The sequence below is a fragment of the Hippopotamus amphibius genome, chromosome 13, assembly GCF_030028045.1.
Source record: "Hippopotamus amphibius kiboko isolate mHipAmp2 chromosome 13, mHipAmp2.hap2, whole genome shotgun sequence".
Lineage (NCBI taxonomy): Eukaryota > Metazoa > Chordata > Mammalia > Artiodactyla > Hippopotamidae > Hippopotamus > Hippopotamus amphibius.
Genome location: NC_080198.1, coordinates 64,924,438 through 64,996,526, shown reverse-complemented (window position 1 = coordinate 64,996,526; position 72,089 = coordinate 64,924,438). Strand labels below are relative to the sequence as shown.

Genomic DNA, 72,089 nt, shown 5'->3' with positions numbered 1-72,089 from the left:
GCCCAAGAAATATAGTAAGGGATTTGTGCTGCGGTAATATCTTTGAAGTCTAGTCGCCTGCCTTTAATTTTGCAGTAAGCGCCTAATCTCATTAGATTTCATACACTCAGTGTTTGCACTTGCACAAAAGCTGTCCAAACAAAGCCAAAATGTTGACACCACCGTCCTCTGATGGCATTTAGAATGAATATATTAAACACACTTGCACTAGCCTTGCATTAAGCTAAGAAATAAATTTTGAACTTTGAACTCAGCAGGATAAAAAAGCTTTACTTGAGAGCTGAGCAATTGTGTTGTGGTATGGTATAGGGAGTTCACTGTGTTGTTCAGAGAGTCCAAACTTGCAAACATTCTCTACATACAGTAGGCACTGCACAAGTAAAGAATTAAAGTAAGGAACAGTCCTCAAATCCTGTTGTTAGGGAACTAAATGGAAAGTAAAGTGGGCTGGTGGATTTGCTTTGAAATTCACTGAATAAACTTTGATTAAATTCACTTCAGAGAAGGACTCAAAATGAAAGAATATCTTTTAGTTAGTGTGTGAGAGTGTGTCTTTATTCAATTCACCTCGCTAATTTACACATTTAGAAATTTTCTTTAAAAATCTGGCAATCTTATCTTTTTGTTGAAGGTTTGGAAGCTGACGATTATAAAGAGAGCTTGAATAATAAGACTTGTTTGTCCCTTTTCATGGAATGAAGATAGCAGCAACGCTGGAATTGAGAATTAACTAAAGCTAATGGCTAGGGGTATTTGATGGTTTCTAACTAGACAGTACCTAAAAGAAATAGATTTCTCCATGAAATATGTATAACTGTTTATAAACCAGTATCCCTGGAATATGGCTATCAATTAGTAAGTAGGTGCCAGTAACCTTCTATCAAGGAAAATAGTTATCATAAAATTCACATATTAAAATCTGTGCATGTTCCTTACCAAGAATCTCATAGTTGCTCAATCCAGTTGCTTTCACTCTTACTGGACATGGTTTTTTGCTTGGGGTATTTGCTTTGGGTTTCTATTAAGGGATTTTTAAAAGAAACACTATTTGAAATGTATTAAACTAGCAATTGTCAGAATACCATTGAAGATGTTATCTATTCTATCTTACATTATCCTTATTTTGAACACCATGAAAAAAAATTCTCTTCCGTCTTCAGGTCAAGAGTGGTTAAGACTCCACACTTGCATTGCAGGGGGCACAGGTTCGATCCCTGGTCAGGGAAGTTCCACATGCCACTCGGAGTGCAGAAGGAAAAAAAAAAAAAAAAAGAATGGTAGTAGTTTTTAAAAATACTGGTTTGTTTTTACTTTCTGATCACTGTGAACCTGTAACTGATTGATCACCTTTCCATCCTTGCTTTGGCTTTCAGGAAGCTTAGAGGTCTACTTTCTACCTACTGCCAGCAATTGTAAGGCAGTCTGTGCATGTTACAGACTCTTGGCTATTATTTGCCTATTCTTATTTTCCTTTTGATCAAATTCCCTCAAAAATCATTATATTTTTTCTTTGCATAATTTAAGCAAGCTGTCACAAATATATTAGTACATTCACAGATTCATGCTTGCGACATCAATGGTTATATGATTTCTAAAATCACAGCAAATTAGAAGCTGGAAATTAAAAGATGAAGGATGACTGCTAGAGAAGGAAGGACAGTAAGAATGTCAACTGATAAGCTCCATTGAGGACACTGGAAAACTGTTACAAGAGACAGGTATGGGAACTCAAAAACACAGCTGCTCAAGACCGTGCAAGGTAGGGCTGAAATACCCCCTGTGTCTCTCTAATCCAAGAATTGGTAACGTTCTGCAATTATGCACATATTGTTCTAAAATGCCTTCAATAATAAGATTGTATTATATACTACATACTTTGTCTAACAAGGCGGAGTTCTGCTTACCATCCTTTAAAAAGATGTACCTAAAAAAAATTGGCTCTCCTTCAAGGACTGAACTTCAGTTACTGAGAAAATTAACTCAGCCAAAAACCTTTTCTGCTCAGTGAGGTTGAGTTAAGGTGTTATAAAATCACCACATGCAAAACATCTATTGCATGACCAGGTTTAAAATTAGTGCTTTATTTGTGAACAAACCACTGCAATAAGCATACTCAAGATGCTGGTCTGCTCTGTTGCATCAGCTGAACTGACCTGCTGTCAAGGACAGCCTGGGCTCCTTGAGGGTGAGGATATGAGGACGACTCATCGCCCATGAAGGGGAAGCTTAGTTATAAGGGCTGAGAGGGAATCTGATTCAGATGTAAGTTGGATAATAGCAAGCTAATGTCTCTTTGGCTTAACTACCTTTTCTTCTTATAAGATGTCAGAAGGCCCTTAGCTCCCCAGCCTGCAAAAGCAGGGAGAGGGGGTTGCAGTGAGACAAAGATGTTTGATTCTCCTTGTAAATGAAAAAAGGCAATAGAGCTGTTTCTTGAGCTAACATGGTACAGTGTTTAAAAGGATGGACTCTGGAGCAGAATTCTTGAGTTTAAATCTTGGTTCTACCACTTTCTTGCTCTGTGGTCTTAGATAAGTTACTCAGTTTCTCTGTGTCTTTAAAGCTCTGTGCCATCGGCTTCAAAATGGGGCTGGTAGTATCCCATACCTGAAAGGGTTGCTGGGAGAGTTACTATAAATAAAGTGCTTAAAACCGTACCTATGTTAAATATATTATATGTTATAGAAATGCAAATATTAAAAATGACTGTTAATTAGTTCATTGTTAAGTAATACTAAATATGACCGTTGAAATCAGAAGAAGGGAGAAATTTATTCCACTTCTAAGGTAGAATAAATTGCCCCTTACTCCTCACATTACATTTGCAAATGTTTGTGAATGTCTTTATTTTATTCTATTTACATGCCACTGAGTACGCTTAAAAGACAGTAGAGTGTGGAGGCACGGATTTGAGTCTTGGCAGAAAAAGTTGGGGCTCTTAGGAATAATTCCATATAGCAAACCACAGATCTTACTTTTTAAAAAGTTTTATTTTAAATGTGGTTTTAATCGCATTTTATTGTCATTTATATAAAAGTAACAGAACCATGTTACAAAAATTTGTCTGTTCTACATGCAGTCCAATCACATGAACAAAACCACCGCTATGGAATAAACTATATAGTATGTTTCCATCCAGCCTCTCTTTTGTATGGGCAAGTGTGGGTATTGTATATGTTAGTAACAGTGATTCTCAAGCTATTTTTTTCCCTGCCATACGTGGATATTTGCTTAAACATGCTGTAATTATTCCTATAAGCACTTCTTAACATGTTGACTGTATTCTACCTCTTCACTGAAATAGAAGTAAAATCACTTGTAAATCTGAAGATCTTAGTAGATTCCTTGCAACTCAACGTCAATTGAATGGGCAAGTTTGTATTCTGTCTTTTCATTTAATATTATTTATAGGAAATTTCCACGTAATTATGAGTTTTAGAAACTGTCATTTTGAAAGTATTTCAAGCATACACACACACACACACACACACACAAAAGGAAAGTATAGTGAACCATGTGTATCTCTCATCCAGATTAAACAATTATCCACATTTTGTCACACTTGCTTCATCTCTTTTCTCTCTCTCTGGTGGAAGCATATTAAAGCAAATCCCAGACACGGTGATATTTTGCCATTTCATCCATAAACACTTCAACATGGGTCTCTAAAATAATCTTCCATGTAACCACAACACCTTTATCAAAATCAACAAAACTGACATCTAATTTAGGCCACATTCAGGTTTCCCCCAAAGACTTAGGTCATTCTAAATTGGTTTGATACCTTCCAGATCCAACAAAGTCCATATACTGCATATGGTTGTGTGTCTCTTAAATGTTTTTAATCTAAAGCTATGTCATCCAACATGGTAGCCACAAGTGGCTTTTAAAATTTAAATTAATTCAAATTAACTGATGTTAAGAAATTCAGATCATAAGTCACACTGGCCACAGTTCAGGTGCTCAGTTGTCTAGTGATTACCATATGAGAGCATTTCCATCATTGCAGAAAGTTCTATTGGACATCAGCCTCTGGAATATTAACCTTTACCCTGCTTACCCCTGGGTCACTAAATTATTGAAGAAACTGGGTCAATTGTTGATAATTCAGGATTGCTTACTTACGGACAGTTTAACTTCTTCTTAACGGGGTATTTCCCATAAACTGGAAATTTTGTCTAAATTGATTAGAGTTCAACAATTTTTTTGGGGGGCAGGAACATTTCATGCTTCATACTTACTTCATAAGTACTTCATACTTTTGTATACTTCAATAATCATGATTTTATGATCACTTTTTATTTCATTGTGTATATACAACAATATTATACCTAAGTTGTCTTTTATTATTGCATATTTAATTTGTTTCCATTTTGAACTTTATATAGAGTATTGTCTTAACTACTTCTATGAATAGAGATTTTTCTGTATTTCTGTATCTTAAGGTATTTATTTAAGATAAATGACCAAAAAAAGAAATTCTATATTAAAGCTAATGATAGTTTTATGGTTCTTGATATATGGTATTTAATTAATTTTCACAGGAATTGTCCCAACTGATGCTGCCCCCGGTAATACGTGGGTGCTGGTTTTACCACATCTTCAACAGCATTGAGTATTATCATGGAAATGATCACAGTTTTTTTCAATTTAATAGAGCCCTGTGATTTGAATCCATTTTTTTCTCCAGTCCTTCTTATTCCCTCACGTCTTGGGCAGGCTCACAGCTATGAAACCCTTCTTCCAACAGGGTACAGTTTTCAACATCTTAGATTTGAAGGCAGGATGCACCAGGAAACTTTGCCCTGGGCCCTTCCTGCCTAGATCCTTTGGGCTAATAATCCCTTTTCTCTCTTTATGATTCATTCTGAGCAGGCTTAGTGGTTAATCTTCTATTTCCAGTTTTATGCTCTGTTCCTCCCCCTTGCCTAGATCTGAAACATCCTCTCCTTCAACAATTCAAATGTCTTGGCTATTCATTTTCCCCTTTGGTTCAGAAAGCTTTAGTTGTCCATTCTCTTCCCTTGTCAGCAACAATTTTTTATTCTTACTGGCTTAGTCAGGCTGTCTGCCTTGGCTTTCTTTATAAGTGTTTTTGTGTAGAATTTTTGCCTCCTAGGAAGCCCACTGTAGCATAACATAATTAAGTGACAATATATGAGGTGCCAGGGCTTTACAAGCAGTTAATGACTGGTCAGAAGATTTATAAAGCAAGAGATGAAATCAAAGAGAACCAAATGCTCAAGTTCTATATAAAGAAAAAAATAAAAAAATAATGTGGTTTAAATTGTTGTTTAACTGATATTTGAAAAGAAGTATGGGAAGACGTGCATATTAAGAAATCTTGAAATGCGGTTGTGCGTCCACTAACACAACTCCATCTGCGCCTTGTATTTCCTCTTCCAGCCTCCCATAACCTTCTTCTTAAGCATTTGCTTTCCAGTCTGCTGACCTCTGGCCCTTCTTTGATTCTTCATTGCTCCCTCTTACATTTTCAGTAAAAATGAAACAAGTGTGACTGAGGTCAGAATCTGGCTCTTTATAGAGAGCTGCATATGTAAGATGCGAACTAGGACAGAAAATGTGTATCATGGGAAAGTTAAAATCACAATGAGAAACTTAACTTTGGAATTTCCTGCCTGATCTGTCTCAATGTTTTAATTCGATGTCCTTATTTGGCTTTAAATGAAAAGTTAGAGCTGAGATAGAATAGATCAACAAACAAACAAAAAATACCTACATGCAACGTATTACAGCTGTGTTGAAGACCACACAACAGCACATAACTCTCAGATGATTGTACTGAGTGTTTATAAAGTCTTATAACATCTACCAGACTATATGATTGAATATATATAACAATTGTGCTGCATATTTCTGATAGGTGGTATCCTATGATACCTTTTTCAGATCTTATTTTCTATTTTTTTAGGACCTCAGAAATAAACGTGTGAAAAGTTCTGCTTAAAGAATGCTACACTATACACAGAAGCAAATATCAATCCAAGAAAATATACCCACCCCACCCCAAAAAACTTAAAGTGGTTGAACATCTCATACTAGGTTGGAAAAAGAGTTTAGTGATTATATAATGCTTATGAATTTATACAATTCATATTTATATTTATGAATTGTAAATATGTGGTGACTGAAAATGCAATTGGAGTTATGGAAAGATGTGCAACTTACCTATACTATTCTAGCATTCATCCTTTTCTATTTTTTGATGATGAGATTTTAGAGTAATCAACTCAGAAATAAAACTAAGATTTTTTAAAAATTAATTAATTACTTAATTGGCTGTGTTGGGTCTTCATTCCTATGCATGCAGGCTTTCTCTAGTTGTGGTGAGCGGGGGCTTCTCATTGCAGTGGCTTCTCTTGTTGCAGAGCATGGGCTCTGGGCGTGCAGCCTTCAGTAGTTGTGGCACATGGGCTTTGTTGCTCCGTAGCATGTGGGATCTTCCGGGACCAGGGATCAAACCCATGTTCCCTGCATTGGCAGGTGGATTCTTAGCTACTGCACCAGGAGGGAATTCCCAAAACTAAGATTTTGAAAACTTTTCACACTTTCTTTTAGAAGGTTAGGAAATCCAAGTCTTTGACGGTTGGGTGAGGGAACTGGGGTCTGTGAGTTTCAAAACTGTAATTAATTGTGTTTAGTCTTTAGGCCTGTTATTGTCATAACTTCCAGGGCTGTTATGGCTCAAAGGCTGTTTTTGAGATGATGTTCCAGCAGGCTCCATTTACCTTTCCTTTCCAAAATCATCTGAGGATCTGTTGTGAAGTACCAGTAAGCCTGACTGCTGACACAGATGTGGGTCAGTCTGGTATTCATTTTTGCAGATGTTTCTGGCTCTGCAGAAACAGGGGCTCTGAGGGATTTGTTTATGGGCACTAACTCTACTAGTGATTTACTGAAAAATCAAAACCCCACTTTTCTAATGTATAAGTGGAGACACATCTGCCCTTGGGGCAAGGTCTTGCCTCATACTAGGTGAGGATTGAGCTAGAGCCAAAACACTGGGGTGTCTTTAGGGGGAATTTCCGTTAACCTATTACAGCCTAAAAGTTATCCTTCTCACCATAGACATTCTGTATACTGAAAAAGTAGTGAAAATCTTCTAGATGCAGAAGCACCTTGAGGATGTTGACACTTTCCTAGTATGAATCAGTCTTTTTTTTTCTTTTTCCCTGGTTATTAAGCCATGAAAATTTCCTCCTATTACAACATTGCCTCATCAATAGCATGTGGATAACTGAGCACTGACACTGCCCCACTGAGACTGGATTGGATGGGTCAAGGGCAAGAGGTCAGTGGGGCAGTATGGTGAGGGCAACATCCAAGGCAGAGGGCTGCATAGCCATGGGTGTCATGGTGCCAACTCCTTGGGAAATTCCAAAGGCTCAGATGGGGATGGGCTCAGATTTTTACCACTTGGAAGTACAACTATTGATCCAGAAGAGTTAGAGGGTCCTCTCTTTCTTTCTTCCTTCCTTTCTTCTTTCCTTCCTTCCTTCCTTCCTTCCTTCCTTCCTTCCTTCCTTCCTTCCTTCCTTTCTTTCTTTCTTTCTTTCTTTCTTTCTTTCTTTCTTTCTTTCTTTCTTTCTTTCTTTCTTTCTTTCTTTCTTTCATTCTTTCTTTCATTCTTTCTTTCTCTTTTCTTTCTTTCTTGCCTTCTTTCTCTCTTTCTCTCCCTTCCTCCCTCTCTCTCTTTCTTTCTTTATTTTCTTCCCTTCTTTCCTTCCCTTCTTTCTTCCTTTCTCTCCCCACTTCCAGCTTTATTACAGTATACTTGACAAATAAAGTTGTAAGGTATTTAAAGTGCATAATGTGATGATCTGATATATGCACACATTGTGAAAAGACTCACCCATATCGAGTTAACTAACACATCCATCACCTCACATGTTTACCTCTCCCCTGTTTTTGTTGGTGAGAAGGTTTAAGTTCTGTAGTCTTAGCAAATTTTAGTTATACAATACAATGTTATCAACTGCAGTCACCATATTATACATTAGATCCTTAGATCTTACCTTAAAACTGCAAGTTTATATCAGATTACTAACATCTCCCAGTTTCTCCCACTGCCCCCAGTCCCTGGCAGCCACTTTTCTACTCTCTGTTTCTATGAGGTTTTTTGTTTTTTTTTTTAAACGATTCCGCATAGAAATAATACCATCCAGCATTTGTATTTGTCTTTATGTGTCTAGCTTCTTTCGCTTAACATAATGTTCTCCAGTTTCAACCACTTTGTTGAAAGTGAGAGAAATTTCTTTTTAAAGACTGAATATTGTGAGATTATATATCTCTCTCTCTCTCACATTGTCTTGATCCATTCATCTGTTGATGGACATTTACCTTGCTTCCATATCTTGGCTATTGTGAATAATGCTGCAATAAACATGGAAGTATGGATATTTCTTTGAGATAATGGTTTTGTGTCCTTTGGTTAAATACTCAGAAGTGGGATTGCTGGATCATAAGGTAGGTCTATTTTTAATTTCTTGAGGAACCTTCATACTGTTTTCCATAGTGCCTCTATCAGTTTACATTCCCACCAACAGTGCACAAGTGTCCCCTTTTCGCCACATCCTTGCCAACATTTGTTTACTCTTGTCTTAGGGGACCATTGTGTTAAACAGGTCCCTCCTGGGACTCACAAGCTAGAGCACCTAGAGGATATTTGGATTTTATATCTTGGGTAGTGATTTATCAGCCTCTAAAACTCAGCTATGCATAAAAAGAAAAAGAAAGGAATGAAAGAAAGAAGGAAGGGAGGAAGGAAAAGGAGTAATATTAATTTTCTGTAACACAAACTAGACTCTCTGGGGCCTTTATTCTGAATTGTAGATCTGGCTCATTTCTGGTAAACCGTCAGTTCAGTGATGTTCAGGCATTTCCAGGGCAAGCACGGTCCAGGTGTCCTCCTCTCTATCTTTATTCCTGGTTGAGCATAGGGGCAGGGGTGGGGTTACAGCTGTGCCATGACACTAGTGGGGAGCAGACCTCCATCCACAGCCTTCCTCTGTGCTCCATGGGCACCCGCTGACCTCTAATGCGCTCTTTTCCCTCCTCATGGAGCTTGAGTCCTCCAGCTTCCCTGAAGTGAGGCACACATTTGGATCCCCCAAACTTGTTTGGGTTTTTCATTACCCTCCTCTCCTGGGGACACAGCATCAGGTGGGATGAAGTGATATTTTCTGTTTTCGAGATTCACCAGTGCCGTTCGCTCGTTTGCTCAGGCCATGATCTTCAGATTCGCTCTTGAATCCTCTCTTACACCCCACAGCAATTGCATCAACTGCTCGTTTTCTTTATAAATTGTATATTATTTTAATTGCGTTTCCTTCATTGTATGTAAGCTCCATGGAAGTAAATAACTTTTTAATTTACTGCTATATCTCCAAAAGTATGGTGTATGTGAAAAAAACATTGTTGAATGGATGCCTGAACAAATCTCCTGTTGTTGAACTTGTAAGTTGTTTCCTTTCGTTACTGTAAACTACTTTGTGTGGACGTTTGCAGCTTTCTCTTAGTACCCAATTTTGCTAAGGTGTAAACTCCTAGACATATAATTACTAGATTAAAATATGTGCATATTGAAAAATGTTGGTGTATATTGACAAATTTCCTTCAAAAAGTTACATCAAATTATACTTCTATTAACATAATAGTACATGGAAATGCTAATCTTTCTGGTTTCTCGGCAATACTGGGTATGATCCTTCAAAATTTTACCAATATGTTACTTGAAAAAAAAGAATCTGATTATTTTAATTTAGGTTTACATATTTTGGGTATTCTTAATTCAGAGTAAAACGTCTTGATTCTGTTGTTAGATTCTGGGTGACCTGGGATCATATCACTCACTATGGATATAGGGGAAAGTTCATTATTGCATATTAGTTAAAAATAAAATAAAAAATAAAACAAATACTCCTCCCCGAATAGAACTGCATCACATCAGTTCTGGAGACGGCCTCCAAGTAACCCCATATTTCTGTGCATCCATTAGTTTTGGAAAAGCTTTGTAGAGCTTTAGTCACTCAATCCCTCATACTTTAAAAAAAAAAACTCAATAAATAATAAGGATATCTGTATTTTGCTGTAAGAAAGCTCCACATATGAAAGTCTTAATGCTTAAATTTTGGAGAAGGAGAACAATTATCTTATAAAGATTTCCTACACATAGGAACATGTGTCTTAAGGGAAAGAATAAGTGTATCGACCATGTTTTAATTGTAATGTGTATAATGGGTCGAGCCTGGCCTTTGTGCTATGTGTGGGAGCTTTCCTTCCAGGATAGTAAAAACATAATTTGTTTTGTAATGGGACAGAAGCATTCTAAGCCATTCTCTTGTGTCTTGCTTTGCAGATTTATGTACTTTTGGCTAATAAATATGTCCACATAAACCAATGGACACTTCCCATTTTCTGTGCTTGTAGCTCTTGAAGAGAACACCTCTGTCTCTAGCTCTGTGAGCCCTTGAACCTTTGAAACAAATGCTGACATACCACTTTCCTCTGTGTGCTTTACTGTGTTTTCTGAAAGTATAAAAAAACAGCAGCTTCAGCTAGAATGGTATGTGTGTATATACGTTTGGAAAAGCTGAAGATTTCAAGCAAAAAACATAGCATTTCAATCACATTTTATGGATTAAATGGTTTCTGTTATTGACTGTATTAGAAACACCTAATCATTGTCCTGTTGGTTGCCTACAAATGTTCAGACATTTTCCTGGGTGTATTTGACCAGAGGAATATTTCTGCATTCAACCAACCTGCACCAGCACCTATTCATACATTGTCAAAAAAAGAGTTCTTGAAAGAAAGAACAGGTTATGTACCTCTCATTTACCTTTTCTGGCTTGTACATGGATTTTCATAGACTGCAATGGAAATACTGTGAACAAGGATTATCTCTTCAGGCTTAGGTGTAAACACTCCAGCTTACTATAATAACTTGGATCACGCACCATCCTAGGAGCAGGGGTTATTTCCTTGAGACACTTGAGTGGATGGATCAGTTGCTAAGCAACTTGCATTCTTATGGGGCCAGGCTAGGGAACAAAAGGGTGCCAGGTGGTCATACAGCGAAGGAAAATGACAAAGACACATGGAAAAATAAAGCCTCCATCTGGGAACTGTAGTGCATAACCGTTTAGAAATTTGGAATATGTTCCCCCTTAATAATTCATTTCAATGGCTATTCATCAATGGTTATATCTTTAATATCTATGCCTATCTCTCTGTCCATTCATCCACCCTGGCAGCCTGATTTTGAGGTTAGAAATTACAAGTAGTAAGTTAAACTGTATATCCTTTATTATTAACTGCTCTGCCAATAATTATTCTTCATAATTATTTCTTATTCATTCACATTATTTCCTCTGTTCCTTTTCCCCCTCTATGTCTTATACATCTTTACTTTTCATCTCCTTGTCATATGCTTTCTCTCTTTTTTTTTTCTCTCAGGACTGATTTTATAGATGGGACCATTGCTTCACTGCTAACAGATACTTAGATACTTAACTAAGATGGAAATACATATTCCTATAGAAGATTGTCAGAGCAGCCTCACGTCTCCACACTATACAAGACCTCTTTCCTAGACACCTATGTGCTGAAACAGCATCCTGATGTCCAAGTGGAAAACGATAACAGTCCAAAATGTCAGAAGTTACGATACATGATTATGCAAGAAATCCGTTTTATATATTTTAAAATGTAAATCACTTCTGTTTGTTCAACTACACTACAAAAGTATGCCTTTCTTATTATAGAAACTGAAACTAAAGAAAAACTGAGTTCCTTCTTTTTGTGAGACCTGCCAGTGTGGTACCAGATTGCACTCCTCAGGCTTTGGGGGTTTTTTATTTTTTATCTTTTAAAATTATTTATTTATTTATTTATTTATTTATTTATGCTCTTTATTGGAATATAGTTACTTTACATTCTTGTACCAGTTTTTGAGGTACACCAAAGTGAATCAGCTGTATTTATACATATATCCCCATATCCTTTCCCTCCTGTGACTCCCTCCCACCCTCCCTGTCCTGGCCCTCTAAGGCATCACCCATCATCAAGTTGATCTCCCTTTGTTATACAGCAACTTCACACTAGCTATCTATTTTACAGTTGGTAGTGTATATATGTTTATGCTGCTCTCTCACTTCATCCCAGCTTCCCCTTTGCCTCCTGCCTCCCCCAACCCCGTGTCCTCCAGTCCATTCTCTGCATCTGCACCCTTATTCTTGCCCTGTCACTGGGTTCATCAGTATCATTTTTTTTTTTTTTTTTAGATTCTGTGTATATGAGTTAGCATACAGTATTTGTCTTTCTCTTTCTGGCTTACTTCACTCTATATGACAGACTCTGTGTCTATCTGCCTCATTACATATAGCTCCATTTCATTCTTTTTTATGGCTGAGTAATATTCCATTGTATATATATGCCACATCTTCTTTGTCCATTCATCTGTTGATGGGCATTTAGGTTGCTTCCATGTCCTGGCTATTGTAAATAGTGCTGCAATGAACATTGTGGTACATGTTTCTTTTTGGATCATGGTTTTCTCTGGGTATATGCCCAGTAGTGGGATTGCTGGGTCATATGGTAGTTCTATCTTTAGTTTTTTAAGGAAGTTCCAAACTGTTTTCCATAGTGGCTGTACCAACTTACATTCCCACCAACAGTGCAGGAGAGTTCCCTTTTCTCCACCCCCTCGCCAGCATTTATTGTTTCTAGATTTTTTGATGATGGCTATTCTGACTGGTGTGAGATGATACCTCATTGTGGCTTTGACTTGCATTTCTCTAATGATTAGTGATGTTGAGCATCTTTTCATGTGTTTGTTGGCCATCGGCATGTCTTCTGTGGAGAAATGTCTATTTAGGTCTTCTGCCCATTTATGGATTGGGTTATTTGCTTTTTTGGTATTAAGCTGCATGAGCTGCTTGTATATTTTGGAGGTTAATCCTTTGTCCACTGCTTCATTGGCAAGTAGTTTCTCCCATTCTGAGGGTTGTTTTCTAGTCTTCTTTATGGTTTCTTTTGCTGTGCAAAAGCTTTTACGTTTCATGAGGTCCCATTTGTTTATTCTTGATTTTATTTCCATGATTCTAGGAGGTGGGTCAAAAAGGATCTTGCTTTGATGGATGTCATAGAGTGTTCTGCCTATGTTTTCCTCTAGGAGTTTGATAGTGTCTGGCCTTACATGCAGGTCTTTAATCCATTTGGAGTTTATTTTTGTGTATGGTGTTAGGAAGTGTTCTAATGTCATTCTTTTACATGTTGCTGTCCAATTTTCCCAGCACAACTTATTGAAGAGGCTGTCTTTTTTCCATTGTATACGCATGCCTCCTTTGTCAAAGATAAGGTGCCCATATGTGCTTGGGTTTACCTCTGGGTTTTCTATTCTATTCCATTGATCTTCCTTTCTATTTTTGTGCCAGTACCATACTGTCTTGATCACTGTGGCCTTGTAGTATAGTTTGAAGTCAGGAAGCCTAATTCCACCAACTCTGTCTTTCCTTCTCAAGATGGCTTTGGCTATTCGGGGTCTTTTGCATTTCCATACAAATCGTAAAATTTCTTCTTCTGGTTCTGTGAAAAATGCCATTGGTAATTTGATAGGGATTGTGTTGAATCTGTAAATTGCTTTGGGTAGGACATTTTCACAATTTTGATTCTTCTAATCCAAGAACATGGTATGTCTCTCCATCTGTTTGTATCATCTTTGATTTCTTTCATCAGTGTCATAGTTTTCTGCATACAGGTCTTTTGCCTCCTTAGGCAAGTTTATTCCTAGGTATTTTATTCTTTTTGTTGCAATAGTAAATGAGAGAGTTTCCTTAATTTCTCTTTCTGCTTTTTCATTGTTAGTGTATAGGAATGCAGGAGATTTCTGTGCATTAATTTTGTATCCTGCTACTTTACTAATTCATCAATTAGTGCTAGCAGTTTTCTGGAAGAGTCTTTAGGGTTTTCTATGTATGATATCATGTCATCTGCAAAAAGTGACAATTTTACTTCTTTTCCAATTTGAATTTCTTTTATTTCATTTTCTTCTCTGATTGCTGTGGCTAAAACTTCCAAAACTATGTTGAATAATAATGGTGAGAGTGGGCACTCTTGTCTTGTTCCTGTTCTTCGAGGGAATTCTTTCAGTTTTTCACCATTTAGAACAATGTTGGCTTTTGGTTTCTCATATATGTCTTTTATTATGTTGAGGTAATTTCCTTCTATGCCCATTTTCTGGAGAGTTTTTATCATAAATGGATGTTGAATTTTGTCAAAAGCTTTTTCTGCATCTATTGAGATTTTCATATGGTTTTTATCCTTCAATTTATTGACATGATGTATCACATTGATTGATTTACATGTATTGAAGAATCCTTGCATCCCAGGTATAAACGCCACTTGATCATGGTGTATGATCTTTTTAATGTGCTGTTGGATTCTGTTAGCTACTATTTTGTTGAGGATTTTTGCATCTATATTCATCAGTGACATTGGTCTGTAATTTTCTTTTTTTGTGACATCTTTGCCTGGTTTTGGTATCAGGGTGATGGTGGCCTCGTAGAATGAGTTTGGGAGTGTTCCTCCTTCTGCTATATTTTGGAAGAGTTTGAGAAGGATAGGTGTTAGCTCTTCTCTAAATGTTTGATAGAACTTGCCTGTGAAGCCATCTGGCCCTGGGTTTTAGTTTGTTGGGAGATTTTTAATCACTGCCTCAATTTCCGTGCTTGTGATTGGTCTGTTCATATTTTCTATTTCTTCCTGGTTCAGTCTTGGAAGATTGTGCTTTTCTAAGAATGTATCCATGTCTTCCAGGTTATCCAATTGATTGGCATATAGTTGCTTGTAGTAGTCTCTCATGATCTTTTGTATTTCTGAGATGTCCGTTGTTACTTCTCCTTTTTCCTTTTTAATTCTGTTGATTTGCATCTTCTCCCTTTTTTTCTTGATGAGTCTGGCTAATGGTTTATCAATTTTGTTTATCTTTTCAAAGAGCCAACTTTTAGTTTCATTGATCTTTGCTATTGTTTCCTTCCTTTCTTTTTCATTTATTTCTGCTCTGATCTTTATGATTTCTTTCCTTCTGCTCACTTTGGGGTTTTCTGTTCTTCTTTCTCTAATTGTTTTAGGTGTAAGGTTAGGTTGTTTATTCAATATTTTTCTTGTTTCTTGAGGTAGGACTGTATTGCTATAAACTTCCCTCTTAGAACTGCTTTTGCTGCATCCCATAGGTTTTGGGTTGTTTTGTTTTCATTGTCATTTGTTTCTAGATACTTTTTGATTTCCTCTTTGATTTCTTCAGTGATTTCTTGGTTGTTTAATTGCATATTGTTTAGCCTCCATGTGTTTGTATTTTTTACAGATTTTTCCTGTAATTGATATCTAGTCTCATGGCATTGTGGTCAGAGAAGATGCTTGATATGATTTTAATTTTCTTGAATTTACCAAGGCTTGATTTGTTGGGTTTTTTTTTTAAATAAATTTATTTATTTATTGGCTGTGTTGGGTCTTTGTTGCTGCACACGGGCTTTCTCTAGTTGTTGCACGTGGGGTCTACTCTTCATTGTGGTGCATGGGCTCCTCATTGTAGTGGCTTCTCTTGTTGTGAAGCATGGGCCCTAGGTGTGTGGGCTTCAATAGTTGCAGCACACAGGCTCAATAGTTGTGGCTCATAAGCTCTAGAGCACAGGCTCATTAGTTGTGGCACACGGGCTTAGTTGCTCTGTGGCATGTGGAATCTTCCCAGGGCAGGGCTTGAACCTGTGTCCCCTGCATTGGCAGGCAGATTCCCAACCACTGTGCCACCTAGGAAGTCCCCAAGGCTTGATTTGTGACCCAAGATGTGATCTACCTTGGAAAATGTTCTGTGTGCATTTGAGAAGAAAGTGTATTCTGTAGTTTTTGGATGGAATGTCCTATAAATATCAATTAAGTCCAGATGGTCTAAAGAGTCATTTAAAGCTTGTGTTTCCTTATTTATTTTCTGTTTGGATGATCTGTCCATTGATGCAAGTGGGGTGTTCAAGTCTCCTACTATTATTGTGTTACTGTTGATGTCCCCTTTTATGGCTGTTAGCGTTTGCCTTATATATTGAGGTGCTCCTATGTTGGGTGCATATTTACAATTGTTATATGTTCTTAATGGATGGATCCCTTGATCATTATGTAGTGTCCTACCTTGTCTCTTGTAACAGTCTTTACTTTAAAGTCTAATGTGTCTGATGTGAGTATTGCTACTCCAGCTTTCCTTTGACTTCCATTTGCATGGAATATCTTTTTCCATCCTTTTACTTTCAGTCTATATGTATCCCTTGGTCTAAAGTGGGTTGCTTGTAGGCAGCATGTAGAAGGGTCTTGTTTTTGTATCCATTCAGCCAGTCTGTGTCTTTTGGTTGGAGCATTTAATCCATTTACATTTAAGGCGATTATTGACATATATGTTCCTATTACCATTTTCTTAATTGTTTTGGGTTTGTTTTTGTAGCTCTTTTCCTTCTCTTGTGTTCCTACTTAGAAAAGTTCCTTTAGCATTTGTTGTAAGGCTGGTTTGGTGGTGCTGAATTCTCTTAATTTTTGGTTGTCTGTAAAGCTTTTGATTTCTCCATTTAATCTGAATGAGATTCTTGCTGGGTAGAGTATTCTTGCCTGAAAGAGTTTTCTCTTTCAGGGCTTTCAGTATATCCTGCCATTCCCTTCTGGCCTGCAGAGTTTCTGCAGAAAGATCAGCTGTTATCCTTATGGGTTTTCCCTTATATGTTACTTGTTGCTTTTCTCTTGCTGTTTTTAATATTTTTTCTTTGTTTTTAATTTTTGTGACTTTGATTAATATGTGCTGTGGTGTATTTCTTCTTGGGTTTATTCTGTATGGGACTCTCTGTGCTTCTTGGACTTGATTAATTATTTCCTTTCCCATGTTGGGGAAGTTTTCCACTATAACCTCTTCAAATATTTTCTCAGACCCTTTCTTTTTTTCTTCTTCTGGGATGTCTATGATTCGAATGTTGGTGCGCTTAATGTTGTCACCAAGGTCTCTGAGACTGTCTTCCATTCTTTTTATTCTTTTTTCTCTTTTCTGCTCTGTGACAGTTATTTCCCCCATTTTATCTTCCAACTCACTTATTCGTTCTTCTGCCTCAGTTATTCTGCTGTTTATACCAGCTAGAGTATTTTTAATTTCGGTTATTTTGTTGTCCATTACTGTTTGTTTTCTCTTTAGTTCTTCTGAGTCCTTAGTAACTGTTTCTTGTATTTTCTCTATTTTGTTATCTAGATTTTGGATCATATTTACTATCATTACTCTGAATTCTTTTTCAGGCAATTTTCCTATTTCCTCTTCATTTATTTGGTCTTGTGGGGTTTTTTCCTGCTCCTTTGCCTGCATGGTATTTCTTTGTTTTCTCACCTTGTCTAATTGATAGGATTTGCTGTCTCCTTTCCCTATGCTGCCTAGTAGCAATTCCTCTTGTTTCTGCCGTCTACCCCCTGTGGTGGGGTTTGTCCAGTGTCTTGACTAGGCTTCCTTAACAGGTTACATTTTAACCTTGTTATAATCCTGGCAAAGTTATCTTTCAGGAGTGAAGAAGTTTATCACCATTAGACCCATCTTACAAGATGCCAAAAGGTGTTCTTCAAGCTTATCTCTGACTTTTTATCAATATTCTTCCTGTACCCTTAGGTTTCTTGTTTTCTTATGAGAATTGCATCCTGCACTCAAAGGCATCAGCAATAACCTAAGTCTGTTTGGTCACATTTAAGACACACAGTTCTGAAAGCTAGAAGTGCAAGAGCTAGGTCCCAGCTGCTTCAGTTTCAAGTAGGGCTTGCAAATAGCTGCCTTTTTGCTGCAACCTGGAATAGTCCCAAGGGCTCCACTCCACTCTGATACAGTCTGTGAACAAACTGAAGGTCTGGGCTTTTTTTAAAGCTAGGACCGTAACACCAAGAATCTAGTTGTCCTCAAGAATTTTAGGAAAAAAAAAAAAGTGCAGTGTTGTTTGGGGACATATCTGATGGAAGAAGGAAACTATTATCTATTTAGTGCTAACTGTATGCCTGGCATTGTACTAGTCATTTCTTGATGGATTTAAAAACTTAGTCTACAAAAATCTTTGTATTGTGGGTATTATTATCTACATTTAAAAATATTTAATTAAGGCTTGAAGAGGTTAAGTAACTTGCATAGGCCACTCAGCTTCTGAAAACCAGGGTTTCTGCTATGCTACTGAGGAAGCGTTTTCTCTTTAGATACAAGTAAACTAATAAAACAAGTTTAATGAGATAATACAGTCCCGGTGCTTGTTTGATTGGTAATTCTTCTGCAGGGGTGTGTGTGCGGGGGAGGGGGGGCCCTGCGTGTATGTAGCTGTTGGAGAAAGGGGAGGGGAGATGTGACCATTCTCCTATCTCATGTCTCCTTTGATCTTAGGTCATCCGTTTACACTGACTTAGCATTCCCTATTTTAACTTTTCCTCTTCACCAGATTTTTGTCCCTTTTATGCTTTTCTGCTTTTATTGCCCTTTGGCCATCGTCTGCCCATGTAACTACTGTAGGGGATATCATTCACCCTTCACCAGAACCCACTGGCTCTCTTTTATCTTCATTTTTGTACCACCCTCCCTGGCCTGCATGTGCATTGGCTGCTAATGAGACCATCCCTGCAGCTCTCTTTAGAAGACTGCCATGAAGCCCCCACTTCAAGAGGGCAGAAGTGTCCAGAAATTTACACTGATTCTCTTACTCCTGCCCCCAGTGGCATTTAACCAGTGACTGACTGAGGTAGGAATGTGAAATGCCTTGCCTCCCATCTGGACAGCTCACTCTTATACTTTTCCACTTGACATCTCCCCTGTTAGATTAGTCCAAGGCTGGGATTTTGTGTGCAAGTACACATTTTCTCCACGTCTTCCCTTTCTTCATTCTGCCTCTCCTAGTCCCTTTACAGTTCTTCCTGAGGGAACTTAAACTTTTTTTTCATTTTTGTATAATTTTAGAGGTTACTTTCCATTTACAGTTATTAGAAAATATTGGCTATATTCCTCATGTTGTACAGTGCATCCTTGAGCTTATGTTATACCTAATAGTTTATACCTCTCATTCCCTACCCCTATATTATCCCCGCCTCCCACACACCACCATTGGTAACCACTAATTTGTTCTTTGTATCTGTGAGTCTGCTTCTTTTATGCTATATTCACTAGTTTGTTTTATTTTTTAGATTCCTTATATAAGTGACATCATGCAGTATTTGTCTTTATTTGTCTGACTTACTTCACCCAGCATAACACCCTCCAAGTCCATTTATGTTGCTGCAAATGGCAAAATTGCATTCTTCTTTTATGGCTGAGCAGTGTTCCATTACACACACACACACCCATCCCCCATATATTCTATATCCATTCATCTGCTGATGGACACTTAGGTTGTTTCCATGTCTTGACAATTGTAAATAATACTGCTATGAACATTGGGGTGCATTATCTTTTTGAATTAGTGTTTTTATTTTCTTTGGATATATACCCAGGAGTGGAATCTGAGGGCACTTTCTTAATAGGTTATTTGCTCATGAAGATTTGTCTCAGATTGTGGGGAATACACACATTTTGTACAGCTGATGGGTAGAGGATTTGATATGACCCTGTTCTTGGGAAACCTCAACACTCTCATGGCTTCTCTGTTAGAGTGAGGGAGAATAGAGGTCAGATGGTCAATGAAGTCTGGCCTGGAACCATCTCAAACTGGGTCCAGTGGGCCTCTGGATTCATCTGGTAATCATTTTCTAATTTCCTGGCTGAATAATCAGGGTGGACATATTTAGCATCTGGCAGAATACTCACATTGGTTCCCTAATCTGTGGCGTAAGAGCTATTGTAGTAGGAACGACCACGTGGAGGTCAGCCAGGTTAAGATGGTAAACCAAAAATAATTCTGCCCCGAACCCCTGTGTGAATGGCAGTGACTAGCACCATCCTCGAAGGCTTCAAACCAACATAGATGGTCAACCCCATTATATCCCCATTTAATACGTTCTTTTACCTCCTGCATAAATCAGATGCATCATGACAGGTGACCGTGGACTAGCAGAAATGGAACCTCGTGGTACCCCCAATGCGGCTGCTGTGCTACATGTAGTATATTTACTAGAACAGATCATCACTGCTCCTCTATGTGGCACGTGGCTATTGAACAAGCAAATGTGTTCTTTCCAATACCTGTTGTGAATGAGGATCAGAAGCAGGTAAGCAGGGTGGATAACAGGATATATTCACAGGCTTTCCCTAGGCCTAAGTTAACTCTCCTGTTCTGTCACAGTGTAACTTGAAGGGACCTTGGTCATTCCACAAAATATCACTTTGGTCCACTTCATCGGGGATAGCGGTTAATCATACATTAGCAGGAAATGGCAAGTACTTTGGACGCCCTGGTAAGACACATGTATTCCAGAGACTGAGAGAAACTCTACAGAGATTCAGGAGCCTGTCATACCAGTAAAGGTCTTAAGGCTCCACTAGTCTAGGATGTGCTAGGACTTGACATCACAGCAAAACCTGTGCGGCAGTGGACCCATGTGCATGGAATTCATGGGTCTTCCCATGTTCTTTGCCATCTTGTAGCAGCTGGTTTGAAAGAATGGTGAGATGGCCTTTTGAAGATTCTGTCACAGCACCAGCTAGGTGGCAGTACTTTTCAGGGCTGGGGGAAGGTCCTCCAGAAGGCTGTATAAGCTCTGAATCAGCCCTGAATCAGTGTCCAGTATATGTTGCTGTTTCTCCAATAGGCAGGATTCATGGGTCCAGGAATCAAGGAGTGGAAATGGGAGTGGTACCTCTTACTATTACACCTAGTGACCCACTAGCAAAAGTTTTGCTTCCTGTTTCTGTAACTTTATGCTCTGCTGGCCTAGAGTTCTTAGTTCCAGAGGGAGGAGTGATTCCGCCAGGAGACACAACAATGATTCCATTGAACTGTAAGTTAAGACTGCTGCCCAGCCACTTTGGGCTCCTGATGCCTCTGAATCAACAGGCAAAGAAGGGAGTTACTGTGTTGGCTGGGGTGATTGATCCTGATTACCAAGCGGAAATTGGACTGTTACTCCACAGTGAAGGTAAGGAAGAATGTGTCTGGGATACAGGAGATCCCTTAGGACATCTCTTAGTATTACCTTGCCTAGTGATTAAGGTCAATGGAAAACTACAACAACCCAACCCAGGCAGGACTACCAATAGCCCAGATCCTTCAGGAATGAAGGCTTGGTTCAACCCATTGGATAAAAACACCATGATCCACTGAGGTGCTTGCTGAAGGCGAAGGGAATACAGAATGGATAGTGGAAGAAGGTAGTTATAAATATCAGATACAACCTTTGTTTTCTTTCTTATTCCTTTATTACACAGTATAAGATGCATTGGTTTTATATCACAGTGTTTAAGTATTGCTAATTTTACATCATAGCATTTAAGTTATAGGATATCAAGGAAAGAATACTCATCACTCAAGGACTTTACATCTTCCTCTAGGGAAGAGATTAGTGTGTTTTTGGTTGTATGCAAGACAGTTGTATCATGTGGGGCAGAACTGTGATCTTGTTATTGTCTTTATCTGGAGATTAAGTGTGGCTTAAGGAGATGTGTATGATTGCCAAGTTGACAAGGGGTGGACTTGTGATGGCTAATTTTATATGTCAACTTGACTGGCCATGGGATGCCAGATTAAGCATTATTTCTGGGTATCTTTGTAAGGGTGTTTCCACATGAGATTAGCGTTGTGTATATATATATATATTTGAATATAAATATACATTATGTATCCTACACAGCACTAATATAGACACTACCTAGAGTCTCTGGCAAGTTGTAATAGAAGAACCACAGTGTAGACCCCAAGTTTCTGGAGCAGCCATCTACGGCTGATGGCTACATCTACAGCATTCGCAAAGCAGCTTCTGATCTGCTACTGGATCTGGTGAGCACTGGCCATACAAATAAAGACATCAAATGACTACATGACAAAGCTGCCCCTCCTGAGCTGGGTGTTTTCAGAGCCACTAGGTCATAAGTTTAGGTGGGCCCAGCCGAATCAGGTGCCAGCAGGTCCTGAAGGCACATGTAATTCTGAAAAATAGGTGTCTCAACCCCCCATGTCACCTATTCCTATGGCCCTGATGCTTCTTCCTTAGTTTACACCTTCAACTCCATGCCTAACTGCTAGAGGAGGAAAAAAATCCTGAGCTCAGTTCTCAGGTAGGTCAGCTCAGTATGTTGGTTCAGTTAAGCCTATTTATGGATGGCCCAGAAGGACAGTGGTGGAAAGAAATTCTTCCCGTGGGCAGGACTTCAGGCAGGGTAGCTTATTATCCATTTTGTGTGGAGAGAAGAGTAGCCCAACATAAGGATATATACAAACTCCCAGGTAGTGGAGATTGGTTTGCCTGCTTAGTTAGAGGTCTGAAATCACCAAGATTGGAAGATTAATGACAAGGAAGTTGGGTGAGAGGCAGCTGGGTGGACATATGGGCACAGGCACAAAGTGTAGCCCTCTTTCCATTGCATGTGAATGCCCACCAGAGACCATCTAGTGGTGGAACAGGTGGGTAGGATGATTCTTCCAGGAGAAGCCAGCCATCCTTTGTCTTTGTCTACCCTGGTGACTTGTCTTTGGCTACCCAAATGTACTCATGAACTGGGTAGATATGGTGGCAAAGACAAAAAGCATATGTTCTTCTAGCTACTGCTGCTGAATGTCAGCAGCAGAGCCCCTATTATAATATGAGGCTGAGTCCCTAATGTAATACTATCCCTCAAGGAGACCAACTAACCACTTAGTGGCAAGTTATTTACATTGGGCACTTTGTGTCCTGGAGAGGGCAGTGACTTGTCATGACTAAGGTTTACATGTATTTCCAGGTATGCATATTCTGTCCTTCCTGCAGTTCCTCAGCATTTCTGCTATCCAAGAGCTCACAGAGTATCTGATTTATTGACGTGAGATCCGGCGTGACATTTCTTTGAGCCAAGGGACCTACCTTACAGCAAAGGAGGTGTAGCAAAGGAAATGACCATGGTACCCCCTCCTACCACATCCTACATCATCCGTCACCCAAAGCTGCGGCCTGATAAAACTTTGGAATCATCTCTTATAAGTATGACTAAGGCACCAGCTTTGAAATGATACCCTCTAAGTATAGGTCTCTGCCTTTCAGGATGCAGTGTATACTTTGTAATAGTTAATTTTAATGTGTCAGTTTGTCTAGGCCATGCTTCCAGATATTTAGTCAAATATGATTCTGAATTTTTCTGTGAGAATGTTTTTGGATGAGATTAAAATTTAAATTGGTGGATTTTGAGTAAAGCAGATTGCTTTCCATAATATGGGTGGTACTCATCCAATCAGTTGAAGGCCTGGATAGAACAGCTCAACTCTTTGAAAGATTCCAGATCAATGAGTTACTTTAGATCCATTCTGTCTGAGTGGTCATGTACTTTTTTGGGTCACAGAGCCCTTTAAAAATCTGAGGAAAGTGCTAGATGTTCGTACTAGTAAATTGTACACATGAACCATACATAGTTTATTTTGCATATAAATTCAGGATGGATACTAAGGGAAATCCCTCATTAATCTGCCACATTAAAAACCCTTTTCTATATCTTCCTTGAGTTTTGTAGTGGAAGCCAAAATATCCGCAAGAAGTCAACATATGGAATTAGTTAACAGTGTAGTATCAAGCTTTGGACTAAGACATACGTGTCCCCCCAAGTCCTCCTATTCAGTCTTCCAGAAGACTGAGAGATTTAAAATGTACCAGAAACATTTTATTTGACTTTTACGTAGTCACTGAGAACCCCAAACAGCATTAGTTTTACCATCAACGGAATGTTTCCAGTTTGTTTAGTTTCAGAACTGTTTCTTTAGCCAACAAATCCCTTCCTAAATGTCAATCAGGAAAGAAGTTCTTAAGCACCCAGTATGTGAAGATATTCCATGACCTCTATTGTAACAGCCTCTTAATTTCCTTTTTTATCATATTTGATGCTGACGGTTGTATGGCTCGCTGATTTACTTGTGTTTATTGACTGTGTCCCTTGATTGACTGTCAATCAAGGCAAAGACCTTGTTTATCTTGCATATCACGGCACCTCTAGGGTGGTGCAGAGCCGCACATGTTAGGGGCTAAGAAGTATTTGTTAAACGAAGGAATAATACATCTGCAGAGTTCATGGTAAGACCCATGGTTAAATAATTATCTTGAAAGAGCACTTAGGAAAGAGATCTGGGCCATTCGTGGTGTTTGTAATAAATTCTTTTCTTGATGATGTTGAAGACTGCTGTGATGATGAAGGTGAGTAACATCAGCTGCCTTTCTTGCTGCTGTGGGGTACACTGAAGTGGGTTGACCATAAGAAATAGAAAGACACGTTGAACCACAGCTTCAGACAGTATCCTTTAACCTCTGACTGCTGGGAAGACCAGCCACAGATAATCTCGTCTGTGGGCCAGGATCCCAAGGGAACAAGAAAGGCCAAGTTGCAGATGGCAACAGGAATTGCAAACAGTGGTCACAGTTGTTACCATGGGATGGGCTGATGTCTGCTAGAGCTCAAAGCCCTGCTTTCCTCCCCCAGGGTTTCCAACTAGTCTTTACAACGGCCTTGGGAAGCAGCCCTTCCAGAGGGAAAGACCATACGTCACCCTTACTCATTTCTAGCTCTAGTTTATCAAGAGAGACATATAGAGACATTTGTTGCAATTATTATTAACACCTTTTCCTCCATACTTTAACATTGATTTTATGTAAGTTGAAAGTTCATATCACGTAAACAAATTTTTTTTCACACGGCCAATGTTATGCGGTAAGTCTCAGTTTATTATTTGTTGGCATGTTCATCTTAAGCATTAGGAAATATGCATATGTCCTGCTATTTACAATTTTAAACAGAACAAAACTTCAAATTAAAAAAAAAATTAGATACAATTGTGAAGTCCATCCTACACTTTTGTAAGCAAATAAACACCAATACCCTTATGAACACACATACACAAAGAAAAGAAAAAAAGAAAGGAACTTGGCCTAGAACGTCTTGCTCCGTTTCACTGAGACTTGACATTGTTTCCCTGGTCTGCATCTAGAACTGGAACATGGTGGCGAATTGCATCCGAGGCTAAGCTTGTGACTTTTATTTCCTGCTTCCACTAGAACCAAGATATCCAAAGAGCATGTTTGGAAGGACTTGTGTTTCCATGATTTCTGGTCCAGCCTCTCAGTCACAGAGGATGGAGGAGTTTGGGTCCACTCCAAAGAATGACTTCAAGGTGGAGAACCTCAGACCGTGAGGTCCCATTTACACACAGTTATTTCCGTGGAGTAGCTGGAAAGTCCTCAGGATACTCTTGTTTGTGAGATAGATACAAGCCTTTCTAGGACATTTTATAGCTGGCTCCGTACAGTAATCAGCCCCAGCACTGGAGTAGTCTAGAAACTCCTAAGTTGTGGGCAAGGATTAAATTTGGTGTGAAGGTAAGTGGGGATGCTCTCCACTGTGTAGTTAAAAACAAAGAGCAGGCACAGAGGGAGCACTTGCTCTGCCCTTTCTTCACCCACTGCATTTTCACTTCCCCTTCCACTACCCCAGAGGTCTAATAGTGGACCCTATCATCCCGTATTTAAAAGAGCTTTAAATATCCCGAGTACAAAAGTGGAGCAGGAATTTGGGGTTTGCTTTTCTTTCGGGTTTAACGTGACTTGCTAGGTCCAGCGTGCTTTGTAATACAGCCCTGAGACCATAGGATCCTGAGGGCAAATTCCCTTGGGGGAGAGTGGCCCTGCCAGCTGATTAGCACAGTTTGCCTTCTTCCTACCTCCCTTCTGCTCAGGTATTAGGTGTTCAGACAGAGGAGCTTGTGCTGGCTCCCCGGGTCCCTTGCTCCCTTTTCATTCGAGCCAGTGATGCAAAGTCCCCAGCTTGGCCTGTCAGAACATGATAGCTCTGTAAACATTGAAATCTTTGTTGCCATAACAGCAGGAAAAATAATATGGGATCCTGCATATAAATATAGCGGAGGCCTTGGGGAATAGGAGCATTTCTAAATGACTTGAAGCTCTGTCACGGCATAATCTCTTATAAATAAATGTCAGCATAGTCACTGAATGCGCACTGGAGTTTTGCCTGTTCGTGGTGCTCAGCCTTCTAGACAATAGTTATGCTAAGGGATTATCTTTTAACATAGTGCAGTTATCTCCTTTGTTTGTTTTCTTTTTTCATTATTCACATAAGCCAAGGGAAATGAAAAGCATCTTATTTCAGGCAAAAGAGCCTGTGAATGATTAACTCTGGTTCCATGCATTGGGACTCTGCATAGCAACCCCTTGGCTTACAACTAGAAAAAAGGCTCAAGGCAGCAACAGCAGCCTGGGGACCCGAGATCAACCCTCTCAAACGAAGGTGGTGAGGAACGGATTAGGTCTAAGCGTTGTGTTTACGAGGAGAATTCTCTGTAGCTGGCTCATTTCAATTCTGCATTGGTTTTATTGCACTTTTCTTGGTGGAGATGTGTTTTGCTGACCTTTACTTTTGCACGGACTCTTGCTTTTGGAGTGCACTGGAGGATCCAAGTGAAACTTGGCTATGAGTACGGCCTAATCTGGTTTATGCCGCTATATTTTACGCGTTTTCTCCCTAATACTGTCCAACACTGGGCTAACTAACACTGGCTAAATTTTATGTTAATGAGTGGAAGTAGCAGATAGCTTCATAATGACCTTGAGTTTTAATTTTAGTGCAATGAAAATTTTGTTGGTAAAATTTGGCTCTCTTGGAATTAGACACAGCACAAAGGATTAGAAGAATGAAAGAGAAGCAAATGGTGTGATTACATGGTTCCAATTAAAAGGACATGAGTGTCTTAAAGAACCACGGTGTACAAATATAGGGACGGAATCAAAACCAATTCTGTATCTTTCTGTGGACATTTGGTATTTAAACATTTATATAACAAGGTCTATTTTCATGGAAAACAAGACCCAAGTTAAAAGAGTCAGAAGAAAATGAAGTGTAAGCTAAGGACAGAAGAAACACTGGAAAATTTAGGAAAATGCAGTATAGTTATAATAGAGCCAAAATATTCAGGACACTTAAATTTAGACTGCAAGTCAATCCAGATGTTTATTTATTAACGTTAATAATGTTTCCAGCCTTGTTATAGAATACCAAATCCCGGGGGTTCCACTTCTGAGTTTAAAGACAAATGCATGGTCTTTATTCTTTTCCAGCTCTGTTTTAATTTTAGAGGTTTTCTATAGCCATGAGTTTCCTGTAACAGTGTTTGCAAAATCTTGAGCAGCTCCTGATGCCTAGCAGAAAGCCTGAGTAAAACACAGGTCTAGCAAGGCTTTCCCCTTTCTGCATTTCTCTTCTGGCTTCCATGGCAATAAAGAGAAACTTGGCGTGAGAATATAATCTGTTTCTGCCTGTTTCTCATCTGAAGCCATAAACCTCTGCCATCCCACCCAAGACTAGAATTTCAGCTGGCATGAAACAGCTGTCTGCTTACAGGTTTATTCCGGTAGTAACCAAAGACAAAACTCTTTTAATTGAAGGCTCTAGGCTGTTCTCCAAACCTTCACAATCTCTGGGTCATCCCCAGGAGGAAACCACTGAGGAAAAGGTACAAGTTACCTCCTTTCTTATGGTTTTTGACACACTGCATGTTTACGAAGTTGGAGAACATTTTACCCTTCTACGCGTAATTTCTCTAGATTGACTGCCATGGAGTGAAGGAGGTGGGAAACGGGGTCACACACTCAAAAGTCCTAGGGCTCAGGCACACGGACTGAGTCAGGAAGACTAGGCTGCGGTCTAGGGGAGGGGGTGATCTGTCAAAAAGGCATCTGCTGCCCAGCTGCCCCCAAAGTTCCCATGTGGGAATGTGGAGAGTGTTGCCAGATATTCTGGTTTGTCAATAGAAGTCCCCAAATCCTGATTTTTATGTGAATTCTGCATAGTATTAGATGTTGGCAATTTTTAATTTGAATTGAAGTCAGACATTGTGAAGGTCAATCAACACATGGTTCTCGAATGCGTGGAGCTGGGTAGTATCCAACCCCCAGGATTTGCCCCTGATTCACCACAGGTAGATTTTCCCTTTCTCAGCTTCTTAGGTCCTAAAACCATCCGTATAACATTTACACATTTTACTCTTTTAGCTTAGGTAGTCTGGCAGAAAGAAAAGAATACAAGTGTGGAGCCAGGGAGATGTAGATTTGACCAGATTTTACCACATTGTGACCTGTAGCAGATTAATGAATCTCTTGAAGCCTCTCTTGTAACCTGTGGAAATGAAAACCTGTTTTACAGGGTATTTGAAGAGTAAATATACCACCAGGTATAACACCCTCAGCCTGGTCTATTTAGGTGTTCTTCTCATGGGTGTTACTATCCTGTTCATTACCAATAGGTGATCTTCCTCTTTGGAAGACACAGCATCTCCATCCCAATGAGTTTCTCTCAGGATAGGGAGAAGGGCCTCTCTGAAGATTTAATATGCTGTGCAATACAAAGAAATTGTATCGAGTCATTTCTAAGGCCTTAAGGAAATTTAGAATTTTAGAACTAGAAGAAATCTTGGGGAAACAAACTCACAGCTAGAAATGAATAGAGAGATCAATTATATCTTAAACATCAATATTTTAAACCACCCAAATAAATGCTGTCACTGAAATGCAGTTAAGAACATTTTATTTATAGAAAATAAAGCCGAAGACCTTACGTGCAACCATGTTGTAAAGTAAAAGAATATAGGTTAACTTTTTTCCTCGCAATGTCTGTGGGATTATTTACTTGGAAATGAATGGATGAATGACACGTATAATATAGCCTGCTTTTGTATCCAGGCACATCTGCGATTAGGGAGATTTCTTCTCTCCTAACTCTAGGTCCATGATCTGTGGGTAATGGTGGCAAGGGGTCACTCAGACAATTGAGGTACACCCAAATGGAGTTTGAGAAGATAACTGATGTCTTCTTGCTTTCTGTTCAAAATTAGGTGCAAGCTGAAGTTTCAACTTTTAAAGGAAGAGGCTTCCTTTCTTCCTTTTCCTGGACCAGCTGCAAGTAATAACAGAAAACAAAGCAAAATAAAACATGCCGTCTGACAAATAGTTCAGTGGTAAAAATAAAACAGGGTAGTCACGTAAGATGGTTCAGTGTATCTGGTGTCTTTTTCATGATTTATCTTGCTTGATTAGAGCTCTTTGACAGCATGATAGGGAGTGATGTGGCTGTGTGATGGATTATTTGAAGCGCTCATCTATAAGCCATTGATATATTTACTGACAAAACTCTTATTTCTAAAACATAATAGCATATGATGCTGGTCCCATAGGAGTCTCAAAGACTCTGGCTGACAATTAAGAATTATAGAGAATAATAATAATATGGTCATCTACCATGAGATAGGACCTACGCTGGGTACTTAATGGACATCGTGTAAAGCCCTCATTACATTTAATTAGGTCTTTATCTCCATTTTATAGAGGGATCAATTGAGTCTCAGGCATATGGGGCTTCCCTTGGGTCACAAAGATGGTTAGATGAGGCTAGGACTAAACCAGATTTGTTGCTCTAGTCCTCTATACCCCATACTTTCCCAAGCATTTTAGGGAGTAACTCCCCCAACTTGCAGGGAATGTAAGTTGCCTAGAAATCACCAACAATGTCAGAATCCCCAGCCATCCAACAGCCAAGCTCAAAGCAGAACAAGATTACCTGACACATGACGGGCGTGATTACTTGAGATCCCTTGTCATTTCTTAAAGAGAAAGAGGTTTTCCCTCTTTTGCTTTCTGCATACAACATAGAAAAGTTGACTGTAGAAGATGTTAAGTGCTACTGGTGTCTGACATTCCCTAGAGAGGAAGTGGTTGTGCACTAAACGTTCTGTGAGCCAGTTAGGTCTTTGGTAACTTTCTTTGCTTCCATTCTCTCTACAGACCCCTTCCCCCCAATAATTTTTTCAATCCTGGTTCAGCCATCCCCACCGTAAGAAGACTGTTAGGTGAGGAATGAGTCAAAGAGCCATCCTGTCTGCAGAAAGAAGTCCTCACACATCCCAGGAGATGCATTCACATGACAAAACAGAACATAAACATTGAGTGTGGTCAGCCCCTCCACTCTTTCTTTCCCTTTGGCAAAGGGTAGTAGGTCGTTTACTCACATCTGAAAAATTAGTTTACATTGGAACGTCAGGATGGGGACTCGGAAGGAGTGGGAAAAAACATGGGAAGTGCATTTCTTGGAAGAAAGGAAACAGGAGGGCACAGCAAAATCACAGAAGGCCCATCTTAGCACTTATGTTAGTTCACACAGATGAAACACCTTCATCGTGGCTATGGATGGCACTGTCTCGAGAACCACATCAGTGGCTCTAAGTTCCCCAAAGGTGTTCCTGAGTCTGAATCTCTGGAAGCAGGGAGAGGCAGAGGCTTTCATCTTACAAATGATCCACAGTTGGTTCTGATGCTCAACCCAGGTCAGACAGCAGATTTCCTCCCGTGAAGTAACTGCCTCCAGGGTTCCAGTGTTTGTATATTTGTTTTTATTTATTCCAAACCAATATGCACTATTTGGTATACAATATATACCAATACATTTGTACCAAGTACCCAGATCACAATAATGAAAGTACAACAAAGGGATTCTCAACAACAACAAAAATTATCAAAATGTACTTCCCTTCAAAACACTGTCGTTTATGAACTAGGTATGATAAAATGGAGATAGAATCTTTAGAGAACGCATGCAATTAAGGTCAAAACAATATTAGCACAGTCAGATTCCTGATCAGAATTCAGGAGTGAGGTTGGTCGAAAGTCGATTATGCTGATGTGTCTGGTTTGACCCTGGTGACTTTGCATCCAAAGAGGTTAGGGATGCTGGCAGCAGAGCTGCAAATAAGTGTGGAGGCTTTAGGAAAAATAAAAATTTAAGGGAGAGGGAGAGAGAGAGAGAAAGTGCCAGTATGAACTGATGGAAAGTGAATATATCTCTGTTGAAAAGAAGAGCAAAGGTCAGAAGGAACCAGAAGTGAACCAATAACTGTGGCTGCTCCTAAGTGAACACGATCTGAGAAAGACTATTTTGACCTAAGGCTGAGCAAGTGACCTCAAAGTCAAGGCAGAAAAGGACCCAGCAATTCCAGGGAGCGGCAGGACCTGCAGCAGGGAGTGAAAGGAGAAGAAACCCGTGGGCTCCAAGGATCAGGGCTAGGAGTGTTGCCTGTGACAAGAAATGGTGTAAACACAGAGAGGGCTTGGAAGAGACGAATGCTGTCAACCTCTGCCAAGCCAAGTCACATGGAACCATATACTTGTAACTTCACTCATCTGGATGTAGTTTGTATCCTAACAGTCCTTTTTATTGTAGTAAAAATAGTTGCACACTTGAAAGGGTCGTGCGTGCCAGATCCCAGTAGACAGGCCAGGAGTGAAAGGAAGAAGTTGGGAGGCATGGTCTTTGGAAGAGAAAACCACTCCTCTTACATCGTTGTTGCCTGGTGGCTGCTGGAGGTGTTGCAAGAGGAGTATCTGAGCACCGTTTATCAGAGGACGCAGCCTGCAGGCTAGACCAGCGGGTTCAAGAGCTCAGAGGACAGAACCTTGAGCAGATAAGAGGGCATGGCAGTGAAACCGAGAGGAAGAGGCTTGAGAGATGCGGACAGTTCCGAATGGAAGGCTGACATCACTGAGAGCAAGGACATGATGAACAGAAATCAGGTAGAGGAGCATGAGGGAAACAGAATTTGGAGAAAGGAGAACTGAGTGTAGGGCTTTATGCCCAGAAGCACACGAAAGGCTAATCAAAGACTCCTTGAAAAGACAACTCAGGGAGATGCTGGCCTAGGCGGTGGTGGTGAACTGCTCAAACACCATTTTGACCTGAAGTGAAATGGTAGGCCTGGGGACAAATGGGTAACGATCCCTTGCTCACTCCCTCTGAAATCTCAGGGTGAAATATCCTCTTGGACCTAGGGACGGAGGGAGATGAGACTAAGAAGTCTACAAAGAGGAGCCTTTTGGGACACAAAAGAAAAGTAGTACAAGAGAGCCCCTTGTGGAACTTTCTGAATACTCAAGACTGTTGCCAAGTAGGGAGTGCTCTGCAACTCCGATTTCCTCACAAAGTAGAAAGACCGTGTGCATGTTAGTTACGTGCTGTGTCGGACTGAGGCTAGGGTGTAGGAGGGGAATGATACTTAGGAATACCAGAAAGGGGTAAAAGGCCGTAACCCAAGGGATGTAATCCCTGGAAGAGAAATTTTCCCCTTACAGACCATGAGATGACCATGTGAATTAACTCAGGTTTAGTGCAGAAGAACTGTCTTTTCTGTGGAGTTAAGGTATTGACAACAAGAATGATTTTATTTTATTTTTTAATAATATTTATTTATTTTATTTTTAGCTGTGTTGGGTCTTCACTGCTGCACGCGGGCTTTCTCTAGTTGTGGTGAGCAGGGGCTACTCTTTATTGTGGTGCATGGGCTTCTCATTGTGGTGGCTTCTCTTGTTGCAGAGCACGGGCCCTAGAGCACACAGGCTTCAGTAGCTGCAGCACGTGGGCTCAATGGTTGTGGCTTGTGGGCTCTAGAGCGCAGGCTCAGTAGTTGTGGTGCACAAGCTTAGCTGCTCTGCCGCATGTGGGATCCTCCCAGACCAGGGTTTGAGACCAGGGTTTGAACCCATGTCCCCTGCATTGGCAGGCAGATTCTTAACCACTGTGCCACCAGGGAAGTCCCGAGAACATTTTACATGAATGGGTTAAGGAGCATAAAAAATTGTGTCATCAGTAAAGAAAGAGAATGTGTGCATTTGGTTAGTTTCATATGAGGGTATAACATACAAATTTTTTTAAAAATTAGGTCAGAATTCCCAGAAGTAATATTTGAATACCACTGGGGTTTTCCAGTAGAAGGAAGAATTTATATTGAAAATGCCAACTTCACAAAGTGAAGAAAAACTGTTTAGAACTGTTCATTGTTCAAGGCAGGTACATTGTCAAAGATGATGTATCCTGAGCAAGAAGAGTTTGTGGAGGTTTGAATCAAGAGGACACCATATCTTGTTCATAAAAGGTGCTTTTCATAAATATGCATTTATTGAGTGGATATAATTAGTATATGTTGAGTAATTAAACAAATGATGAATAAATGAAAAATATAGGTGTATGTTCCATTTGGGAAGTTTTTCTCCAGAATGGGTTAACTATCCTTCTGTGGGCTCCCATATAATCATGTAATCCCCTATTTCATTCTACTGTATACTGTGCTCTCCTACTAAACTGTAAACTACTTAAGGGTAGAAATTAATTCTCATTCTTCATGATAACGTCAGCACTGACCACAGTACCCTGCACGTAGTAAACATTCAAGAAATAGTTGTATAAGTGAATGACATTATTTATGAGTACAAGCTTAAGCAAAGATAACATTAGTGTTACACATGGGAGAGTAAAAGAGGTACTTAAAAATACTTAAATGATGTCTAGGAAGCTTATTAGAGAGATATAAGTGGCAGAGGACAGTTTGGACCATGTTATTACCATAATTTGAACATGTATTTAGGCTGGAAAATGGTGTGTAATGAGGCAGAGTGAATGATTCCTTTCTTGGAAATGAAGGGAAAGAGAATTAAGGGTGGAGACGTGCTTTTTACCAAAAACCCATGAGAATGTCCTCTCCCCACCCCTTCAACCCCCAAATCATCCAGACTGTCAGATTAAATTTAGATTATTTTTTGAAAAAAAATTTCAGAAGAAATCCAGCATCTATCTCCCCCTACTGGTGTCGTATTAAGAGTGATGTCTAACTTTTTTTTTTCTTCTTTTAACTGAGAAACGTTTTAATTAAGAGAAATATTTTCATTTGTAGTTTGGAAAAAAAACTTATACTTAATATACAGTTTAAGCATCCTACATCGGAGGTTTGTGTTGCAATGAACTTTACTAAGATTTGGAGTATAAATTGGAGTATAAGTTGTTTCATCACAGATAAGGAATGGTTAAGTATTTCTGCTGATTCATCTATGATTAACATATGTTATAAGACAGTGAATTATAATTGGCTGGCACAATGAAAAATTTTAAGTTTGTGTTATAGAAAATTTCAAACATACACAAAAGTGGAGAGAAAAATATAATGAGCTTCCATGTACCCATTATCCAGCTCAAACAAACAAGTCACAGCTAATCTTGTTTTATTTATTACCTCCCCAAGGTCCCATATCCAGATCACTTTGAAGCGAAGTCCAAGCATTGTATCACTTCATCTGTAAGTGTTTCAGTACATACCTAAAAGGTAAGGATGCTTAAAATATGCCTATTTTTAAGCCCGGCCAAAGTTAGCAACAATTCCTTAATTTCAGCAAATATCCAGTCAGTGTTCAAATTTCCACACTTATTTTAAAATTTGTAATTATTTATTTCACAGTCTGTTTGAAACAGGCTTTTCATAAGGGCTAAGGACTGTGATTTTGTTTGATATGTTTCTTACATTTCATGGAATTTATGAGATTTGTTTCCTCCTTCATCAATTTTTTGGGTATTATTTCTGTTAAGAAAAGTGCATCATTTGTTCAGAGCAGTGTTCCACAACCTGGAAACTGCAGACTGGATTCCCAAAGTGTTGTGTAACGCAGTCTTCTGTAGCTTGCATTTCCTGTAAATAGAGGAAGTTGATAGTTAGATCCAGAGGCTCCATTTTATTCAGGTTTTTGTGTTTGTTTTGTTTTTGTAAGGTGTTAGTGTGTACTTCTGTCACTCAATGTCTGGTAGCAATTGAAGTTCATTGCCTAGAGTAGGAGAGTAGACTTTCCAACATAAATTTCTGTGGTGGTGAAAGTGTTATGTCCTGTGTCTGTACTAAATGTTCCATATCTGGTCTAGATCTTAATACAGTAGCCACTAGCCACATGTAGCTCTTAAATGTGGGTCATGTGATTGAGAAACTGAATTTTTAATTAAAAAAATTTTAATTACTGTAAATTTAAATGTAAATAGCCACATGTGTCTAGTGGCTACCATATTGGATAGTATAGCTGTGGGCCCATTAATTCATTAAAGGCTGCAAAATGATACTGCTATTATTCTATTATTTTTCTTTACTTATTAGTTGGAATATTTTTATAAAGAGAAACTTCGTCTTAACAACTATGTTGCTACTATGAGGTTCAATTTATTCAGAAAAGACAGAAGATTTCCTTAATTCTTAGTCTCTATTATCAACTGTTGAAATAATAAGTTGGTTCCCTAGCATTCCCCAAAAGTGATGTGTCCTCATCCTCATGTGTTTTTCATTGTTGTTATGTAGCCATAATTTGCATTTAATTTATTGTAGCTATTCTTGTTGATGCTCAAATTGGTCCATCCTTGGCCAGAGGGGGTTTATTCAAACTATTTCCTGAGTGCTCTTGCTATGATGCTACAAATCTCTGATAGTGTTCTGGTTTTCTGGTATGTGATAAGCTATTTTAGGATCATCTTGGACATATCCTGCCTCATCTGAAATTAGCTATTTTTCTAAGATGCTTTGGTTCCGTTTAGCGGTCAATGGTATTTCAAGAACATATAATTTGGGTACTAGGGTGATCATTGCTATTTGGTTGGTCATTGTTTCTAGCCTTTACAAAAACAGAGTTAGAAATCTAGATTTTTAAAATAAACTCTATGTTGTGTGTTCATCCTGATACATGCATTTTAAAATCAGGGCTACAGGGTTGCCTCTGATTGGGTGTTTGTTTGTTTTTTAATATTGAAAATCTAGTTTCTTCTCAAGGACACCAGTATAACTACCAGTTTCCTTTATTCCACAATACACATATAATAATTTCAGGATAACAATACCAACCTACTAGCCATGAAATTATTGAAAAGATGCACTTATCTTTGGTTTAGTTTTGGCATGTTTATATATTTCTAGAGCCTCCCTCATTGATGACATATTATTGTGTTTCAGGGTTATTTGAAATAGTTTCTTTGTGTAGTTTTGCCAAAAAAGATGGATGCAAATTTCTATTTACTTTTTCCTTTTATTTTTAGGGATTTCTTTTTTAAACTGTAGTTTCATTTTATACTGATGTAAAGTACTTATGTGGTCCCAAAGTCATAGCCACAAAACACAGTATATTCAAAAATATCTAGCTTCTTACCCTATCTCCTTAACTCTATTTCCTTTCTCATTCCCTCATCAGTTTTTATTTAAAAAATTGTAATTTAATCCTTTATTATTTAAAGGATGTGAGTATATTTATATCTACCCTTTCTTAGATGAACAGTAATACACTCTACACACTTTTCTCCTTTTTTTCATTTTACTTAATAATGTGTTCTGGAAATAATTGACTAATAATATGCAGAGATAAACCTCATTTCTTTTTGTAGCTGCATAGTATTCCACTGAATAGATGTTCCATAGTTATTCAATGTCCTCTATTGATGGACATTTAGGTTGTGGAAAGCTTTCTAAGAACATTTAATATAATTACAGCAGGAACATAAGCATAATTTCTCATCATTCGCTGGGTTCATATAAATATTCATAAAGATAAAAACCATGAAATTATATTAATATCTAAGACAAATATTGGAATGAAATTAAGGTAAATTTACAGAAAGTTATAGGTCTGGGTATCCTCAAATAAAATATTTTATATTTCATTAATTATCTCTCTAGGAGACTGATGAGTATTTTTCTGGTCTTCTGACTTAGGGTAGACCTTAGTTAGGTTGGAAAAATAAGGATGATTGAACTTGAGAGCTGTACATGATAGAAGAATATCTTTTAGGAGGTGAAATGGTAATTGTTTTTGAAGAAAATTTGATTTTACCATCCACTATTTGCCTATAAGCTTTGTAGGGAATTTCTGTTAGAGTATAACGAAATAGTAGATAATTATTGTTCCATTATTTTGACTTGTGGTTGAATAAGATGGTTGGAAGATGGCTATTGGTAATAATTAGATACACTCCAGCCACTTCTTTATTCACTCTATCTCTTTCATTATCTACTTTTCAGATATTTAGAAGGTAAAAAGCGAATGGCAACTGAAGAAGCATCAAAAAATCAATAAATAAAGAGACACACTGTTTTATTTAGTACATGTTTACATTTTCTCTCTTGCTGAGACAAGATGTGAGCTTTCAATCTGATCCACTCTAACACTGTTCCCCTCAATTCTCTCTCAACTCTCTTTAGAGATGAGGGTTTCTGTAGGTTCTCACACATACTCATTTGTTCATTAGAAGCTGTTATAATTTTGATGGAAATGCTTTACTGCTTATAATTCCAACAGAAGTTGATTTTGTTTATGCAATTAGTAAATACTAATTCAGGCTACTCTCTTTAACCATCAGGGGAGTTATACCTGTGGCAGATGACTTAAAAAAGGGAGATACCAGTTGGGGCCTTGCATATATCAATATAAAGGGGAAATATACAGAGTTCTCAAGAGCTCTACATCTCACATCTCACAAACCCCTACATGCTTCCCTGTCCCTCTAGTGTGAACAGGACACCTCCGTAACTTAGGCCTTAGAGTTCATGCTTTACTGCCCTTTGAGTGGACAGTTTCACAGGTATGGCCTGTGAGACAGGCCTATGCAGGGTGGGAAAGCTAGCTCTGGACAGAAGCAAAACCAGGGAGATCAGGCATTTCTAAGCAGTCAAGGAAGAGTTTGTCTTTTAAGAAAGGCCAGAAATTCAACTTAAGATATATTTGAAACTATTCGTACCTTTCTAAGCAGACTATTCTTCTCAACATACTATAATATATATATATATATATATAAACAGAAACCCCAACTAAATAGAGTTGAGAGACCAGACCGAGGATCCCTCATGCCCTGGGACAATAGCAGAGCCCAATAGGAAGAAGACAGACTCCTCTTCTTTCCCTGGCAGGCACCCAGTCAATGAAAAGCCATGGACTCTGTTTTACTATAACCCTCCCAACTTCCTTTTCCTCCCTATGAAAGTGTTCTCCTGCCCTTGCCACGTGGGGACTTGCATGTGGCTCACCATAGTTGCAGACCCTGAGTTGCAATTCTCTGCTGATCCTGAATAAACCCATCTTTGCTGGAGAAATATCTGCAGTCTGTTTATTTTAGGTCAACAGCACTAAGCAGTAGGTGGAAACTGAGGTGTCTCAGTCTGCATTTTCTAACACACAAAGATTTGGCTATGAAATGGAATGGCCAGACTAAACACAGCCCAGTCATACCATGAGGGCAAGAAAATCAAGCACTTGCTTCTGGATTTGTCAGAATTCCATTAATGAAAATTTTTTTCTTATATTACCATCCTGCCTGTAGAGATAATTTTCCTGCTTTGAGCTTTTATAGCGTTAGGTTGCTTGTGGAATTTGTAGCAGAATTTGTATGTTTAAAATAAAATGTACATCTATTAGATATTAATGCTACTTGTTGGCCAGTGTTTTCAATAATTTATTGTGCATGCATTGCATATTTTTCCTAGTATTATATTTTTAGTCTTAGAGTCTTGGAGGGCTGGATTTAAGGTAAAGTGAGTGAGGCCCTCATCTCAGGCACAGAATTTAAGGGAATTTCAAAAACCTCAGTAATAAAGATAAATGCTATTTTAATGCTATATTTTAAAAAGTCAAAACTAGCGCAAAAAAAAAAAAAAAAACAACCAAAAAAAAACCTTTGATAAACACTGTGGAAATTTTAAATAAAGACAGGATCTGATCCTGCGTTTGAACAACTCTGCCTCACTCACCTCACCCTAATCCTGGCCCTGATTCCTATAAAACTTTATTTAAAAAACAGGCAGGTAGCCTTCGGGGCATAGTTTGTTCATTAACAAAATCACATTAAAGTATTATTTATCCTGATATTGCATTTTTTTTTGGGCACCGCTTTACATTTGGCCTCCTAGTCCCTGTTTTTGAGCTAAACTTGGAATTGATTAAATCCCACTCTATACTATTACAGGTGAGGTTAATGTGAAGGCCCACAGAGGTGACATGACAAGCCCAAAGTCAAACAGACAAGGATAACAGGGTTGAGATCTGTCATGGTTTTACGTGCTCTATCTCTCCAGTGAAATTCCTTGAGGATGAGTCTTGACTCCTATTTCTTATTTGTCACACAGTGCTGTGTGGAGAGTAGCCTCCCTCACCCCATACTTGCTATTGTCCTGCTATCTGAATTCGATCAGTTATTTGTGTGACCTTAAAAAGGAAACTTACTTTTTATTGTCCTAATCTGTGTCTACATGACACCCCGTTCGGGGTTAATTCAGTGAAAAATAAAGTAATTGAAATGAAGAGAAAAGAGAACAAAACCTTCTCCTGAAACCAAAAACCGTTTGCATGTCACCACAGGGACAACATAGTTGTTAAGGGTTTGAATTTTCTTATTAACTGGTTTGTGGTGTTGTGTAGATACAGGCAGAATTTGCTAATGTTCAAGAAAAAGTAATCTCCTCAGTAGGAGCTGGTAGAATTTATCAATAATAATTGAACGCTCTCTGCAGAGGATATCATTCTTTGGAACCGGTATTTATTAACCCAGGTGGTTAGTGTTTCCTCATTTTCTCAAAAGGTGGGAACAAGGCAAGAATTTTCAGTCTAGTAGCAATCACATAAAACAGCAAAAGCTGCTGCTGGTAGGGGTGTCGTGGTGCTGGTGGGTGGGGATGGAAGGGGTTGGAGAGGAAAGCACAGTCATCTTACATGACTTTTTTGGTTAAAACTAGGAGGGATTTGTGGGTTCCACATCAGTCAACTTTCATTATTCTTGTTCCCATCTTCTTTGATTCACATGGTTTCAGTTTCTTTCCAAACATCTTTGCTTCAAACTTTATGGTCATGAAACAGAGCAGTTGAAAAATGTTGACAAAAAGTTTTGGAAGCAATCACTGAATTTTGCACAAATTTGTTAGCAGTTACTTTTAGTGTGAGAAATGGTGCTACCATAATAAATGTGGGTTAGGAATGTTTATGTCATTGTTATGTAGCCACTTAGAGAAATAAGACCACAATGTTTGTAGAAAATGAAACTTATTGGAAAACTAAAAAGTAGAAATTTTATATTTATTCTTTCAGGTACAGAGGCCTATTTTATTGTGTGGAAAATAGGATTTGCCAAAACTGTTGGAGAGGTAGCTGTTTTGCATACCATTAACTTGTATTTGATATTAGATTTTAAAAATAGTGACTTTAAAAAGTTAGAATATTTTTGAAGCCCAAGCATAATTTTCATAGTGGCATGAAATAGAATGAAGCAGGAAAGTTATTGGGAGACGGCATTGCCTTTTTTTTTTTTTAATAAATTTATTTATTTAATTTATTGGCTGCGTTGAGTCTTCATTGCTGCGCGCTGGCTGTCTATAGCTGCAGAGGCAGGGGCTACTCTTTGTTGTGGTGTGCGGGCTCCTCACTGCGGTGGCTTCTCTTACTGCAGAGCATGGGCTCTAGGCATGTGGGCTTCAGTAGTTGTGGAACATGGGCTCAATAGTTGTGGCTCATGGGCTCTAGAGCGCAGACTCAGTAGTTGTGGTGCATGGGCTTAGTTGCTCTGCGGCATGTGGGATCTTCCCGGACCAGGGATTGAACCCGTGTCTCCTGCATTGGCAGGCAGATTCTTAACCGTTGTGCTACCAGGGAAGTCTGGCATTGACTTTTAAAAAATAAATAAAAAGTGTATTTTCTTGTGGAATCCTATGTATATGGACGGCATGAGTTTAAGCCTCTGACTTACTTGTCTGCAAATCCTATGATAGATAATAAATTCATAATTCAATTAATTACATACACTTTATATACTAACTCACTTAAAGAAAATGAGCTATTGTCATCATCCAGAAGTATTCATGGGGTGACTAAAGTTTCAAAGTGCTGGCTTTACAGTGTCAGTAAACAGACTTTCTACTTGAACTAAAGTTTAAAAAAAAGACAAAATCTTTAAAAGGATAAGCAGACGAAAAAGAATTATGCAAGACACATGTAGGACACAATAGAAACTAGCTAATCAGTTGTTCACAGTTCATTAATAAATGCCTACTGAAGGGGAAAAAGGAAAGAAAATGTATCGAGTACCCACCATTGCCAGATGCTGTAATAAATACTTTAACTGTATTCTCTCAATTATGGTCAAATGGAGGGCACAAGGCGGAGGCATCCAATAGAAACACGTCCATACAAGGGAAGACACTGGCTTTTGTTCAGAAGGGAATGGCACAAGAAATAGGGAGTAGGTCAGTTGGACAGATGTGGAAGATTTTTAAAAGGTAATTTTGGAAAGTTGGCTAAGTTGAGACTATATTATAGAAGACCCTTTAGGATAAGCTAAGGCATGTTTGCTTTTTTATGCAGGTCAAGGAAACCTGACATGTTTTTGAACAGAGGAGAGAGTGATCAAGCCAAGAGCTGTGAAGGCAGAGCAGATGGAGCGTGGGAAACATGGGGCCACTTGACGAAACAGTGAGAGGCAGAGTTGCCTCTGCTTTGAAGGTGGCATTCTTTTAAGCTCTATGTTAATACTAAGTTTTCATAGGATCGTTCCGAATAGTAGTGATTTTATTGATGTAAACATCAATAGTTCAGAACCACAGATATTTTTCTTGGTTTGCTGCCCATCTAAAAGCACCTGATGGTGTGAAACATATGTTGAATACATAAGATGTTAAATTTTAGAATATGCTGAAGTTTAGTGATAGCTTGTGATGATGTTTGAGGGAAAGCAAACAAGAGTGTTCCTCTTCTCTTCTTCCTATTAAAAACAATTTCTTGAAAGTAGTAGGATTTCAGGTCCTTGAAGCGCAGCAGGGTGAACACATGCGACAACTTTGAAAGAATGAAGTCAATTATTGGCTCCCTCCCTCTCTGGTCCACCTAAGCCCTTCTTAAGTCCTTGCAATCACATCACCCCTCCATTCCACTCAAACCACCCTCCTGAAGATCTCTAACACACTCTCGTTTCTCGTTCCATATGCTTCTTAACCCCGTTGGAGCATTTTGTACTATTGTTCACTTCTCCATCTCTCCAGCCACATTTCTCTGTATGTTGGCATCAACTTCATCATCTCACCTAACAGGAGGCTCAAACATCAGTCCTCAGCTCTTCTCCTATCAGTAACATTTTTGAGGGATCAACAGTTCTAGAACTTTGAGAATCCTTACATTTGCAAAGACTTCTAAAATAAACTACTTTCTCCATAAAATGTAATTTTGGGGTTGACCAGGCATTTGCTGAAACACATTGATGACTTATGTCAGGTCTTAGCTTCAATGTCACCCATCCAGGTAGGTGTTCTCTGACCTGTGTGACAATGTCAGGCTCCTTGGTGATATGGTCCCAAGGCACCTCGTGCTCCTTTTTCAGAATAGCCATCTTATTTGAAATTGTTTATTTGTAATTCACTGAGGACATGAATTGTGTCCTAGGTATTCACAGCTGTACCCCTAAGACTTAGCCCAGGCATGCGCTAGGAACTCAAAGAATACTTTTCTGTTGGTTAATTGATTGAATGATTATAGGCCTCTTCATTTCAAGTTGAACAATATGCACTTTACCTCATATTTCATTTAATGGACATCATTTTTAAAGATATCTTTACTTTCGCTTTATTTTTTCATTCACACATCTGGTTGACTTTCTCTTCTTAAAAAGATTACTTTTCTGAGTTTTATTTTGTGCAGAGGAGAAGTGTAGGACAAAAAAGTTTTGCTAAGGTATGCATGCTAGGCTTGAGGCGAGGCTCACAGACCAGTTAATCTTCCAGTCTTAGCAACACTTCAAATCACCAGGTATCTTGGGACTTCAGATTTATTCACAAATGGTAGAAACCACAAATTTTAAGTCTACTCTTTTTCATAGTAAATGTACCCTATTCACATTTTCGCCTTCGGGAAAGTCAGTGACTACAACCTTCATTTGAGCATCTCTGAACTTCTACCGCTCAGTCCTTTCATGTGAGTGCAGCCCCATATCTGATTGCAACAGATCTACTCTGACTCGCTAAATTTAGCACCTAAGGGTTATAGTATGATGTTGACATGGTAAAGGGAGGCGAGAGAACTAGGTTCTCCACCTGGTGCCGCCATTAACCCTCAAAGGGAATGTGAGCAACCACGTGACTTCCCCCGGCTTTCCTGAGAAACCCTGAAGACTCTCGAAACATACTTTCCTCCCACCAACCTGCTGATAGAATTCTGAGCTCTGCTTCGTATGTTGGCTTGCTTTGTGGTTCTATCGCTACCAATGCAATGTGGTAATAAAACAAAGTGCGGGTGAAACTTTGGCTCTGGCTGAACCGAGCAAAACCGAGATAATTCTCAGATTTACAAAAGCTGGTGCTGCTGTCAGAAGCCTTCATAATTTGTTTCTCTTCAACTCAGGCCTCTTGAGAGACTGGCCTAGTTAGAGCCGTATTAATTGAACATGAGTAAAGGACAAATGAAATCCCACAGCTTTCTCTTCTAAGCCCAACAAAAGAGACAGTAACTGGGTTTCTCTGGAGGACGAGAAGGTCCCTCCCAGATGTGTCCAGACATTGGGTGGCATTCAGGGGCAGCTAGGAGCTTAAGTAGCCACTTGAGGAATTTTCTTTCAAAATGTGGCTTGAACTTATTAAAGCATCTCTTACAGGAACAGAACTCCCAGGAGAAGCTGAAACACAAAGGCACTGATAGTACCACCTTGGGCAGCAGAATCACTGTTTTCTTGGTGAAGTACATAAAACAGAGAGATGTATGCTGTAGGCAAGTTTCTTCTTTTCACGCTTGGAGGGAAAATCAATATTCCATATTCATGGTCTCTGACATAATGTTTTGCTAGGGTGGCTGAAAGGGAGTTATGCTATCTGTTGCAAAATATCGTGGTGTGATTTTTACAAGCATCAGCCAGAGTGGGGATGGGATTCTCAGGTGCCACCTGGTTTTCACACTTCAGGCGAAGTAAAATTTAATTGAGTTTTCAAAGGCAGGAAAATATTCTGTTGCTCGGAAATATAGCATAAAGGATTTCTGCAAGCTTCCTCTGGGTTTTTCTTGCAAGCTTTAAATGAGAATTTTCTGCCAATTTTCTGGCAGAAGCAGAGGAGACATAGCAGTTTTGCTGGTGGTTTTGATTATGAATTGTCTATATGGCATCAATAAAAATAGCTAGACCTTGGTCTGATGGGCACTGAACTTGCTTAAAATGCTAACAAAATTATAAGAGATGGGAATAAATCTTAAATTAAAAAAATTTTTTTTCTTATAATACATATGGAAAGACGATTTCTCAGTATTTGAATGTGTTAAAAGTACAATAACTGGAGAAGAATATGTTCTCTTCAAAGTGCCAATAAAAATGCAAAATGTCATTTTCCAGTGCAATTCGGCCTGAAATCAACCTGTTTTATGGTAATTATGGGCTCTGGCACCAGAACATAGCAGAGCTTTAGAAAGATTGAATGAATGATTGAGTCCAACCTCCTTAAATATGAAACATATGAAATGATTTGTGGAGAGTAAAAACCGGAGAGCACTGTCCCCCTCCTTACCCCGAACTTTGCATGAAGCTTCACGAATGCCCTGTGGTGGTCACATCAAGATGAGGGAGAGGGTGAAAGACATATGTTTTAGGACAATAAAAATAGTGTAGGAACAACCTCTAATGTGGTGGAAGGGAAGTTTCATATAAAGGTATAAACCGTGAGAAAGAGATGATGATGCCCGAAGTGAGTGAAAAGTGCTTTTCCTTGGCAAGATTCTGGTACATCGCAGAACAATGTAGACGTCTCATAAGCACTGTGGTGTCAGGCACAAGGACCAGCAAGGCACCATCATTTGTCTCACGGCAGCGTGTCAGGAGGGGGCTGCTCAAGCCAAGAGAAACGTGGCAACACTTCTCATTTTCCTCCTTTTTTCAGGGTGACCTGAGCTCTTTGTGATTCAGGTGTCCTGGCATAAGGGTTGCCTTAGATTGGTTTTCATCTCTAAAATGGAAGAAGAATAACAGTATTTAAATCTGATTTAAATCATATCGTGTTTGGGTGTCCCGTATAATAGACCCAAATAGAATAGTAGCCGAATCTTCCTGTTTTATTTCGTCATCAAAAGTATGATATTTAAAGAGTCCATTTTTCTATGAATTTTGTGACACAAAATCATTGGCCTGCTGAACTTCCGCTCAGTTTTTCCCTTCTCAGAGGCCATTGTTTTCAATAAAGTAAGTAGATTCTTTGTATTTATTTCCACATCTTCAAATGACACATTTCTATTGCTGCTTCTTAATAGTGTAGGTTTTGGCCTTGTTTATTATTTCTCTCTAAGAGTAAGGAGACTTTAGCTCTCTCTCACAAACCCCCAGCCACAAATACACACCCACCTTGGTCCTATACTTTTTTTCAATGTAGTTATATAAAATTGTTGGTATCGGGAGTTTATGTTCTTATGAATGTGTAAATGCTATTTCTAACTGAGCCATGCAGTTTTTTATGATTACTCTTTCCTGCTTGCTTTCTATTTTCTGTGGGGCTAGCAATTGTGTTGGTTTTCTGACAGTTTGATTGGTTTTCTGCTTTCTTATCCACTGCAAACTCGAGGCATTTTTCTAATTCCTCTAAGATCATCCAGCATGTGAAGTATTCTGTGGAAACCATCTTCTTGGAGAATCTCTCTGGGCTTGTGGCACTGCCTTTCTTTGCAATTGCTCACCATTGTACTGTGAATTCTCTTTGATTCTCTGTGATGTTAGACCTCTTGTTTCCTGGAAACCACATCATCCTCTTTCTTGGTTTACTCTCTTGTTTTGGTTAACACAGTTTTCAGTACCTATGTGGAAAAGGATGCACGAAAGGTACGTGTTTTGAGACCTCATATGTTTGAAAACATTTTTACTTCAGCCTCATACTTTACTGAGAGTTTAGCATAGAACTCTAGGTGGGAAATAACTGTCTTTTCGAAAATCTGATGCCATTGTTCTATCTTCGTCTTGCTTCCAATGTTACAGTAGAGAATTCTGAAGTTATTATAACTCTAGATTCTTTGTTTTTGACATGTCTCGCCCCGTCCCCTGCCAAATCTTTGTCCTCAGTATGCTAAAATTCAGTGACAATATGTCTTTTGTATGTTTTGCGGGGCACCCAGAGAAATATTTTAACCTGAAGAATCATTTACTTTTGGTAAATTTTCTTTGTCCTCTATTTCTGAAACTCTTATTAGTTGGATAGTGGTTCTCTTGGAATGCTCCTCTGATTTTATCTTTCTTCTTATTTTCTGTCTCAGAGTCTTTCTCTCCTCTTGTTTATTTTTTAAAATTTATTTTTCTGAGAGATTTCCTCAACTGTATATTCTAACATATCTATTGGGATTTTCATTTTTACTATCAGATTTAAAAATTTTCTTCAACATCTTTTAGATTCTGTGGATGTACCTGTTTCAACTGATTTTGTTTCATGGATACAGCATCTTTTCTTATGTTTCTGAGCACATTAACAGTTTGGAAGTTTTCTTTTGCTGCTTGTACTGCTACTGTTTTCCCAAGTTGCTTTTTTTCCCCTGTTTTTATCTGTCTACATCTTTCATGATAGATACTTTCTTCAAATGTCTGATGATCTTTGGTTGTCTATTCATATTAAAATCAGGGCACTAAAAGCTGATTAGAAACTTTTTTTCCCTCTAACATGATATTCTAGGAACCAGAATAAATCCTTCCTCGGAAAACAACTTAAAATGCTGAATAAGAATATTTTTGAATGTGGTCATGTGCTGCCAACATAAGAGGGTATTTAGAGTATGTCCTGAGTAGAAACAGGAACTCAGAGGTAAGCACAGCAGTGAAGATGGCTTCTACCCTGAAGACACTTGAAGATATTACTGATCCTGAGCTCAAGGGATGGAGGTCAAAACCCAGGGCCTACTCAAGTTCTCTAAGAGGAAAGTGTCCATAAAGTTGAGATATTAAAGGGCTGCTCCAAATGAATAGGGATGAATACATACAGACTTCCTAGTCTTCTCCGACTCCTGAATGGAAAGGAACGTAAAGAAAAACTGTCTCAAATATTGATACTGAATGTAAGGGGAAAAAAAATCTGATAATTTGTAGCTACAGCCAACCCTTATGCAGACATGAAACTTGAATGCACGCTAGCTGGGTGGAATTATATCTTCTGAGAAAATAATTGCCACGCTAAAATGCTATATCCAGTGAAAATTCTCATTCAAAAATGAAGATAAAATGAAGACATTTTAAGAGAAAACTAAGTCTCTTTACAAGCAGCATACAGCTTTTTAAGCAGACATAGAACATTTATAAAAACTAGCCATGCATTGGGCTACAAAACAAGTTTCAATAATTTTTTAAAGGTGGATGTCATACAGATTACATTCTCTGACAACAAAGCAATTGTTAAAAATTTGATGGTGAAAAAGAGAACTAGAAAAACTCCACATTTTAAGAAATAAAGTAAAATACTTTTAAATACTTCATGAGTCAAATAAAAAATTATGATGGATTTTAGAAAACATTAAGAACTAACATTACCAAAAATACTACATATAAAATATTGTGATATTCAGCTCTAGTGCTACTTAGTAAGGCGTTTATAGTCTTAAATGCTTTTATTATGAAAGAAAGGATAAAAATTAATGAGTAACACTTCATCTCAAGAAGTTAAGAAAATAATAGCAAAATATTCCCAAAGAAAATAGGAGAAACGAAGTAATGCAAAGGAAATATACATGAAACAGAAAATAAAATTCAAGGGAGAATATTAATAAAATAACTTTTCTATTCTTTTCAGAGACTAAATTGACAAATGTCTGGTTAGATTACTCAAGGCGAAAAAAACAGAAGGCACAAATATTCATTAAAAAGAATTAAAAGGGTTATAGGTTTCTAATGCTGTGAATAACAACAAATAATAAAAAGCTGTTCCCAAGAACTTTATGCCAAAAAATTTGAAAACTTGAAGTGGCCAAATGAACTGAAAAACTGACTCAAGATGAGACAAAACTGGAATAATAACATAACCATTAAAGATAAACTGGTAGCTAAAAATCTTTCTACAGATAAATTTCAAGGACCAGGCTGTTTTTTACTTTCAGTTTTATTGACATATAATTGACATGCAACACTGTATAATTTTAATGTGTACAGAATAATGATTTGACATACATACATCATGAAGTGATTATCACAGTAAGTTTAGTGAACCTCCATCATCTTATATAGATACAAAATTAAAGAAATAGGAAAAACTTTTTTTCCTTGGGATGAGAGCTCTTGGGATTTACTCTGTTAACAACTTCCATGTACAACATACGGCAGTGTTAATTATATTTCACATTGTACATTATATCCCTAGTATTTATTTATCTTATAACTGGAAGTTTGTACCTTTTGACTATCTTCATCCAGTTCCTCCCTGCCTCTTAAAACCACAATTCTGATGTCTTTTTAAATGGATTTGTTTGTTTTTGAAGTATTATATAATTGACCTGCAACACTATATTAGTTCCTGGTGCACAACAGAGTGATTTGATATTTCTATACATTTCAAAATGATCACCGCAATAAGTCTAGTTACCATCTGTCACCATACAAAAATGTTACATAATTATTGACTATATTCCCCTCACTGTACATTTCATACCTGTGATTCATTTATTTTGCAATTAGGTGTTTGTACCTCTTAATATCTCTCTCTTATTTCTCTTATCCCCCCCTTTCCTCTGTCAACTACCTATTTTTTTCTCTGTATCTATTACTTTGTTTTGTTTTGTTATGTTTGTTCATTTGTTTTGTTTCTTAGATTCCACATAGAAGCGAAATCACGTGGCATTTGTCTTTCTGTGGCTTATTTCACTTAGTATAATACCTTTTTGTTCCATCTGTATTGTTGCAAGTGACAAGATTTCACTCTTTTTTATGGCCGAGTAATATTCCATTGTGTGTGTGTGTGTGTGTGTATGTGTGTGTATACCACAACTTCTTTATCTATCTTTATCAATAGATGACAGTAGTGTCATCCATTAATGGATACTTAGGTTGCTTTTATATCCTGGCTATTGTAAATAATGCTGCAATGAACATAGGGCACATATATCTTTTTAAATTAGTGTTTTTGTTTCCTTCCAATAAATACAGAAATCTGTTGTGTTTCTAAATACAGTAATAACAAAATATCAGAAAGAGAAATGAGGGAAACAATCCCACATACAATCACATCAAAAAGAATAAAATACCTAAGAATAAATCTTAGGAGGTATAGACCTGTGCTCAGAAAACTATAAGACACAGATGAAAGAAATTGAAGTGGACACAAATATATGGACAGATATACCGTACTCATGGTATTGGAAGAATTAATATTGTTAAAATGACCACATTTCCTAAAGTAATCTACAGATTCCATGCAATCCCTATCAAAACACCAAGAGCATTTTTCACTGACCTAGAATAAAGAATTCTAAAATTTGTATGGAAACACAGAAGACTTCAAATAGCCAAAACAATCTTGAAAAGAAGAACAAAGCTGGAGGTGTCACATGCTCTGATTTCAAACTATATCACAAAGCTACAGTAATCAAAACAGTATGGTACTGGCACAAAAATAGACACATAGATCAATGGAACAGAATAGAGAGTCCAGAAATGAACCCACACTTATAAGGATAGGAATGAGAATAGAAAACTGCTATTATTTGAAAATGATTTAATTGTGTACCTAGAAAATTCCCAAGAATCCACAGCTAAATTGTCAGTTTATATGAAAGCATTCCAAAATTGTTGCATATAAAATCAATTTAAAGGTAAATTGCTTTTTAAGAAATCAGCAAGAAGCATTTAATAAATAAAATTTTTAAATGTCATTTATAATAGTGTGAAAGTATCAAGTACCTAGAAATAAACTGTATCAACTTTGTGCAAGATCTTTATGGAAAAATTATAAAATTATAAGTTTTATAAAGACAGAAAAGCTCTCAATAAAATGAGACATTTATCATGCTCAAAGATTGGAAGAATCAAACTTCCAATAGCTTTCTTTGTTTGAAATTTGACAAGCTGATTTTAATATTTATGTACAAGTGCCAAGGTCCAAAATAGCCAAGATATTTTTGATGAAGTGCAGTGACTTGCTCTACCACATACAAAAATGACTATAGTAGTTAAATCATTTTGGCCACAGAAATAAGCAGATCAATGGAACAATAAAAAAGAGCTCAGAAACAGAACCATACATATATGGATGCTTGATTTATGCTAGCAGTGGAGTGGCCCCTTAGTAGGGAAAGGTTATATTTTTCATAATTGTACAGAAGTGATTGGTTATCAATATGAAAAAAAAATTGGACCATTACCTCACACCACACACAAAAATCAATTTCAGATAGATTAAAAATCTCAATCTTTAAAGCTTTTAGAAGAAAATATGGGAGAATTCTCTGTCTCCCTTTTATTCTCTTTCTCATCTTCTTTTTGAAAGGATATTTCCTCTAGGTATAGAATTATGGATTGGTGGTCTTTTCTTTCATAACTTTGAATTTATTCCATTGTTTCTGTTGAGAATTCAGCTTACGTTCTAATTGTTATTTGAAGGTACTTTTTGTTTGTTTGTTTGTTTGCTTGCTTTAAAGTTTTCTAGGCCTAAGATAATGTTATCTTTCTCCTAAAAGTATTTATTTTTCTTCTTCTAGGCATGTGTGGCCACTCGCACCCCAGGATCACCTCAGTTCAATTTTGGAAATTGGAATTGTCTGAAGGTTAACTTTAGTTCCTATGAGGCCCTGTTTACTTTTGATCCATCCTAATTCTTAAGATGCAGTTCTTCAGCAATGCAATCAATAAAAAGGAGATTCACTGGAATCCATACCCATTGGTCACCAAGAATTTGAATCTCTCTTCTTAGCACTGCATACTGTCAAAAATAGTCCAATCTCAACATTCTGATTGTTTATTAAGTATATCTTGCCATGGCTTTGTTGCTTATTATTGTATACTTCACATATAAGTCTGTAAAACATTTTTTCTCAATTATGACACAAACATATTAATTTGTGATTTTTTTTGTCTGCATAATATTCCACCTTTTAGTATTTCATTAACTATTCTGAGATAGTCAAATATTTGTAATTTTAGGTTCTTTGTGTTTCACTAAAATAAATAATACTACATTGAAATTTTAAATAAAAAAATCACTTATCTCTTTACTATTTTCTTGGATAAACTCTTAGAAACACAATCACTGAATATTTTAGGGATCAATACACACATTGTCAGTTTGCTTTCCAGGCAGGTTTTACTAATTTGCATCGTAGACCAACATTGCATGGGAGTGTCAGTCCCACCACACATATAGCAGCATTTAAACATTTGAAAAGATTTGGCCAATATAAATGGTTAATCTAAGGGGCCCGAAGGCCTCTTGTTTCACTCTATTTTGCTTTTCTTTGATTATTAATGAGGTTGAACCCTTTTTTATAAGTTTTTTACTATTTGAATTTCCTCTGCTGTGAATTCTCTTTATGTGCCTTGCTCTTTTTGTTTTGTTTTGTTTCTATTATGTTGTTTGTGTTTTTCAGGTTCTGATTTTCTAATGGGGAATACAGCTACCAGATGGTTTCCTAATAGCATATTCTCCTTCCCCTACTGGATACACATATTTCATTAATGGCAGGATACCAGCTATAGGGGAAAAAATGGACTATTTTTATTTCCACTGCAGTTGGTCCTAGGACATTTTTTTTGTGTTACAATATTTTCTAATTATGCTGTGCTACCTAGGTTACAGTAACGAGTTTGGATTTTAAGGAGACTTTGGATTTTTGAGGAGAGCTACAGAAGGTGCCCATTAGTCATACCAGGTCTTTCCATCATTAAAAACCTTCAGTGGTTATTCATGTTCCTTGAATATCCTCTGAACTATTTAGCACATAACCCCAGTCCACCCTCTCCAACCCCTCTGTGTCAACCTCTCTCTTGCTCACCATGACTCAATAGCTCACACCTTCATTGGGTTCTTAAAACATGCCTCTTTTTAGGCTCAAAGCCTTTGTACATACAATTCTTGCTGCCTGCAATGTACTTTTTACTTACCCTTTGCCTAACTAACTCCTCATATCAAGTTTCAAATTAAGCATCACTTCTTCTCCTGCTTCCTTTTCTCTCCCTTTTGTCTATCTCTTAATGATCATATACTCATTGATGATACTGTTTGTTCAATGTGCAGCTCTCTCTCCTCAAACTGTGTGTAGGTTGCATCAGAGAGGGGCTGCTTTTGTTTTGTTCTCTACAGAATTTCTGTTATTATGAATAGTGTCACATTTTAGACATCCAGTAAATGGAGAGTTGCATTCGTGACTAGAAGACTGAGTTCAAAGCTTTAGTGTACAACTATCTGATTGCAAGCCTGGAAGCGAATCACAGTTCCCATCATAACACAAATCATTGTTCTTGCCACTAAGAAATTAGTTCTTATTTATGCACAAAATAAAATATTGGGAAATATTTTAAACTTTTTTTTTTAACTTGTGCTCCTCCTAGTAACATGCACTAGAGATATGCATTTTGATATGTATACTTTTCTCTTGAGGATTAGATTCAGGTCTCTCTCTTCTACATTAATAAATTCTTTTCTTGAATGGACCAGAATCCATTCATCTTTCTGCCTTTTCTGTGATTTCTGGAATGGATTGCATCATATTTTGATATTTCTTGTTTGACTAACTAATTGGCTTCTAATGAATTCACTGAAATTGCTGTGCCAGTCTACACTTTTCTCTAATAGACACAGAAAAACATTTTGTTAAGAAAAACATTTTGTTAAAGGCCATCACTAATAAATGTTTATTTTCTTTCTTTTTTTTTGTACTAGCGAAGAAATCTGTGTGGAGATATACATATCACTCTTCGATGAAAACTTCTTGAACTGACTAGTAATGGTATTATATACTTTTCCATTTTTCCTTGGACCAAATCAAGGAAAAATGTTCTTGCTATTGTAACTTGACTGTAGGTAGCAATATAGCAATTGTCACTTTAGTTCAAGTCCAAAGATTGTTTCTAATCAATTTTCCTTTTTTGGCAACACATTTTTTTCTAAGAAGCAGGAACTTATGTTTATTGATTAGGATATAAGAAGGTCAAAAGCCAATTACTCAAATTTTGTTTTTCCCATCCATAAAAAAAAGAATGAAATAATGCCATTTGCAGCAACATGGATGGACCTAGAGATTATCATACTAAGTGAAGTAAGCCAGATAGAGAAAGACAATTACCATATGATATCACTTATAGGTGGAATCTAAAAAAGGATACAAATGAACTTATTTACAAAACAGAAATAGACTCACAATTGTGTTTTGTCAGGCCAAGTATCTATTATGTTAGACCATTAGAATAGTAATGAAAAATTCAACATGAGGTAGGATAACTGCTTCCAGCTCTGCTAGAGTACTTAAAGAAAATGATGATAAGCTCAAGGTTCTAAATTCCTAGCTCAAGGCACTGGCTCCAGGGAGCTTCTCTGACTGCTCTAAATGAACATCTTATCTTGTAGTCAAAAGGCTCATGTAGCTGAGAAAAGGAGTCTTAGCTTGTGGATTCCAACATAAGATGAATTCATATTCTTTCCAGATCTCTCATAAGAACTTAAAATATTGACAGGGAAAAGTGAACCTGAGACTTGAAATATGGCCTTTTGGGTAGATGTGGATGACTCTTAATACCTTGAACCGCAGATTACTCTGATCCTAACTAGTGGTGGCATCCCCTCTTTACCTGTCCCGTGAGGCTAGTGTTGCCCCACTTACGGTAGTTGGCTATAAGGGGTTGTCTGTTCCCCACACAGACAACCTCCATTACCTCTTCAAACCTACAAAATCCCAACAAGCCTTAGGGAGGCTTATCAGTACACCTGTGTCCATGAATGAAATACTTATATAACAAAGTCATTCCAAGATTTAGCTAATATATATCAGAAGAACTCTGAAGAAAAGGCATGGAGTAGAGTAAAATGATGCTAGACCAGAAAGGAAGGAACAGAAATCTCAGGCTTACTTCATCAGTCTGGGTACACTTAACCAGAAATTCTGAATTCAATATAAGCTTGAGACTTTGGGGTTCTGACTGTGTCGGTTAGTTGGCTTGAAACCCGAGTGTCCTCCTAAACTAAGTGAAATCATGATGCCAGAAATTCCTTGGTAAAACACTGATGAAGGAATCCAAAGATTTAGGAGTGGATTTATCATGCATGACCTACTCATTCACTTCCTGACTGTATATCCTAGAAGGGCCCAGAGTACACTGCCTGTACCACGCAGTTGAGAAATAGTGTGGTGAGGACCGTGATTGGAGCAGTGGTAGGAGCAGCTGTGTAGTGGTTACTGTCCAGGAAGGAAGGTGAGAGATGCTGCCATTGAAATGGTCCAACTGATTGAAATGGTTCACTGATTTGAATGGGACTGAAGGATGGAATCAGTGTGCTAGAGGCCGTGAAGCAGTGGTCACCAAACTTGGCAGCAGGGTTGGAATAGCTAACAGGATGGTTTGATTTGGAGGGACTTTTGGCAATAGTTAGTTGATCCTGGAACCTATAGTATTGGGATAGACGAACAGCACAGTAAAGTCCACCCTGACTTATATAACTGCAAGAATCCTAGGTTGGTAAACAGTGGCTGGTTCTCCATATTTCACTATAATTGACAGTCATAGTTCCTCACTCATTTCCATACCTGCAACAGTCTGCCCTGAACCCCTTTATCCAGAGTGTCTGCAAATGAAAAGGGAGCCAGATATTCTTGAGGAATATTCCTTGATTTTTTTGTATGTGCAAAATTTTCTGTTGTCTTTATCAAATGACAGTTTGGGTAGAAAAATCAGAGGGTCTTTTTCTTTCCTTGAGGATTTCTGGATGTAGCTACCTTATCTTCTAGATGTGGTATAGCTACTACACCATCTTCTACTGTAAATGGGCTTCAACATCTTTCTGTATCTTGCTTTTGAGAAATACACTAGATTGGCATCCTCTTCTTTAAAGTCACTTGGTATTTTTGTCTGGCTTCCCAATGCCTCCTTTTATTTTTCTCTTTAAATTTTGCTAGCTGCTATTTACTAATGGACCAGTTTTTCTTGGGGCACGTACTCTTTACCATGTAGATTCAAATTCTCTTTTATTTCAGAAAGATTTCTTGAATTATACTTAAGTATATGTATGGTTCTATTATTTTAGTTTTCTTCTTTGGGTTATGAAAATTTTCTTTTCACTACTTTATCATTTTTTTCTAATCCTTTTTATCTCTCTAGTTCCTTTTTGGGGGGTTGATTTCCTCTTTTTATCCTCTGTGTCCCTAGTGTTCCTAGGATACGTGCAGTTATGTAAGTCAGATTAGACTTTACTGTGCTCTTCATCTATCCCAATACTGTAGGTACCAGGCATGTCTATTTTCCCTGCATGTCTTCTAATTTCACCTTCATTTCTGTGATAATCTTATTTTTTCCTCTATTCCTCGCTCGAGCTGTAAGCTCATGTTTCATTTCCTCTAGTAGTCTCACTGCTTTTTGAGTTCTTGCATCTCTGTACTCTAGCATCATAGACGCCAAGACCTCGTTGAGGTCTTCAAATTAATGGTGAAAATATCTAGTCACCCTATTCATCTCCTCAGTGGCAAATTTTTCTGGAGACTAGTCTGTGTCTGTCATTTGTATTTCCTGCTCCTTTACTCCTTTTCTGTGAAGTATGTTTGAGTCGATACTGTGAGTGTTCTTTTCTGATAACCTCTATTTGAATGAAGTGAGTCTTCCTGGGGTCAGCTATCTGTAGGAAGCTCCCCTGGGGGAGCGGTCGGGGCTGGTTTCAGGACAATTGAGAGTGCATTATAACTCAGGCTTTTGTGTATACCTTTGGTTAGGTTTTACTTTTGTTAGCGAAATGGGAAGATATTTGGGGAGTTCCTTTGAGCGTGCGTATGTTTCTCTTTGCGGTGCAAAATTTTCCTTCTCCCTTTCTTGCTCCCTGCAAATATGGCCTGTTGGTGTGGCTTCTTATTGATCTCCATCTTCTTTGGTTCTTGGAATCAAACCAGGCACAGGGAATTTCCTGAGACCAGATGGAATACACTCTTTCAACTCTTGCAAAAAAAAAAAAGCCCTGGAATGTAGGTTTCGCATGGATGGGGGCGCTCCTCATCACCGAGAAGTCTACTTTTGGGGCTTTTTCTGTGACCCTAGAGTCCTTTCAGCATGCAACCTCACCTCCCTGCTCCACTGCTACCGCTCTTGGGAATTCTTTCACATATATTGTGATTTGGACTTTAGCTATCGCCTAGTGGTATAAAGTGCATTTTGTATTTTGGATCTCATTCTCTTAAAAATCAGTTTTTGTGTCTCAACTTTATTCAACTAGTAATCAGTGATAATCACGGAGCATTCACTGTGGGCCAGGAACTGGGCACGTGTGGGTTGTAAAGACAAATTCCTTGTTCTGGAGGACTTTTAAATATAGTAGGGCAGTAAAAATAAACAAGAGTGACCAAAAAAAAAAAAACTAGAAAAAAAAAAACCCCAGAACACAGCACACACACATACACACACATGCACACACACAAACAAAAACCACCTCCCACACACACCAGAAAAAGCAGAATGTGTTAAGTGTCAAAGCAGAGGTTCAAAGTGGTGGTTTAGACAAACCTGGAGAACAGGAAAGGGTGGCAGTTTATAACAACACCTGGAGGCTAGGGCTCAGTACTCGGCATGTGGTCAGTAGTCCAGAAATATTTAATGAATCTAGAAGATCCCTTTTCAACTGAAAGACTAGAGATCTATAAAATTCCTGCTCTTGGTACAATTTCAGGGGGAAGCTGTACACACAATGTTAAGATATTCTGATTCATGTAATTATCGATCATTCTTTCTTTAGCTAGATTTGCTTTTGGATCAGCTCATCTGTCTCACAGCTGACATTCTTTTCATTAACCCTGAGACAGACTCTGGAGAATGTGTCTAATGTTGACAGATGCATACAGAGGGAAGAACATTCTACATAAAACAAAAGACAGGGCCAAAATGTCATGAATGAGAAATCAGGTCACCATAGGAAATAGGTCCGGAAAATATGTGTAACACTATATTGTTAAGTGCCTAGGATGCCAGCCCAGAATACCATTTAGTTTTTCGATAGAAGAATTTTGTTTCAAGTAGGATCAAAGAAAACCAGATAAATTTCTCCCAAATTCTCCATTTTCTACATATGTCTTGAAAGATAACAAGGCACTAGTTATGTCAACCTATTCCTCAAGAAATTGACAAAGTGAGGTTTAACTTTATAAAGTACTAACTTTCTAATTGATAGAAATGGACTATTTAGTTATTAATTGTTGGCAATCGGTGTTATTTATCCTTTTATTCTTTCAGTCTTCTTGATTAAGTATCATTGATTGAAAATATCATTTGATTTATATCACTACAATAAGCTTCAATACACTCTTGCCTTTCCTTTATTCCTTTCCCCGTTTCGAGATTCCACTTCTCTCTTCTTTTCTTTTCTCTGCTCAGTTGATTAGCAACCAATCAGTTATTCATAGGGGTGTATACTAGATGTAACATAACAATGATTATTATTTTTTTAAATGAGGTGCCTGGATCTTTACCATTTTTGGCACAATGCTGCATTTTCCATACCATATGGTCTTTAAAATATTTATAATACTTCCTTTTGGTAAAAAGGATTTGTTTATAGATGTCATAAAATCAGACATCACTCTTGGCTCACATGATCATAATCCCCACCAATACCACCATAGTAACAGTAACCTTTGGGTTCAATAGACGAATCGCTTTTATAATCTGTTATACTTGTCTTCTGATCTTCACTCTCGTGGCTTTAATGCCTTCATGCAAAAAGCAGAGAATAAAAGCTTAGTAGTTTACATGCTGTAAAAATTAAGATGACATGATTTAGGATTAAAGGAGGTAATGATTTAATTTTGGATTTGCTGAGCTGAGCTCTGGTCGTCTGGGGAGCTTTGGGGAAAATCCAGATATTGCGGTGACAGATTTGGGTTGGAATATTTTGTGAACGCAATAGCAGATGCACTTACGGATGCATTTTCAAATCAAGATGTTGCCTCACATGACCTTAGGACATGATGCTTGATTTGACGAGAAGTTTTCTGTTTAACTAAAACTTGAAAATTATTCCCCTTCACACATTATTTAAGGAATTATGTAAAATTACATGGTTTGTAGAAACTATTAACAGGATGTAACTATATGGTCTTTAAGCCAGTAAAATCTATTTAAAGTCTTTATACCGCTTGAATTAAGGTAAATATCCTTTATGGTAATTTTCTTGAGGCTATAAAAATGGCATATATGTCTCTGTTATCTTTGCTTCCACTGGTGAACTAGAAATAGCAGTAATTAGGCCTTTTTGAGACTCTCAGGGACTTCTGTGTCTTATACTTGGTTGTTAAAAGTATATACCTTGGAAATTTTCAAGGATTCAACCAGGCATTAAATAAGAGTTAATACATTCAAAAAGTGTGAAAATTTGTACTTGTGGCCTTTGATCTCGTGAATCCTTAGTACTGAGGCACCATTGTATCTTTGTACACTGTACGTGTGCTTGTACTTTTTTATAACTTTCAAGCACTGCTAATAAATAATACGTGGTATATTCACCACCATGTGTTTCTTGGTCCAATTAAGAATTAACCTATAGGAACTCTGCTATGTGATAAATATAATCAAATGCCTAACCTCTATAATCTTTAAAACCATGCAATAAATCATATTTCTTATAAAGATTTTTGCATCTCATCCTACAATATCATTTAAATCCCTGTTCAAGAATGGATTTAAAAAACATGACAATTCTAAACATTAAAAGAAATTAAGTAGAAATTTTGATTATTTGTGTGAATCATGGGACCTGCACATTGACAATACATATTCGTACTTTGTATCAAGATCTTAATTTAACGTGATGGCATGTTTTAGTTTTGTTTGGATTGACTGTCAAACCCTAAAAACATTAGTAAATGGTACCCGCACTTTTTAAATCACGAAAAGAAACCTATATTTGTTTGCAGTTTTTTAATCTGTTGTTAATATACTTGAAAGAACACAGTCCTGTCTAATAAACACATCAAACTAATGGGTACCAGAGCAGTTCAGAAGAGTGTTTGTTGTTTGGTGTTTAGATTTCAGTCAGAATTAATCAACAATGGATGGGGCCTGCTGTATTTATTAGCAACTCAAATCCCTGTGATTTAATGCCAGGTCCCTTTGACTCATTCCAGTGAATTCTGGCAAGGTTACAGCACTGATACATACTTACATCCTTGGGGCTTAAAAAGAAAGGGAAAAATAGAGCCTAACATCAGACCACAGGATTGGCAAGAATTTCCTGAGAGCCATTTTGAATTTAGCCCTGTACAGGCAGCCTGTGAATAGGAAGCAATTGATTCAGGAACAGTAGAGCCTTTTTTTTTTTTTTTTTTTTTTTTGCCTGAAGACGACTTCAGCTGTGCAGATGGCTCGCTGGCATAATCCAGTCGGCTTTTGTCTTCTATTTTATATATTCGACTACTTTTTTCTCACACTCTATCTTGCTTTTATTTCCTCTCTCTACGCGAAGCCTCCAAATTTCAGGGCCAAGGAGAGGTGGCAGGGGTGTAGCGAGGGTGGTGGCAGGGTACACCTACTCCCTCCCACACATTGATGTTCGTTGCCTGCTTGTCACAGGCAGCACTAGGGTGTTCTTTGTGCAAAAGTGTCAACTTTTGAATGAAGCCCCTGGAAACAGATATAAAGATGAATCTTGAGAACGCATTTGTTTCTGGAGGCTCCAAAAATGTGCCGCCTTGTGCAACAGTCCTGGTTCTAGACATTTATTTTTTTCAAAGTGATCTTATTTCTCAATGACAAAGACTTACATTTTTTACTGTTCATGTTCAAAAATTCCACAGCCCTTAGCCATTCCTTCTGCTTCCCATGTCTGGGGGCTGTCTTTTGAGAGCAAATTATTTGTGGGAAGACATTATTTATCTGGAAACTCTTCAGTGAAAACTTGATGGAGTCATCGTTCCTCTGGGGACCATCTATCTCCCTTAGAAGATAAGATTGCCAGTGCTCCCCTCCTACAACTTCCTATGGGAAGATAGCCGACTTTTGGCCTGAGAAGTAGTTTCACATTGAATGAGGCGATGCTGTCTCATGCATCCTTCCACGTCTGTCCCAGAAAAATTTTCTCTCTGTTTTGCTCTAGGTTATGTTGTCTTTTTTCTCTTATTTAGAGGCAAATTTTGAATAAGAAAATTAACGCCAAAATAGGCATGTGTTCAGGTATTTCCATGTTAACAGTGGGGAAAGATCTCAAAGTGTGCTGAAACAAATCTGTATTTCAAAAAAAAAAACCCAAAAAAATCCCTGAGAATGCTATTCACACACCTCCGCTGTCAAATGACGTTTCCTTTCAGCAAATAGAGGACTTTGTGGGAATAGCATGGGCTATCTTTTTTTTTTTTTTTTCCAATTGTAAATGTTCCACACACAGAGAATAAATACCACAGAATCCACCACTTTGGAATGAGTCGATTGTGAGTCAATGTCCTTGTTTTCCCTCCTTAAAAACTGTCTCTTCCATTTATATGGGAAACATATGTAGATAGTTCCTTTCTTATCGTTAAACAATGTGTGTAATGCATTTCAGCTGAGGATTAAAAAAAGCTCTGTTCTTTAAACTTTTGTATACAATCAGCAAATGTCCTAACATAGATTTGTTTTTTTCACTATTGTAATCATTCTCCATATACTCAGCGCTTTGTTTTGTGAGGGACTTTTATTTTGGTACTGCCATACTTGATATTCTTATGGTGTCTCTTTTAGATCATGTATCTTCACGGCATTGCTTGTCGAGAGAAGCTTGGCTCTCAAGTGAAAAATGTTAAAATTTAAGACCAAATACAGATTTTTGACCAAAGACGGCAGAGGAAATGTGTTTGTAGCCCAGTTTATGCCTTGAAATAATAAAAGACAACAATGGGGTAAAAACAAATAAGAAAGCCTCTGTTCAATGAAACCAGGCACAGGCAAACTAGACAGGAAAGTATAGGTGCCAAAAACAGTGAAATTAGGACCAAACTGAGATAGCTTCAGTCTGCTGGCACGTACATCTCTGATCTCTGGCAGGGAACAGAGCACTTTACAAGCTGGGGGCCCAGTCCTGAAAGGCCCAACCAAGGACTTCTCCCTGGAATCACAGAGTTTGGGGGTTTGGATTGGCTGCAGGAAGGTCATTGAATTCAGGTTTACACTGCCCAAGAGGAGTAGGGTCAGGGTTAAAGAGGGTTACTCAGACATACCATTTTATCACTAGCAGGCTGACCAGTAGGAAGTGGGAAGATGTTAGAAGGCCAACAGGGTTTTTAGGAAATCACAGGCAGCTGGAGACATGTGGGGTATGCTGGGGCCAGCTCATGTCTGCTCTCTAGAGCCAATTAGTAAACTTGAAATTTTGCAAGCAGATTGTTACACAGTCATTATTAAAAATTAAATTATAAGTATATAATACATCATATTTAAAAAGGTAATAAGTGCTCAAAATTCATCACTCCTTAATTACTACATTTTACTATTATCTGTGTTCTTGAGGTTATTTACATCAATTGTATCTGATTGGTAAGAGGATAATATAAAAGTGCCCTACCATGCATTTCTTCCTAACGCTGTGGTCGGAGATATCCCAGGTATTAAGGTGGTTTGAAGTCAGCCATGTTGGGAGTATTTATACCATGAAAATCTGCAAATGCTACAAATCAGCCCTTGATTTATAGTCTTGTTTATTTTGACTTAAAATGATGGAGGAAATTTTAGTCATGCTGATTATATTTAGCAGTGTTTTGTCTCTAGCACAAAAAATTGAGGAAGTGTTCGAATCTATAATCTGGTTCAGCAAATAAGTCGCTCAGGTCATTGACGAAGGAGTGAAGTTCCCAGATGTGCGTCTTTGCTGTTTCACTTTCATTTGACTTATTAACATGAATGGAAATACCCAACATTCATGTCGAACCACATTTGTTTGTCCGTCACCACCATGGGTTGTGTACGAGTTGGGAAACTCAATGAAAGCATTCTGGGAGAGTCACTTGGCTACCTGGCCTTTACAATTACTTCATTATTATTATTTTGTAAATTGTGTGCTATAATCCTTTATATTAGTGAAACTTACAATAATCCTATGTATGTATGTATAACATGAAGTATTTAGAAATGTGTGTGTATATAAAAATGCATGTGCTACTTTTAGGATAGTGGGTTAAGCACCCACAGATGCTTTGCAACAGCCCGGCAAGCTAGCCTCACTCTGTGTTGGGGGAGAGGACAGAATAAAATGGAGGTTTAGCAACTTGAATACAGGGAGCAGCGGGGCCTCAGAATTAATGAGAAAATACTCTGAGATAATATAATTGAATTCAAGATACTTGCAGTCCCAGTGTTTCTCCCTGGCTTCTCGCACACCAATCAATCTCAGCTGGTCCTGAAAGAATGGTCCTCGTTCAGAGATACCATTTTCTGAAAAGAATGAACGTAGAATTTATACACAGATATTGAAGACAAAAGAAAGAGGAACAGGAGCTAATCCATGTAAGGTGGAGTGTAGAAAGTACTCAACAAGTTAATACTGCTGTTATTATTATTCTATAAGGTAGGGGATCCACTCACATGGGAATAGGATTACACCCACAAGCAGAAAAAACCATTCAAATATATGATTCTTCTTCACATTATCAAATAAAGAGAGTATCACTTTTGTGAAGTGAGAGGTCAAGAAGGAAAACAATGAATCAAAGAAGAAAAAGGAAGGAAAGAAACTGCTCTCAGAAAATTTGAGAATTTTGGACCAAGCCAAGCTGTTTGAGTATACAGGACACAGATCATCTCAGAGATGAATGCATGCAAGGAATAGAATATCTATGCGTTTTTCCTCGAAAATGTACATGGTAGTGAAATCTGAACTATATATATACACACACATATATATATAATATATACAAATCCCTTGATCTGAAATCAGAGAAGATGGTCTCATTGCTAATGCTCTTGGACATTAAAATCAAACAAACATAAATCTGGACACAAATAAAGCCTTAATAAACTCTATAAACTGGAAAGAGTGCATAATTTAGTAATAGATCATAATGCACTGAAACTAGAAATTTATTACAAAAATAAAATAACAAAATCCCAGTCATCTAGAATTAAAAGCAACAACAACAAAAGAAACTCTCAATTTTTTAGGTCAAAGAGAAAAATCAGAATTGAAGTCATGGAGCGTGTAGAAAATAACACTAATAAAAACATGGCACAAGAGAACTTATGTTATAGAGCTGAAGCCATGCTCAGGAGAAAATTCATGGCCTTGAGCACAAATGAAAATTTATTTTAAGAGAATAAGTTAGGAAAAGACGAGAAAAACTATCTTACAAAAGCAGAAGTAAAGATTTCATTAAAATAACAGCCAAATTAATAAATTTGAATACAGAAAAACAGAACTAATACATAAGTGAATCTCCCAATAACACAGAAAAAAAAATCACTAGTTACCCTAATTAGAAAGAAAAAGGAGATAGTGCAAGCACAAAATTAGAACCCAAAGGGAAAATAACAAGCTGCAGAGGAAATTATGAAAAATGTTTCAGGTTTTTCTTTTAAAAAATATATTTGAAAATCTGGTGACATGAATGATTTCTAGAAAAGTCCAAAACTGATACCAGATGAAAGAGAAAACTCAAACAGAACAATTACAAAGAAGAAAATGAAAAGAAATTATGAAAGTGCTGTCCTTTTAAAAAAGGTCAAGGCTCATAGTATTTTAAATATGAATCATTCAGATCTTGAGAAAAGATATCAAATCTCCCTATACACTGTTTGGAACTGAGTAGAGAAATGCTTCCATTTTATTTTTTCAAAACTACCACACTTTGAAACAAGATCCTGAAAAAAAGGAGATTTCATACCTAGCTTACTAAACTGGAAATGACCCAAAGTAAAGGTAAATGCTGGTGGAATATTATATAAGCCATTAAAAAGGAAAATATGTAGCTATCTTTATGTGGATATGGAAGGAGCTTCAAGTATCAATATATTATTAAATAATTAAGGAAGGTTCAGAAAAATGTAAATAATATGTGTCCATTTGAATAAAAATATGTATAGATTTATGATGGACCATTTGATGAAGAAATTGTTGATGGTGGTAAGTGACACTAGGAGTGGGAGAAACTATCAGTTTCTATTCTATCCCCCTTTTGTATACTTTTTTTACTTTATTAACTTCGTTAAATCATTCATCTCATTTTTAACAACCAAATAGAATTTGTATAGTCAGTAAATTGCCCTGCTACTATTCTGAGATTATACAACTAGTCTAGAATTGCAGACATGATATTTCTTTCACCAGTGTGTTTTCACAGGATAGCATATCAAATAAGATTTTTTCCTTTCATTCTTTATTAGTTGGAATTTCCAAGTGGAATCACTGCTCAATATTCCATGGAAAACTTGGTCATGAGATTTTAACTGCACTAACAGCTTATCAGCAATTTTCATTATTTTAAAGGGATATTAAGCATTTAATTTTCATTACGTATTTCCAGTTTTTAGGTACTTAAGGAGAGTAACTATTACACTGTCCTCTAGAAGAGAACAGCATCAAAAGGTCTTGCTCTTTGTATTCGCCTTAATAAATTAGGATTCTTGATCTTCCTTTAATATTTCAATAACATAAGGTTACTGAAACTCTTAGTTATCTGGCAACTATACATTTATGTTAACCTTTTAGGCTGGTGTGATTTTTTTCAGTCTAATGGATACTATGTGAAATGCATCAGGGAAAATTTATAGAGGAGGTTCAGATCTCCTGCAGGAAGCTGTAGAAGCAGATGCCATGTGATAAAAACAGCATCTTCAGGGAGATGATTTTACTTTTCAAGAAGAAAGAATGTTTGGAACTGTTGTATGGGAATTTCATTGCCTGCAATGTCCCAGGTGTTGCATTATGAGTTGTTGGATTAAATGGTGTACAAGCAATAGGAATTCTAGTAGGCAGAAAGCAGAAAAGACCCAGAAGTTATTGTAAATGTCTTAGGTTGATGGCAAAGTTCCATTATTGCTAAGGATTTTGGATTCACATGTTGCCAATGTGGTCCTAGACCTGATGTCTATTTTGGTGTATTTTCAAGGAAGATTTGTATATATGATATCTGGATATTAAAATGTGTCCTACCTTGCTATATTTTTATTGCTGATACCAGCTCTAGAACTCAGATATAAATTATTTGGAGGTCATAAATGACCACTGGAGCAAAATGGAGGGAACCTCTTAATTTTAGTCTGGGGATAATTCTGAGGTCCAGTACTCTTTTCCAGCATTCTTGAGCCCTGGCTAATGAAGTGCTAATGGAGTGTTAGTACTGACCACTAGACCAAGGCATCTGAGAGATAGGAGAGTAAACACTCTTTGAAGTGTGTGCCTAATCCTTTGAAAGTGTGCTTCAACTGGGAAGATAAGCACTGTTCCTGTCTTAGAGATCCTTGGTTTGATGTCCTACACCCTATGGCATAGATACATTTGCTCTTTTCAGGTAGTACTTCGGGGAGAAATTGCATTAGAGGAGTGGTTCCAGGGCTTGGCTGTCTGATGTTTGATCTTGCTAAGAGTGCCTCATATAGGAAACCTCTAAATAATCATTAACTAGTTTAGATGAGTCTTCTAATTCTACTCCCCCAAGAGACAAATAAAAATACAAGGTACGTCAAACCTGAGGAATATAAGCCCAAATGCCACTCTAAACTTTTTTCTTCCTTCACTTCCCCTCACTCTCCCTTTCCCTCTTCAGTACTCTAATCAAACAAGGTCAGAACTGTCTCTCACTTTTTATCCCCAGTTCCCAGCAGAGTAGTTTCTAAACATAAGTACTGTATCTGTTTAATTAATACACATGAATGAATTGGTTTATTACATGGACTAAAACCCTGAAGAAGATGTAGTAGAGCATGTAGTAGAGCATGATTCCTGAAGCTAAAAATGTCCTCAACGTGGCAGAATGCCATGTGTAAGAAAGCTGTATATAAGACAATACTTTTTAAATTTTGTTTAGATCTTGTACATATTTTGTTAGGTTTATAGCTAAGCATTTTATTTTCTGGGGGGTAAATGGTATTTTGTTTTTAATTTCAAATTCCATTGTTCATTGCTAATATAAAAGAAAGTGATCGACTTTAGTATATCAACCTTGTATCCTGCAACCTTTCTATAATTGCTCATTAGTTCCAAGAGAGTTTTTCTGCCAATTCTTTTAGACTTTCTACATAAACAGTCATGTCATCTGAGAACAAAGACAGTCAACTTCTTTCTTCCTAATCAGTATGTCTTTTATTTCCTCTTCTTGTCTTATTTCATTAGCGATAACTTCCAGTATAACGATGAAAGGAGTAGCAAGAGCAGGTATCCTTGCCTTATTCCTGACCATAGTGGGAAACTTCCAGTTTCTTTGTTAAATAGGATGTTAGCTGTAAGTTTTTGTAGATGTTCTTTATATCAAGTTGAGGACGTTCCCTTATATCCATAGTTTACTGAGAGTTTTTATCATGCATGGGTGTTGGATTTTGTCAAATGTTCCATCTATTAATATGATTATGTGATTTTTCTTTTTTAGCTTGTTTATATGATAGATTACATTAATTGATTTTTGAATGTTGAACAAGCTTAGCATACCTGGGATAAATCCCAGTTGGTCACAGTATGTAATTTTTAAAATACATTATTGGATTTAATTTGCTAATATTTTTTGAGGATTTTTGTATCTATGTTCATAAGAGATATCGGTCTGTGGATTTCTTGCAGTGTCTTTATTTTTGGTATTAAGGTAATGCTGACCTCATAAAATGAGTTAGGAAGTATTTCCTTTGCTTCTGTTTCCTGATAGAGAATTGGTATGATTTCTTCCTTAACCATTTGGTAGAATTCACCATTTGGGCCTGGTACTTTCTCTTTTGGAAGGTTATTAATTATTGATTCAATTTCTTTAACATATATAGGCACAGTCAGATTGTCTATTTCTTCTAATGTGAGTTTAACAGATTGTGTCTTTCAAGGAACTGATCCATTTCATCTAGGTTATCAAATTTGTAGGCATAGATTTGTTCATAGTATCCCTCTATTGTCTTTTTAATATCCATGGGATCTGTAATGATGTCTCTTTCATTTTTGGTATTAGTAATTTTTGTTTTCTCTCTTTTTTCTTAGTTATTCTGGTTAGAGGCTTATTAATTTTATTGATGTTTTCGAAGAACCAGGTTTGGTTTCACTGATTTTTCTCTACTGATTTCCTGTTTTCAGTTTCATTGATTTCAACTCTAATTTTGTTGTTTCATTTTTTTTCTGCTTAATTTAGATTTAATTTGCTTTTCTTCTTCTAGTTTCCTAAAGTGGGAACTTAGTTTATGATTTTAGATCTTTCTTCTTTTCTTCCATTTCCCTCTAAGCACTGGTTTCACTGCATCCCACAAATTTTGATAAGTTGTATTTTCATTTTCATTTATTTAAAAATATTTTTCAATTTTCTTGAGATTTCTTTTCTGACCCATGTGTTATTTAGGAGTGTGTTGTCTAATCTCCAAGTATTTGGGGATTTTCCAGCTACCTTTCTGTTAAATGTTTTTGGTCTAAGCCATAATCAGTCTGGATTCTTTTCTCTGCTTCCCCCATGTACCTTTGCGTGGAGAGCAGAATGTTGCCATACATTTTTTCCAGCTATCTTTTGGATGAATCCATCTGAATGACCCATAGGTACCTCATCGTTAACAAGCTTCAGTCAACTTATTTTCTTCTACCTCAAACAGTTCTACATGTTCAATAAATACTTAACTGGTAGTTCTGCACCCCCTCCTCCCTCCAAGTCAGAAACCTGGAGATCCTCCCAGATTCTTCTTGGCAGCAAGAAGCCTCACACATGCAATTGGCAATCAAGATTTATCACTTAAACTTTTGAAGCATTTCTTTACCCCTTTCTCTCCATTCCAATTTTCGCTAAGTTCAAATCTCCCTCATGTCCTGCTTGAACTACTGGAGTAGTATCCTAATTCATCTGCCTGCTTTTAGCTTTATTTCTCCCATCGATCTTGCACTGATTTGCCAGAGTAATGACATATATATGTAATTAATACAACATTAATTATAATATTAATACAGTATTAAATATGGATAACATAAGTATCCATCCATTTAAAACATGTATACATAGAAGTATAATATACATACGTATAGACATTCATTTTGTTTAAACTTCTTCAGTAGCTTAAAATTCTTTCTCATGCCTGGAGGATCAAGTATAAATCCCTTTACAGAACATATTTAATTCTTTTAATTCGACTCTGTAAACTCCGGCTCTTGCCTTCATTCCAAGAAATTTGGTTACTGTTCTGTAGGAAAAGGGCAAGCATTCTTCTAGATGCTCCTCAGAGGCCACCTTCCTGTGAGGTCTCTCTGGATTATTTCTCCCTCCCCCTCCTCCATTTAAATGGCCCCTCCCTTGTTTGTCCACAGTTCCTTTCCCCACTCCTTCAGTGCTTCTCCCATTTCACTCATTAGAGGTCCCCTCCCCCAGCCGTGAACTCCTTAAAAGTAAGGACTGTATTTCATTTCTTTTTATTTCTCTTAGCCCAGAGCCTTGTCTGTGGTGGGTACTCTGCAAATGTTTGTTGAATGAAGAGCTTTGTAAGAATATGGTGAAAGTCTCATCATGGGTTCATTAAACCTGCACCAAAGGAAGGAAGCGTGTAGGTTGTTACAGTTAGAGTGGAAATGAGCTAGAGAGAAGTTCCAGCCTCATCCAGGTGCCTGGGAACACCTAGTTGATGTCTGTCAATGAGTATTGTTTAAAACCTGATGTATATAGATCTTTTTTATATTTCTCAGGGATTTCCCCAGAGCTATAAATGCTTAGGTATTGCTAAACCAATCCTTAGTTCCAAAAAAGAATGCCAGTTTGTATTCTAGTTTTTTGGAATTGTGGTCTCTCTACTTCATTCAGTACTTTTTGTGCTTTTTGATCGTTCAGTTAGCCAAATCTCAAGATATCAATGAAAACTTTCCTTGGCGATGTCAACAACTCCTACTCTCTTCCTGCCCCTCCCATTCCCTCTGCCGTCTGCTTTCCCGCTGCTTGGTACTTCAATAGCATTTCCTTATATTAGATCTATGTAGGTTTGCATCCACCTCCTCTAGACTATGAGTGCCCAGAGGACAGTCATTCTGTCATTTCATGAGTTTTCTCCTGCAGGACCTAGTAAAGTGACTTGCATATCATAGATGCTCAGTAAGTATTGGGTGAATGTATAATTTGATAATGACAATGGCCTAATAAAGTCTTTCTAGGTAGACACGTAATGACTTCAAAAGCAATTCAGAGATATTCTTGTTTGGAAAGATTTGAGGAGGTGATGTTGTTTAGACATTATATCATCTAAAGACTCAATTTCCTATGGCAACCAATGCGAGGTTAAGAGGACATTCTGTGTAGTTCAGCAGTTTGAGGGAAGCCACAGCTGGAGAGGGGAAGGGAACCACTGTTTGGAGGGGGCAGTGGAACAAGATAGGAAATCCTGCCCACTTGTACTCCTGGAAAGAGTGGGACAGTGGAGGTAGGGGGAGAGGAAGGCTACTGTGGCAAAGAACCCAACTCTCCAGAGCTAGCCACAGTGTTTGTGTGGGAAGGGTAATTTCTGATAAAAATAGAGGATTTTTTTTTTTTAAGTTCAAGCACTTTAAAAGCATCCGTGGGAAGTTTTAATCATAGGGTGGTTCTTTCTTTTCTGGAAGAAGAAAAAGACATTTCAATTTTAAATTCAGGGGGTTGAAATGATTGTGTCATTTCAGCTAGAGTAGAGTATGTCAACAAGTGGACATGTTTTCATTGAGGAAAGTATGACTTGAAGATATAACATTTTAAATTAAAAAAAGCAAATAATTTCTGTTGTGGGTTTTCATCCCCCACAGGAACACTTAGAACTTAGCTGCATTTAGAAATAAAGATGTCAGGCATCATATTCACCACTGTTTTAGAAATAGAAATCTTATTATGTGGACTGGGTTTCTTAATATGGTTCAGATACACTGAAAAGAGAACAAAGGTTGTCCCATAGGAGAAGTATCATGAGAGATGAGCCTGCAAGTTTATTTAAATATTTATACTGTGATTATTGGAGTTATTGGATTAAAAGAGGTGCAGACTACATGGTAAGATCCTTGATTTCCATTTCACTGCCTTTATCACTAAAACACCCTCTATTGTACTTATTAGACATTTGACAAAGAATGACTTTGAAGATGTTTGGAATATAAGTATGCATTAATCATTTAATGAGATCATCAGCCACCAAATATTAATAATGATAATAAAGGTTTTATTCATTAAATGGGTTGATATAGACATTAGAAGTATAAAAATAATAATTTATGGACTTTTCTTAAAGTCAACATTATTCTGTGTTTGAACTAAGCCATAATTTGTGTAATATAACAATATTCAGGACATTGTCCTTTTATAGAGAAATCAGACCAATAGCCAGATTAACTCTGCTCAAATATGATTAACATTCATGAAGCTATAGAGGTTATTAGCTCTGAATAAAAAGTGTTGAATAAACTCCTGGTCAGAGTAATTGGTTACACTCTTTATTTAGCCAATTGAAAGATAAAGCTAATTAGATATTTATTTTACTGACAAAAAGACCTTCTCCAAAGTGATTTTTCCTCTTGCTCTGTCATAACTTGAGGCAAATTCCTATCTTTTGTAGCCGGACCTCACATGCATGTCGTTATTTTTTTTGATGGGAGGATATGTCTATGCACATAAAGTAAGGTATATTGTTTACAGCTTCTTTCTAGATGTGCAAAATTGTTTTTTCCCTGCGGAATTTTTGTTTACAGACCAAGATGGTTCGTTATTAGTAACAAGTTATTTACACTTGGAACATGGTGGAAAACAGCACAGCTGTCAATGTTGTTTTTTTATAATATAGATATTCTGAAAAGAATTAAAACTAGCTTTTTTTTTTTTCATGATGTGTTCAGGGAAGCCTTTTTGGGTCATTATTTGGGGTTGGATTGTTTCAACAAATGCGTGGTTTCCACCCGGAGTTTTTCTCTTTGGTAGAGCAACCCCTTTCCACTCAGGGGGTCTAGATTCTGACCCCTGAATTCCAGTTCCAGTCCTGCCATTTATTACCTGCATGGCTTTCATTTAGCGACTCTGCTACTCAACCTCTCTGAACCTCAGTTTCCTCATTTGTAAAATGGGGAAAATAGTAATAGGGCTGTTTGAGGATTCAATGAGGAGATGCAATTAAGGCCCTTAGCAGGGTAGCCAGAGTAGCACATTTTAACTTTCACTGAGGATAGTTGAGCATTATAGCTGGAGTCTGTATTTCCTCTCTTTTGCTCAGTCATCCTTCTTCTTCTAATGTTTTTCTTTTTCTCAAATCAAAACTGTCACTCAACTTTCCCAAATATTTGTTTTTACTTTTCCGGTTAGTTTATATTTTATACGGGGTTATAGAGCATAGCCTATAAAGTAGTGAGACTGATTTCCACGTGAAGATTTTGGAATAGATAGCATTATAATTACACCTCCTACAATATGTACAGAGATCACTTATTTAAGCATCAAAACAATAGTTTATGTGTAGAACAAACTCTCTTACCATGATTTGTATGTTCATCTATGTGTTCGTGGATATTCAGCATCTCATACTTGCACATTTTGACACATGTGTCTGCTCCTATACTCCTGCTTAATTTTTTCCCTCTGGCTTCTAGCTATTGATATATTTTCCCCTTGCCTTGTATTAGAATGAAATTTCTTCTAATGTTGCTTCTTTGTGATGCTCATTAACGTCTTATTCTGTGTCCCAAATACCCTATGTTCAATCCAATGAGGCTGCAAAGGGAACAGAGTTAACATTAATTCAGAGATGCAGCAGGACGAGAAAGAACAAGCTGGTACCTCTCTAC

General features: G+C 37.6%; 2 long non-coding RNA genes across 3 annotated transcripts; both read left to right on the top strand.

Annotated features, from left to right (window-relative positions):
* The first annotated feature begins 21,067 nt into the window (after nt 1-21,067).
* On the top strand, nt 21,068-23,348 carry LOC130835331 (uncharacterized). Its single transcript, XR_009048868.1, has 3 exons — nt 21,068-21,358; nt 21,838-21,983; nt 22,925-23,348. It is a non-coding gene; the product is annotated as an uncharacterized LOC130835331 (long non-coding RNA).
* Nucleotides 23,349-31,540: 8,192 nt separating this feature from the next.
* Nucleotides 31,541-51,092, top strand: LOC130835330 (uncharacterized). Of its 2 annotated transcripts, none has more exons than XR_009048867.1 (3): nt 31,541-31,785; nt 34,281-34,361; nt 50,710-51,092. It is a non-coding gene; the product is annotated as an uncharacterized LOC130835330 (long non-coding RNA). The 2 variants fall into 2 exon arrangements; XR_009048866.1 differs by lacking the exon at nt 31,541-31,785 and adding an exon at nt 32,936-33,140.
* Nucleotides 51,093-72,089: the final 20,997 nt, after the last annotated feature.